The sequence below is a fragment of the Lycium barbarum genome, chromosome 3 (assembly GCF_019175385.1).
Source record: "Lycium barbarum isolate Lr01 chromosome 3, ASM1917538v2, whole genome shotgun sequence".
Taxonomy (NCBI): Eukaryota; Viridiplantae; Streptophyta; class Magnoliopsida; order Solanales; family Solanaceae; genus Lycium; species Lycium barbarum.
Window position 1 is genome coordinate 61939154 of NC_083339.1, and position 72089 is coordinate 62011242.

Sequence of the window (72089 nt, forward strand, 5' to 3'; positions counted from 1 at the left end):
GCTCACCTCCCTGTCTACCGGTGGGCATGAACACAACGTCCAAAGAAAACGGACGTCTGTACGAACATTGTACTGAGTATGAGAGGCATAAGTAATGAAAATATGTCAATGAGATAAAGGAAGCATAAATAAGGAGCAATTATATATAACTGTCACTTATAAAAGGAATAACACATGCTGACTTACTCATAATAATCATCATATCATATATGCATAAATGTACAAATGTATAAGCTGCCCGTCCATACAGGTACGGTGTGATAATAATTAACCTGCATCCAGGCCTCCCGCGTCCGGGTTATAAGCTGCCCACTGCAGTGGTGTGTCTGCCCGTGCCATATAGGTACGGTGTAATATCGTCAACATATACTCATCCTAATGCATGTATAATAACTCAAAGATAGCTATACTTTATTGAGGTGACATAAGGTCGTGAACCCCTGATTCCATTATGGAACATTTATAAGTATTCTGCCTCACCTTGAAGGAAATAGTATATAAGGTGAGTGTATACAATAAACGACATCATTAACTTTACGGTACTCTGCCTCACCTTGAAGGAAATAGTATATAAGGTGAGTGTATACAATATCTGACATCATTAACTAATGGTATCCTACCTCACCTTGAAGGGAATAATGTATGAGGTGAGTGTGTACAATAAATGACATTGTAACTTAATGGTATTCTGCCTCACCTTGAAGGAAATAATATATACGGTGAGTGTATACAACATACGACATCATTAGCATTATAGGAACATCATATTATGAACTCTAGAATCTTTATACTTAACTCATCATCATCATCACTTATTGAACTCATAATGTATCTCTCGTCTCATATGGCTATTAGTTTTCCAAGGTATAGAGGATTCATGGAGAAGAAGGAAAAATCATACCACCGGATTCATGCCATAGAAAGAAAGGACTAGCCTAACATACCTTTTCCATTTAACGATTCTATCGCATGCTTGCTCTCCTTCATTGCCCACGTTTCTACCTTCAAGAGAAGTCGCATGAACATTAGCTAATCGATTACTTAAACGTGCTTACTAAAGCTAAAGAAAATTGGGCAGCATTTCCTTTTTTTATACTACTTTCCCCATATTCTATTTCAACTCCCAAACATTCATAACAACATTCACAATATCACAAGCAACAATCATCATTCATCTACATTACCCACATTTCGTAGTTTCACTCCAATTTCTCCATAATCATGATCATAGTTCATTATTGCATTTTCTCACATATAATACTTATTTCATGTTCTAAATGTCGTTCACAACATACTTACAATCACAACATACCAATATTCATAATTCACCCCAAACTACTACTCAACAGTGACACTATTCACACATTCATGACCCATTTTCTACCTCCTTCTACAATTCAAGTGTTTCAACTTTTCAATACCTTAAATAACATGTAAATACCATAAAACTCACCTTAGATAGTATAGGAATAAGCATTGAGTTGAAATATTTCTCTTTCACCAAAACCCTAATTCACTTCCCTTGAAATTTTCTTGCCTTAGGTGAACCCTAGTGAGTTTCTTGCACTTGTTTCCCTTAATTTGATGAAGTTGATCATCAATTTCACTTGGATTCTTGTATATGAGGAGTTTGGAGAGTTCTAGAGAGCTAGTGAGTCGTGGAGAGAGAAAATAAAATGAATTAAATGAACTTGGGATATTCTTTTATAAATGAAAAGCTGTCCCGACATCATTATACGGACACTTATACGGTCCGTATAAATTTATACGGTCTGTATAAGTGACCGTGAAACTGCTCCAGTAACCATCCCTCTCTGTGTCAATTTGAGGGCACATTATACGGTTCGTATAAATTTATACGGCCCGTATAAGTGACCGTGAAATCACCCCCTCAACAACTTCATTCTGTGACCATTATACGACAGGTTATACGGACCGTAAAATAGGTCGTATAATCTACCTCTTCTTTGATTTCGGTTCTCGTCACTTCGTTTGACCGCAAATCCTTATGAAATCTTCTTGATACTTGTTTAACACCTTGTTAGCAATCTAAACGATATTATAACTCTTCTCCAAAACATTACTAAGCCATCATTAATTCGATATTCATAAATTCTGTCCGGTACGCAACATATATCTTGCTTTCCTTATCAACTTTCATCTGCTATCTCAAATGTCTCTGAAATCTTATTTAAAATCATCAAATGGTATTTCTTACTTATCAAAACATCGTATCCGTCGTGCTCTTCGCTATCCTATTCATTGTACGTTAACGGGGAATTTTCCAAGGTGTAACAGATGCATTGTTGGCGTACCCATTTGTTGGTACTTGTGATATTGAACTTGATTGTTGATGATTGATATACCCATTGCATGCATTCTCACTCATTCATTATTGCAGGGCCGATACCCGGTAATGATTCGGTATCGTTGATTGAGTAAACTGCTATTTGATAAACTCTTTTTCTTGAGTGATTATGAAAAGGACAATGTTTGAAAATCTATTTCGAAATCATTGATTGTATGAAACTGATATTTGATAAACTCTTTCACTTGACTGGTTATGAAAACACCGATGTCCGAAGATCAATTCCGGAATCATTGATTGTAAGAAACTGATAATTGATAAACTCTTTTACTTGAGTGATTATGCGATAGCCGATGTCCGATCATTCATTCCGGTATCGTTGTTACATGGCCGATTCCAATAATATTGCCGGAATCGTTATTAGTGCATGGACTATGTGGGTCCCCAAGGGTGGTGCCGGTGAGACTCCCCCCGTAGGCAAAGATCCGGGATCCCATCTGTCTGTTGGGCAAAGACCTGACACTTAGATTTCCCGAGTCACATTGGGTTGTGCTACCGAGATATCGATATTTCCGTCCGAAGTACATGTGTACACCTCATTTGCATGGCAGTGCATTACATTCATACCATTATTGCACTTCATAGCATTACAACTTGTATGAGATGCTTGATGATTGGATCGTGATGATTGGATTGGATCGAATATATTCAAACTTGACATATTCGGGTTTAGATTCTTTACATACGCGACAACGGATACTCAGTTGTGATTATATTGTCTTATACTTGCTAGTTTCCTTGCTTATATGCTTTATTTTCTAAATTGTGTTAACTATGCTTAGTCAACCGATGATGCCTATCAGTACTGTTGTTTGTACTGACCTGCACTTGCTGCATTCTTTTATGAATGCAAAGTACCAGGTTGGATCAACTTATGTGACTCGTGGGTGATCGACGTTTCAGCTTTCTCTCGAGTTTCCAGGGTGAGCATGGCGTCCGCTGACCTTGAAGACTTTCCTATCATATGCCCTAGTTTTATTTCAGAGACATAGACATTTATGTATTAGTATTCTAGATTGTATTATTCTCGTTAGATGCTCTTGTATTATTCAGACTAGACCCTGGGGGTGTTTATTGTCTTCCGCACTTTCTACTACTTATATATAGATATATCGTGAGACTTACGTATTTGTTCTAATTAGTTGTTTATTTGATTCTTTCATATATTTATTCATTATTGTGTTGAGGGTTCGCTTACCTAGGTGGGAAGGTAAGTGCCTTCACGGCCTAAGCAAAATGGGTCGTGACAAGTTGGTATCAGAGCCCTAATTTACCCGGTCTTTAATATAAGAGCGTGTCTAGTAGAGCCTCGCGGATCGGTGCAATGAGCTCCGTACTTATATGCGGTTAGGAAATCTCACTTTCTTTTTTTTCGTCGTGCTACTTTATACAAATTAGTTTCTGGAAGGATCAAATTGGTATCTGACTCTTATCTTTTCTCTCACAGATGGTCAGGACTTGAGCTTCTATGGCTCGAAGTCAGGTGCCAGAGCCCGCCTGTACGGCTAGAACCTGAGGGCTAGCGACAGCCAGAGAGAGCGGCAGAGCGAGAGGCCGCGGTGCTGCCCCAGCCAGGGGTAGAGCTCCGACGATAGGACAGTGCCGAGAGAGATCTCCGTCCCCCGAGCCCGAGGATGTGGCTCCAGCTCAAACACAGCCTGATGTTACTTCTGATCAGGCCATGCACGATACTATAGCTAGAGTATTGCTTCATCTTGATGCCCAGCAGGCAGCAGGCGGTATTACTACACCCAGCAGGAGTTCACAGACTAGGGTTAGGGCGCAGTAAACTCGTCAACTGATCCGGTTTTACCGGTAACCGGACCGGTAAAACCGGAACCGGTTAACCTTTTGTTTTATACCAGTCTGGTTTCAATTTTTTTGAAACCGAAACCGGTTAAGCCGGTGGAATTTTTTTTTTTTTTTTTTAGTTTGTAGCTGTTGGCAGGCTTGGGCCCCAAATTGGTTGCAAAAATGGTCGTTGCCAAACGGTCCCCAACTCATTCCCCCCCCCCCCCCCCCAAAACTTTTTTTTAACACTTTAACCCATCCCCCACCCCTATATAAACCCCTTTCTATTTCCATTTTAATCCACACCAATTCACTCTTCTCTTTCTCTCAAATCTCAATCTCTCAATTATAGTTACTTTGCAACAATTAGCCACTTTACATTTCTCTCAAATAAATATTATAAATTCTTATTATAGTTTCAATTATTAATTTTTCAATTATAATATTGTTGGTGGAGTGGGTGATTTTGCAACAATCTGAAGTAGCTTTGGTGGATTTGCAATTCTAGCCACTTTCATTTTGTTGGAAATTAGTCCGGCAATTTGGTACCTTCGTTCCAACTCTATCTTTATTTTTCGCAATTTAATTTACGCAATTTAATTCTACGAATTTAATTTGTTGCAATTCATTTTCTTGTGATTTATTTGAGTGTGATTTAAATTAATTCTATTTAATAATGGCGAAGAGATTTAGACGTGGTGCCGGTAGTAGTGGTATTGTTAGGCGTGGGCTTAATGAGTAAACATTTGTGGAAGAAACACCTAATTTAGGTATTGATATTGGTGGAAATAATCCACTTTTAGGTCATGAGGCAATGCAACAACATTATACCGACACTTTTAATGAAATTGATGATGATGATGAAACACAACCCTTCGAAAATCCCATAGGAGATACATGTCCTGCACAATCACATACACAAGACAAACTGCCTCGAACTCGTAAGTCAACCGCTAAAATTTGGAAATTTATGACTAAGGATAGGGAAAGCCAAACAGCTAAATGTACCCTATGTGGACAAGTACTTACTTTTAAGCAAGAAACTAGCAAGGATGGTGGAACGGGTACACTAAATGCTCATATGAGAAAGAAACATATGGATGTTTGGGGAGAGCAAACGGGTTCAAATGTGGGGGGTATTCAAATGACGATAGACCCACGAACCGGTAAAAATTTTAAGTATGACAAGAAAAAAAAGCGTGTTGAAGTAGCTAAAATAGTAGCTTATGATTGTTTACCATTTTGCTTTCCTTCGGGTTTGGGGTTTGTTACTTACATTCAACGTTGTTATAATTCATTCTTTGAGAGTATTCCTAGAAGTACTTGTAGAGCGGATGTTATAGATTTGTATAAAAATTATAGATTTTATTTGCGTCATGTATTTAATTCTTTAAATTGTAATGTTTGTCTTACCGCTGATTTGGGTCTTAATCTTAACAAGTTAGATTTTTTTGCTATTACATATCATTGGGTTGATGACAATTGGATTATGCAAAAAAGAATTATAGCTTTTTTATATGATGAAGGAAATGGTCGTCACGATGGAAAATATTTAGCGGATTCAATGTCTACTATTATGAGATTTTTTAACATTTATAGAAAAAACACTTTGTATTGCTTTAGATAATGCTTCAAATAATACAAAGGCGATTGGTCTTTTAAAAAGAGAACTAAACCCTCCGCTAAGAAATATTTTTCATGTAAGATGTAGTTGTCACATTTTAAACTTAATTGTTGAAGATGGTCTTGTGCGTTTTGCTGATTCTATTGAAAAAGTTAGAGATGCGGTTGCGTTTCTTTTTTGTAATGCTAATAGGGGAAGAATTAGAGATTTTAAGAATGCTTGTGTGGAAAATTACCTTAGACCTAGGAAAATTCAAGTAGAAATTGAGACTAGGTGGAACCACACTTACATTATGCTACAACAAGCATATGAGTAGAGGATTCCCATACAACAAGTTCACAACAAATATAATATTAATAGTGATGATTGGTTAAATTTTACGGATTGGGAAGATGTTAAGGAATGTGTTGAACTCTTTGAAATTTTTTATAATACAACTCTTGCTTTTTCTAAACAATTCTATCCCACGGTAACCGGAATTTTAGCCTACTTAGCGGAAATAGCTAGAGTTTTACAAGAGTATAAATATAAACCCGGTTATCAAGTGGCTATTTTTGATATGACAACAAAATTTAAGAAGTATTTTTTCCCATCCCAACTTTATTTATATTGGGTTCTCTTTTAAATCCTTGTTTAAAAGTGTCTTATACTAAAGCATTGGTTGGTCAAATTTATACATTTTTAGAAATTGAAGAGGGAGTTCAACCACCTTTAGCTAAAGCCGAAACCTCTATTGATGACGAGTTTAGAAAAGTTTTTACTCATTATTCTAATTTGGAAGAACATGCTACACCCGTTGCTTCATGCCCTACTACTTCTCAAAGTAGCAAAAAGGGCTTGTCGGGTTTAAATGTTTTACATTCACATCCAACTCCTTCTTGTACTGCAAACTTTAATGAATATCACTTATATTTGATGCAGCCAAATGTGGATATCAAGGAACTAGATGAGCTGGATGTCTTAGCATGGTGGAAGAAATACAAGGCAAGTCATCCGATACTCTCAAGAATGGCTCGAGATATCCTTACGGTTCAAGTATCAACCGTGGCTTCGGAGATTGCATTTAGCCAGGGAAGACAACAAATTGGAGACCATAGAAACTCATTATCCGGCTTTAGCTTGCAAGTACTAGTGTGCATTCGCGATTGGATTAGATCGGAGCGACGCAACCAAGACTTAGAAGCGGAGGAAGGCGAAGAGGAAGAGATTGAAGATTTGATAGCAAGTGGACCGGACCAAATGGAAGACTTTGAAGATATCTCCATGGCCGAATATGATATGGGGGAAATTAACCAAATGATTGAGAATTGGTGATTTTATTATTTTACTATTTCTTTGCAACTCATGTATTATTTGAGAGTTAAAAAAAACTACACCTTGCAAATAAATGTTATCCAAGAATGAATAAACTACACCTTGAAAATAAATGTTATCCAAGAATGAATAAAATATATGGCTCACTGAGCTCTCTTCTATTTACTTGTGTTCATATTTTTACTTATATTAAGTCAGGAATATACTTAAAATATACTAAGAATATACTTATAATATACATATACTTAAATTAAAAACTAGAAAGTTATATACTTGAAAATTAACTAAAATATACTAAGAATATACTTATAATATATAGTATACATATAACTTAAACATATATATATATATCTATCTATATATATATATATATATATATATATATATATATATATATATATATATATATATATATATATATATATATATATATATGATGTATTGCTGACTTGCTTTTATCCTGTTAGTCAGTAAATATATAAACTTTACTTATAAACTTATATAACATATGTAAATATACCTAAAATATACTAATAAATACTATAATATATATATATATATACTATACAAAAAACAAAAAAAAAAGAGGTTTTGGACATTTTGAACCGGATCGGTTCTGGTTTCGGGTTTTTAGCCGGTAAATCGGAATCGGTGGCAGGTTTTGGTTTTTAGACCGGAAACCGGCCGGTTTTATAACCGGTTACCGGTCTGGTTCTGGTCAAATCGGTTGACACCCTTAGGGCGTAGACCCCTGTACAAGGACTTACGCGGGCAACACATCCCGCTGCAGCTATGGCTCCTCGCATTGATGTAATACCTGCTCCTGGTGATGATATTAGGCCCATGGAGGGCGCTTTTATGACTGTTTCTGATCAGGAGCTGGTTGGGAGATTCAGGAAGTTAGAGCCACTGAGGTTTGCTAGTACCTCGTCTGAGGATGCCTATGAGTTTATTCTTGATATGCATGAGTTGCTGCACCGTATGGGGATAGTGGAGACCCATGACATTGATTATGTGTCCTACCAGTTTCGCGGCGACGCGAAGACATGGTGGAGGTATTTTGTAGTGTACAGACCTGAGGGTTCTCTTCCTTTGACTTGGACTCAGTTCTACCGGGCCTTCCTTGAGAAGTATGTGCCCCAGTATTTGAGAGAGCCACGTAGGAAGCATTTTCTACACCTTGAGCAGAGAGGCATGTCCTTGGAGTCCTATGTGACCCGTTTCCTCTCTTTGGCCCGTTATTCTATTCTGCTGATCCCTACTGAGGCCGCGAGGATCAGGTGCTTTTTTCGAGAACTAGTGCGCTCTCTACAGATTCCTTGCCTTCAGATGGAGTCTATGGAGGCTTCCTTTCAGTCCATTATCGAGCATGCTTCTATGGTTGAGGGCGCTAAGGCCCGTGCTTTTGGTGGTGGTGATAAGAGGCCACGCCAGACTGGCAGTTTTGGGGGTTCTGGGACGAGGGGCGTGGGTCAGTTTTTTTAGGCCATCTCAGCCCTATTTTGATCGTCCCATGCATTCAGCGTTACCGGCTTCCTCTAGTGAGCCACCTAGGCAGAGAGCTCCTGAGAGTTCGTTCTCCAAACCAGTAGACAAGACTGTTTCATCCGGGTCTTCAGCATCCGTGTTTCAGCACTCGACTTCTCTTACCTGTTACTCTTCTGGAGAGGTTGGGCATGTTATAAGGAGATGTCCCTGACCTAGGCGGGATTATCAACCATTGAGGACTCCTGTATCATCCGTTGGTCGAGCTGGGACTTCTCAGAGAGGCGGTGCTCAGTCAGGCCACGGTGCTTCACATAGTTCTAGAGGTGGGTCCCAGCCAGCTAGAGGGGGTACTCAGAGTGCGAGAGAGGGATCCCAGACTGGGCGTGGTGGATCCCAATATTACTCATTTCCTGATAGGCCCGAGGTAGAGGCCTCAGATACTGTGATCTTAGGTACCATTTCTATCCGCCATAGAGTAACATCTCTGTTATTTGATCCTGGATCCACTTACTCGTATGTGTCTGCATTTCATGCTGTTGGTTAGGATTTGCCTTGTGATAGCATAGATATACATGTTCATGTGTCTACTCCGATCGGGGATTCTGTGGTTGTTCATCAAGTCTACCAGTCTTGTTTGGTTACTTTTATGGGGTATGACACTTGGGTAGATTTGATGATTCTTGATATGGTGGACTTTGATATTATATTGGGTATGTCCTGGCTTTCTCCTTATCATGCGATCTTTGATTGTCACGCCAAGACAGTCACCTTAGCCATGCCAGGCATTCCTAGGCTTGAGTGGAGAGATACTCCTAGTCCCGCTCCGAAGAAGATCATTTCCTTCCTTCAGGAGAAGAGGTTAGTAAGTAAGGGGTGTTTAGCGTATTTGGCGCATGTTCGTGATACGACTGTTGCATCTCCACCCCTTGAGTCTATCCCTATTGTGAGCGAGTTCACGGAGGTATTTCCGTCAGATTTGCCGGGTATGCCACCCGAGTACTCGTCCTATTTCCATCTCACCATATCAGATGGCACCTACCGAGTAAAGGGAGCTTAAGGAACAATTGCAGGATTTATTATGCAAGGGGTTCATTAAATCGAACGTCTCCCCTTGGGGTGCTCCTATGTTATTTGTGAAGAAGAAAGATGGGACCATGAGAATGTGTATTGATTACCGCCAGTTGAACAACGTCACTATCCGAAACAATTACCCTATGCCTCATATTGATAATTTGCTTGACCAGCTTCAGGGTGCTTCGGTGTTTTCGAAGATTGATTTGTGTTCCGGCTATCACCAGTTGAAGATTAGGGCGGAGGATATTCCGAAGACAGTATTTAGGATGATATATGGCCACTATGAGTTTTTAGTGATGTCTTTTGGGCTTACCAATGCTCTGGCTGCATTTATGACTTTGACGAATGGCATTTTTAGGCCCTTCATCGATTCCTTTGTGATTGAATTTATTGATGACATATTGGTGTATTCCAAGAGTAGAGAGGAGCATGAGAGCCACCTTCGTACTCTCCTTGGGTTGTTGAAGAAACATAGCTTGTTTGCTAAATTTTCTAAGTGTGAGTTTTGGTTAGCGTCTGTAGCATTCTTGGGCTATGTAGTGTCTGAGGATGGGATCATGGTTGATCCGTAGAAGATTGAGGTTGAGAGAGGTTGGGCAAGACCTACTACTGTTACTGAGATTCGTAGCTTTATAGGTTTGGCCAGTTATTACAGTCGCTTTATGAAGGGATTTTCTGCCATTGCTTCCTTCTTGACCAGATTGACTCAAAAAGATGTTCCTTTCCAGTGGATAGATGATTGTAAGGAGAGATTTCAAAAGCTTAATCTTCTTTTGACTACAGCCCCGATCTTAGTCTGACCTGTGGAAGGTAAGGATTTCGCTATCTATTGTGATGCTTCCCGTATGGGTTTGGGTGCAGTGTTGATGCAGGAGGGTAGAGTGATAGCTTATGCTTCCCGTCAGTTAAAAGTTCATGAGAAGAATTACGCTACCCATGATTTGAAGTTGTTTGTCGTAGTCTTTGCCTTGAAGCTTTGGAGGCACTACTTATACAGTGTCCATTGTGAGGTTTTTACCGATCACCGTAGCCTTCAGCATGTGTTTACCCAGAGAGATCTTAATTCCAGGCAACGCCGATGGATGGAGCTCCTGAAGGACTATGACATCTCTATTCTATATTATCCCGGAAAAGCCAATGTGGTGGCTGATGCTTTGAATCGCAAGGCAGTGAGTATGGGGAGTTTAGCTCGATTGATTATTTTCGAGCGTCCGTTGGCCATGGAGGTTTAGACTCTGGCCAACAGTTTCGTCCGTCTTGGTATTTCACCTCTGGGCAGGATTTTGGCTTGTATAGAGGCGAGAGGTCTTCTTTATTAGATCAAATCAGGGCTCATCAGTTTGAGGATGCTCAGTTGAGCAAGATCCAAGATAGGGTTTCGAGAGGTGAGGCCAAGGAGGCCGTGATTGATTCTGAGGGCATTTTGAGGATTAGAGGATGTATGTATGTTACTCGTGTTGGTGATTTGATTAAGTTGATCTTACCTGAGGCTCATAGCTCTCGCTATTCCATTCATCGAGGGGCAACTAAGATGTACCGAGACTTAAGACAACACTATTGGTGGCGTCGGATGAAGAGAGATATAGTTGATTTTGTGGCTAAGTGTGGAAATTGTCAACAGGTAAAATATGAGTACCAGTGGCTCGGTGGGGTACTTCAGAGGATGCCCATTCCCGAGTGGAAGTGGGAGAGGATTACCATGGATTTTGTCACGGGTCTTTTAAAGACCCTCGGCAAGTTTGATTCTATTTGGGTGATAGTGGATCGGTTGACGAAGTCCGCTCACTTTGTTCCAGTTCAAGTTTCCTATACCGCAGAGAAATTAGCTACGATGTATATTCGGGATATCATGACATTACATGGGGTTCCTATTTCTATTCTATCTGATCGGGGTACTATCTTCACCTCTCGATATTGGATGGCATTTCATGAGGAGTTGGGTACCCGATTGGATCTTAGTACAGCCTTCCATCCCCAGACTGATGGCCAGTCCGAGCGGACCATTTAGGTGCTCGAGGACATGTTAAGAGCGTGTGTTATTGACTTTGGTGGTCATTGGGATAAGCACTTGCCCTTGGTAGAGTTTGCGTACAATAACAATTATCATTTGAGTATTAGTATTGCGCCTTTTGAGGTCTTATATGGTAGGAGATGTAGATCTTCGATTGGTTGGTTTGATGGGTTCGAGGCTCGACCTTGGAGCATAGATCTATTGAGAGAGTCCCTTGATAAAGTGAGAGTTACCCTTGATAGCGTGAGAGTTATTCAGGCCAAGCTTGTGGCAGCTCAGGGTCGGCAAAAGATGTATGCAGACCGGAAGGTCCGGGATTTGAAGTTTGCTATTGGTGACCAGGCTTTATTGAAAGTTTCACCCATAAAGGGTTTTATGAGGTTTGGTAAGAGGGGCAAGTTGAGCCCCAGGTACATTGGTCGGTTTGAGATTTTGGATTGTATCGGTGATGTAGCTTGTGAGTTAGCATTGCCTCCAGGCTTAACGAGAGTTCATCTAGCCTTTCATGTTTCGATGCTGAAGAAATACCATACCGATGGTACCTACATTGTCCGTTGGGATTCTATATTGCTTGATGAGAACTTGACTTATGAAGAGGAGCCTATCGTGATCTTGGATAGGCAGGTTTGGATGTTGAGGTCAAAGGAGATTGCTTCTATGAAGATACAATGGAAGAACCGTCCGGTGGAAGAGGCTACTTGGGAGACTGAGTCCGATATGCGTAGCCGATATCCCAGTTGTTCACTGATTCAGGTACTTCCCCACTTCCCTTCTTTTCTTCGCTCGAGGATGAGCGACGGTCAAATTGGTATCTGATTTAACGACTCGTTTGGTCATTATAGTCTTTTCGGTATTTTCCCCCATTCCCAAGCATTGACTAGCTCACTTTTGACCCGACGGGACCGTTGACACGCTCCTCGAGGTGTCTAGATCGGATATGGGCAACTTTTATGAAATATAGGTTTAAAGTGAAAAATAGTTGACCCAAAGTTGACTTTTGGGTAAACGAACTTTTTTCGGAATTCTGTCAATTACAAGAGGTCTGAATGATCGTTTAGAACTTAGGAGTGCATTTGGTTCGGTTCCCAATGCACTTGGATGTGTTTTGGGACTTGGGTTGGAAATTATAACAAAGGCGTCGGGGGTTGACTCAGTCCACGAGGCCTCCGTTGGAAATTCTGAGGCCACGAACGCGTTCGTAGCGTATTTTTATGTGGGTCTGTGCGTATGGTTTATGAGCAGATGGCCTCAGGAATGACTCGGGTTTGTGAGCAAATGGCCTCTGGTATCTGGTGCCCGCAATGGCGTCACCGTTGTTGCGGTGTGTTGTCCGGTGGGGCGGCCCTGCGTATTGTTGGCCATACTGCTGTGGCGGTCTCCTAGACGCTTTAGCGGTGCCGCTATAGTGGCATAGCTACCGTCGTGGAGGTGACGGGCAGTTATTTTCATCAAGTGTGATTTAAATAAGCCCTAGACCCTCATTATTTCCCATTTCGAAATTAGAGCTTGGGTGAACAGTTCTTGGAGATACTTTGAAAATATTCTTGGAGGTAACCCTAGCCTAATCGTTTTCTCTTCCTTAATCACAATAAGCTCAGATTTGCCCCTTCCCTTTAACAATCCCTTAGAGATGGAATTTGAAAGAGGGTTCTGATGAACTCTCCCTTAGGCTCATGTATGAGGAAATTGATGATGTTTATGTTAGATTTTGACTAATCTAAGCTTATTAATCATATATCTTTCACTTTTAGCATTGAATTTCGGAATCAAAGAATTAGGGTTTATACCCAATTTGGGGGGTTTTTCTTGAAATTAGAAATTACGCTAATCTTGGTTAAATCAACAATTAGTGGTTGGTTATTATTACCTAGTACTTAAATTGGTATTTTGCTCCCGAATTTCTCGTTTTACCCTTGCGGGCCTGTTTCCCCAATTTCTAGGGCTAAAATTGACCTAATTTGAATAATAGCAATATTAGTATCATTCTTCATGATTTCTAATATATAATTCGATTATGCTTAGACAAGTTTGGTTCTGAGGTTCAGCGAAAAGGCAAAGCAAATGAGTGAGTTGTTGGTGTTCCGGTTTGGCAATCCAGGTAGGTTATGGCTTACCTTTAGTGAAACTTCGTATAGCGAAGCACATATTTAGATTATAATGTTGGAGACAGCATGTGAACCTCCGGGTATGAAGTCAGGTTGGATATTGCCTTAGATTGGGCCCTGTTGTGTGTTGGGATTAGCCACCTCGTTATGTGTGCTTTGGTTGTTTCATTGTGCTGGTTGATGCCATGAGTAGTTGGTAGATATTGAAATCTGTGTTATCATTTTGATTTGGGATAGAATTGATATACCGTTGTTGGTATTTGTACTATGATACATTGTTAGCGCACCCGCTATTGGTACTTGTGATATTGATATACTGTTGGCATATCACTGTTGGTATTGTGATATGATGCATTGTTGGCGTACCCCTTTGTTGGTACTTGTGATATTGAACTTGATTGTTGATGATTGATATACGCATTGTACGCATTCTCACTCATTCATTATTACATGGTCGATACTCGGTGATGATCCGGTATCGTTGATTGAGTAAACTGATATTTGATAAACTCTTTTTCTTGAGTGATTATGAAAAATCCGATGTCCGAAGATTAATTCCGAAATCATTGATTGTATGAAACTGATATTTGATAAACTCTTTTACTTGAGTGATTATGAATAGGCCGATGTCCGAAGATCAATTCCGGAATTGTTGATTGTATGAAACTGATAATTGATAAACTCTTTCACTTGAGTGATTGTGAGATAGCCGATGTCCGATGATTCATTTCGGCATCATTGTTGCATGGCCGATTCCGATGATATTTCCGGAATCGTTGTTACTGCATGGACTTCGCGGCTCCCCCAGGTGGTGTCGGTGAGACTCCCCCTGTGGGCAAAGATCCGGGGCCTCGTCTGTCTGGTGGGTACAGATCCGGGACGGGTGGCACTTAGATTTCGCGAGTCACGCTGGGTTGTGCTACCGAGACGTCGATATTTTCGTCTGGAGTACATGTGTTCACCTCATTTGCATGGCATTGCATTGCATTCATAGCATTATTGCACTGCATTGCATTATGACTTGTATGAGATGCTTGGTTATTGGATCGTAATGATTGATTTGGATTGGATATATTCAAACTTGACATATTTGGGTTTAGATGCTTTACATAGGCGACGACGGCTACTAGATTGTGATTATATTGGCTTATACTTGCTAGTTTCCTTGCTTATCTGCTTTATCTTCTGAATTGTGTTAACTATGCTTAGTCAACCGATGATGCCTACCAGTACTGTTGTTTGTACTGACCTGCACTTGCTGCATTCTTTTATGAATGCAGAGTACCTGGTCGGATCCACTTCTATGACCCGTGGCTGATCGACGTTTCAACTTTCTCTCGAGTTTCCAGGGTGAGCATGGCATCCGCTGACCTTGAAGACTTTCCTGTCATATGTCCTAGTTTATTTCACAGACACAGACATTTATGTATTAGTATTCCAGATTGTATTATTCTCCTTAGATGCTCGTGTGTTAGTCAGACTGGACCCTGGGGGTGTTTATTGTCTTCTGCACTTTTTACAACTTATTTATAGATATATCGTGAGACTCACGTATTTGTTCTATTCCGCTGTTTATTTCATTCTTTCGTGTATCTATTCATTGTTGGGTTGAGGATTCGCTTACCTAGGTGGGAAGGTAAGTGCTCGCACGGCCTAAGCAAAATGGGTCATGACACTAATCTAAACTAATAACTACTAAGCAACATGATTAATAAACTAAATTGTCATAGATCTATACTAAAACACAATTAAACTAAGATTCATTAACTGCAGAAAAATAACTCACATAACAGCAGCAGCTTAAAACATAAAGAAAATATAATTAAAGGAAAGGGAATTACATTCTATTGGTGCAACCTTGAGTCGAGGTTGAACTTGGAAGAACCCTTAGCTTCCTTAATCCCAATGCTCAGCCACAAACCCACACAAGAACAGAAATTAAATTAAATCTTTTTGACTTAAACTCAAACGATTAAAGTCTTTAAAAGCAAAATGCCTTAAAGAGTTATGTATTTCGAGTTTGTGAATAAGCAATGATATTCGGTCCTTTTAAAATGAAAAATATAGGGTTATTTATATAGAAATCCCTAAACCCCCAAACCCTAATTTGATCTCGATATGGGACAACTTCCAATTTCTGAGAATTGGCATATCCCACAACAATCAAAGGTTGAGATTAAACCAAATACGTATCAAGGGCCAGATCTGACCCAAAAGTGGTCAATCCACTTGGTTCATCATGAACCAATAAGAACACAGTATTCAAAATCGCAAGCAAACAAGAACAATTAAAGATTTCAGTCTTTGACCGTTTGATTTTGTAGAAAAAGCAAAGAGAAAGATGAATATACCGTGTTTGGGGTGGTCTTAGGGTGGTATTGGTTGAGAAATGGAAGAACATTTAATGTTCTTACCATTTTTTACGACACCAAGCCAAACAGCGCAAGAGAGAGACAACAAACTCACAGGCGGCTAGGGTTTCACCCTTAAAAGGAAAGGAGCAACACTAGGGTACGTTTGGCATCTGAAATGTAAAAATGAAAAGAGTATAGGGGTTTTCCCCCTCTTAACGTGATATTGGGCGGGTCAATCCTTTATGGATTAGGCTTGTCCAGTTTAAAAAATAAAGGGGAGGGGCCTGGTTTGATATGCCCATGTATACACACGCATTTGTATAAGTATACACATGTGTATATCTGTGTATACATGTATATGCGAAGGGAATACATGCAATATGTAATAAAATAGTCAAAATTAAAGTAGTGTCCATTAATTGAACTTCTCTGTCGTGGTTCTCGGATTGGAAGAAAGGGATGAAGACTCCGTGATTGTTCGTGGTACCTGCTCGGCCTTGAGGTAGGTTATGGTTTACTTGAGTTAGACTTTGATTAGTAAGGTGTATATATGTTATAGAATTGATGGGAGGAAGCATGATTAGGTCTTCGGACACGGAGTTCGGTTGGACCTTAGATATATTGGTATTCAATGTCAAATTACGTGGGCTTGTAGCCATTGAGTGAGTAGTTGAACAGATGAATAGGCATTATGCTTGAGGAAATATGGGGTTGTTCACGTTCTTAGAGTGATTAAGTTAGAAGACGGTGATTCGTATACGTACCGAGTTGATCATTATAGAGCTCGTTGTTAATATTGGGCGGGCTGACTTGTGCGGTAATTGCATGTTCCTTCATTAGAAGTATTCATGTCGTGGTTTAGCAAAATTCATATTTGTGTGATTAACGAACGGTGTTATTTGGGTCTTGTTATGACATTGTGGCATGATGCCTTGTAATCTTGGCATTTGTCACGACCCAATTTGACTAAGTCGTGCGGGCACTTATCTTTCCCCCCTTGATAAGCGAACCATCAACCCAACAATAAGTAAGGACATAAATAATTAAATCAAGCAAGCGGAATAAAATAATTACGTAAGTCTCACAATAATATATAATAGAAATAGTGCGGAATAAGGAAAATACCCCCCAGGATCTGGTCTGAGTCATACAAGAGCATCTAAATGAAATAATACAAGTCTGGAATATAATAATACATCAATCTGTCTATGTCTCAGAGTAGAAAAGTAAGACATAATAATAGGAGGGGTCTTCAAGGCGGCGAACGACTCGTGCTCACCCTGGAAACTCGATACTAATGCTGAAGGCGACTATCAGCCACAGGAGACGGAGGAAGACCCAATCTGGTACTATGCATTCATAATAGAATGCAACAAGTGCAGATCAGTACAAAACAACAGTAGTGGTAGGTATCATAGCCAACTAAGTATAGCTAACATAATTTAGACAATAAAGAAAGATAGGCAGATAAATCAACAAGTATAAGCCAAATGTAATCAGAACCAAGTACACGTCATTAGCTAAGTAGAGCATCTAAATCCAATTGTGCCAAGTCTCAATATAGCCAATCCGAAACCAACATAACGAGTAAAACACCAAATTATATCAATATAAGCCATGATGCAATGCAAGATGCAATGCAATGTCAGGCTATGCTGTGTACACATATACTCCGGACGAACATATCAATATCTCGGTAGCATAACCCAAGGTGACTCGCGAAGTCTAAGTGTCGCTCGTCCCGTATCGTTTCCCAATAGACAGACAAGACCCCGGATCTTTTCCCACGGGGGGTTCTCACCGGCACCACCCTAGGGACCCGCGGAGTCCATGTACCTCACGGCTCCGACACATACCTCGGCAACCGCTACCACTCAATCCACAATTCTGAAACTAACATTGGATATCGGACGCTCACATCAATCAAATAAAAACCGAGCCCCGCTCATCACAATGTTTTATCAGGTATCATCAAGGTATCAATAGTGTATCATGAATGGATGAGAATGCGTGCAATGCATGTGTCAACATCAATAATCTGATCAATATTACAAGTACTAAGATTGGTTACGCCAACAACATATCAATGTCACAAGTAGCAACATGGGTACACCAATAATATATATCAGTGGCACAAGTACCAACATGGGTACGCCAACAATATCAATATCATAAGTACCAACACGGGTATGCCAACAATATCTATGTCACAAGTATCAGCATGGGTATGACAACAATATCTGTGTTATATCCCGCATTTTTGTGCAATCGGATAATTCAAGACAATCGCGGGAAGACAACAAGCAAGGCCTTATTTTTGTTTTGTTTGGCATATGAGTTGCTTATGAAGAATTTAGAAGCGGAATTATTAAGAAAGGCCAGGGGTAAAAAGGGTATATTCGCAATATGACTCCTGGAAATATGGACGGAGGCCAAGGGAAAATGTGGAATTTTGGAAAAAATTAATTTATGAGTTGCAAGACTAAGAGAGCAAAATATGGGCTTGGAAATTAAAAAGGGGCCACTTGGGCCATCCACATGGGTGGGCCTAGGCCCAACTAAAGCCTAAGTGGTCAAAATAAAAGAAGACTAAGTCTTCTAATTGTCCATAATCCTCTAGAAATTTCAAGAAACAAGGAACAAAAAAAAAGGGGGAGAAAAACCCCTAGGCCATTTCGGCCAAGGCAAGATCAACAAAAAATTTGGAAAAATGTTTCTCCAAAAAATTATTTTCTATCAATTGAAGGATTCCTAGCAAGGTGGAGTGGTTTTTGGAAGAAGAAAAATTCATATTCTTGCAAAAATTGGAAGTTTTAGCCAAGTGAAGAAGTGAGGAGAAAGGTAAGAATTCATTCTTTTTTTTTTTTTTTATGTTATGGATGCTTGTGCATGTTGTAGTGTATAAAAGTGAGTGAAATTCATGAAGAACAAGAATATAGGTGTGTGGCCGTGTATGCCTATGTGTGTGTGGGAATTATGTTCTAATTATTCTATCTAGTGTTTGGTTGTTATTGTTGTGGATGCTAAGTTGATAATGGAAGTTGAATGATTTTGGAGAGGTTGTAGTTGTGTATGCATGATGTTGGCCGTGAGTGTTGTGTGTGTGGTAGCCGTGTAGTCGTGGTGTGGTGTGGAGGAAAATGAATTAATTTTATTTAATATATTGGTTGTTGTTGTGTGGATTCTATATTGCTAATAAAAGCTTAATAATCTTAGTGAAATGGTAGAAGTTAGAGACTTGTGGTTGAAGTTTATATAAATTGAATATTATGTTTTTACATGTATGGAAGACAATGATATTAGTATGGTGTTGTTGGAATATATATTATAAAGTTGTTATTGTTTTATTGGAGTTGGAAGGTTTTGAAGGAAGTAGTATATTGATTGAGTTGTTATAATGTATCTTGGATTGAATATGGGAATTGTTAGTATGGTTGTTGACATTGTGTTGATAGTTTGGCCGGGTTGAATTCCCGGATTGTTGATTGATTAAAAATTGGCTAAGTTGAAATTTTGGGGATGGTGTATTTACAGGGGAAGTGCTGCCGAAATTTCGGTACACAAGTATTATCTTAAGATTCAACTTCTAAATGCTCTAATCAAAATTTGGTAAATGTGACCAATTTGTAGATTTTGGCGGATTTGCAACTTGAATTTGGAATAGCATAAGGAGCGGAAAAAGGTATGTAATGATTTACTCTTCCTTCTTTGGCATGTCTTAGACATACTAGGTTGGATACGAGCCTCGGGGGACAACTCTATTCTCCGGAATCCGAGCCTAAAGTTTCCCCTTTTTCATTCAATAGAATTGAATTAGACCTTTCATGAATAGTGGGAAAACTTACCTAGCTATCTAGAACTTGTACAAATGAGACCCGACTACCTTAAAACTCTCACAAGTGACGTCATAAAACGTAACATACGGAAATTGTGTACGCCGCATCATTTGACCCGAGGTGGGCCCATGGTTCCCGGATATTTCTTTATTTTTCCGTTTATCAAACGATAAGTGTTGTGACTATTCTAATGAGGATATTTCTATGATGATAATGATAACGATGATGTTAAGAAAGAGAATATGTCTACGATGAGTATGACAAGAATGATTCCACGACTAAGAGCCTTAAGTTAAGGATTCAATATGAGCCTGAAAGTATCAAACTAGATCTTGATCGTTAATTCTATTCCTTGGTTATGACCCTATTTTCTAAGGATTCCAAAGCATATGAATTGATGTTTATGATGTCCATAATTTTATTCTATGTTTTCTTAGTGTTGTCCTTCGCTGATAGTCTCATCTTATAAGTATCGTTCCTTCAAGGTGAGACAAGCGGCCATGGTTATTCCATAAGGTAATCGGAGGTTACCGACCTTACGTCACTCCGATAGGGTTATAGCTTTTCTTTGGACTTTCCTACATGCTATGATATGATATATATATATATATATATATATATATATATATATATATATATATATATATATATATATATGTATGTGGGGAAAACGGGAAAAAGGGCAGAGCGCTATAGACGTTGGGATATACACACGGTACATGTATCCGTATTTGACTTGATACCATCCCGGATGCGGGATACCCGGACGCGGGATATATATATATATATATATATATATATATATATATATATATATATATATATATATATATATATATATATATATATATATATATATATATATATATATATATATTTATGGTTAAATGGATCGGCTGCCGACGCCTCGGCAATATGACACGTTCTATCCTCACATGTATATGAGTAAGAAATGTTTTTCAAAGGAAAGTTAAGTATGCATGGTATCCGCCGAAAGGCACTTATATGTATAGGTTATTTTCCTACCTCACGACATGCTCTACATTTCTATTATGTCATTATCCCTGTTCTATATTGTCCGAATGTTATTATTCATGCCTTACATACTCGGTACATTACTCGTACTGACGTCCCTTCTTGTGGACGCTGCGTTTCATGCCGCGCAGGTCAGCAGGTAGACAGATTTGACTCCTAGAAGCTCCATCAGCAGTACTGTTGTCACGACCCAACCCAGGGCCATGACAAGTGACCGAGCTTACCTTGCCCAATGATCCAATGTATACTACTTGTACTCAATTATGGCGTTCAATAGATTTTTTTTTTTTTTTTTTTTTGTAACTATGTCTGGAAATTTTAAGTCCAAATGTTAAAGTCAACACGTAACTCAAAACGTCTCAAAGCGTGTTACATATATACACACATATATATATATATATACATGACATAAGACAAAGCTGGCTGAACAGGCTATCACCATTTCTGTACAATAACGTAGTGACCGACAAAACTAAACAGTACCCATACTACCCACGCTGTTCGCAGACTTCTAAAGAGTACGACCTGCAAAATGTGTACACAAAATTATACCAAAACAGGAACAGCCTCCGAAGCAAGTGGAGTTGTCTGACTCGTAGCGCTGACTCCCCCTAGGTAGCTGGATCGCCGGGTCGCGCCCCCGAACCTGTGGGCATGAAACGCAGCCCCCGAAGAAAGGGGGTCAGTACGGACTATGTACTGAATATGTAAAGCGAGAATAATGGTAAGCATCGCATACATTAGGAGGGATAAGGTCATAAGCAACCCTAATACCTGCAGCTGTCGCTAGAAGAAACATAAATGTGTACACAAGGTCTCACAACAGTCCTTCAATAAATAATGCAATCCAACCAACCTTTCAAAATAAGTATTGCACACTAACACACTTTCTTGAAATAAATAGTACAACACAACACATGTGCCGCTTCTGGCACAATATCAATAGTAGCCCCCTTCGGGCAGCCGCTTCCGGCGTAGTAACATAACAGTCCCTTCAGACGGCCGCTTCCGGCATAATAATGATCATGGCCCCTTCGGGCATGCCCTTCCGGCATAATAATAACGATAATGTAAACATAAGTAGTAAATGAAATGAGATAGTGAAACCTCGCACCCCTTTCGGAGTTGTTTTTTATAAAAATAGCTCACTCAGACATAAGCTGAGGCCATAGCACGCTCAGGCGTAAGCTGAGGCCATAGCACACTCAGTGATCAGCTGAGGCCATAACTCGCTCAGACATAAACTGAGGCCATAGCACACTCATACATAGGCTGAGGCCATCGCACCCCCTTCGGAGTGGTTTTGAAAATAAATTTTTTATGTCTTTGTACAAAACTAATTCTTTTAAAATCATTAGTGAACCACAAACGCGTTTCAAAAACCATTTTTGGAAAACCGAAGCAACAATTATATTAGAAATGTTATTACACAACAAAATATATTATAGAACATAATGAGGTAGTCAAACAACTGTCCTTTGGTAGTCGGGACAACAGCCGAAAAGTTTCCTTTAACTATCGTACAAAAATGAGTCAAATGGAGCAACACAAAAGGTCTCGAGCATTGTGGGCCTGTCTCAGGTCAAGTCAAGGTGGTGTACATAGCTTACAAACATTTGACTCTATGGGGTCATCCGTGGAAGTTTCAAAGCGATTTTCTCACATTTGTGCAATTTATGGATGTTTGAAAAGTTTTCCAACAAAGTGTAAGAATTATCATTCAATTGTACTGAATGAATAGTACCAAAATTCAGACTCGCATTTCTATGAGCAGAATAACCTACGAGGCTCAAATCCGAACCTAGTACACCTAGGACATGCCAAAGAAAGGAAAGAGACAGCTTTACATACCTTATTTGCGCTTTACGTTCGTCCAAACTCAAGTCCCGTTTCCACCAAAATCTACAATTGGTCATAGTTACCAAATATGAGTTTCAAGCTTTTAAGAATAAATTCTTAAGTCCATATTTGTCTACCGATATTTCGGCAGCACTTCCCCTATAAATTCAACATCCCCGAGAATTTACTCGGCCATAATATCAACAATCAACACCCACAACAATACCAACAACCACAACAACCACAATAAAACACATTCAACATAATTATTCCCCTTTCCCACATAATGCAACACTTCCAATCCAACTTCACACTATCAAACTAATATCAACATTTTCCGTATTCATTAACTAACTTAACATTATTCAAGAATTCAAACCATCCCGCCAATTCCATATTCCATTCGAAACTACTACAAATGCAACGAAACAACAAAATCGCATTGTTCTCTTCTAAGTTTATTAACAACAACCATAATCCACATTTTTAAAACTCTACTTCCATAGTTACATAAAAACTATATTAAAAACATATAATTTCTCATAACAACATACAACCAATTTCAATGCCGACTCGGTTCATTAAACCCTTATTTACATAACAAACACCACAACGACACAACTAACAAATTAAATGGAATCTAATTCACCTTCCCTTCACTCCACAACACACGGCCTCACACACCACATCCATAATTCACTATTTTCATGCTTTCCATTCATTTCTACATACTATAACATATACAAATCTTCAATAACATGTGAAAGAATAAAAATTGTTACCTCTTCTTCAATTTCTCCACTTGCCACCAACGGGGTTTTCTTGCTTAAACGATTATGCCACGTTGAAGAGGGTCCTTAAATTAGTGAGAATACTAGAAGATTATAATTTTTGGATCAAGAATTGGTGGCCTAAAATTTCTTTCTTTCTCTCCTTGCTTGGCCGAATTCCTTCCCTTTTTGCTCTCAACTTTGTTTTTCTTGAAGGTTCTAGTGCTAAATGATAATTATAAGGCCCTTTTTGTCTATTTATTTCAATACTTTAATTTTACATGGGCTTGGGCCTTATTTTATCCTCCATGGCCGGCCACCCTAATAAATTGGGCCTTTTTCTCTTTTTTTTTTGTTGAGCCCAATCACTCGTGGCTAATTTTTGTAATTCCCGAAGCTAATTTCCAAAATTTCCAATTTTTCCCTTGGCCTTCCTCCATATTTCCGCATCAACATTTTTCATAAACCACATCTATATATATTAAATAAAATCAAGATGCAGCCTTATCTCTTACAAGTCGCGATTATTTCGAAATTTTTGAATATGCAAAAACACGGGATATAACATCCTCCCCCCCTTTTAAAACATTCGTCCTCGAATGTTGGATTTGGCCTCTTAAGGTTCCATCACAAGTAGCTCTTTTATCTGCTTACCCTAGTTCGGATTTATAGATATGGTCTCATTTCCACCCTTAAGGTTTCAACTAAGTGTCTCACGAAGCCTCTTGTCTTGATCCACCCCATTAGCCGCTAGATTCATATTCTAACTGATGTCGTGATACATTGTGTCACAGTAGTAGTAGATAGTCCATATATAGTCTGAATCCACTAATAGATTGTCTAAAGAAGGGTATACCTGGTGGTGCGTCCTGTGAAGCCTCTGGACCTGGTCTCCCACCTAGCACATAGATACGATGTGGCCCTGCACTGGAACTAGGTGCTCCCCCTCTGCCTCTACCTCGGTCGGAAGATGTCTGGGGTCCTGCTTCGGGGGCCCTTACGGAAGGTGACGACGCTGCTGCTGAATTTCCAGGAACAGTATGGCCCATTCCTTGTGGACAATCTCTAGCATAGTGCCTCGGATCTCCACAGATATAACACTGTCGACACCGCCCTATGTGGCGCCTCCCGCAAGCCGCACATTGGGGAGGGGGCATCACCTCCTACCCTAACCCCGCCTGCTGCTGAGAACCCGACGCATAAGGAAAATTTTGTCTCTGCCTAGGGAAGGCCTCCCTACCCCGCTGGGAGCCTCGAAACTGTAAGGGTGCGCTATATTGGGGCCTACTCTCTCTGGTGGATCCTTTATTCTGACCCTCTGATCTGGCCCTCTTGGGCTGCCCACTACTCTGCTCCGAGGCAGCCTCTCGCTGACGCTTTCGATCTTCTGACCCCCGAGCATAAGCCTGAACGCGAGCTATATCCATATCCGGCTGCATTGCCAATGCCATACAAGCCTCCTGCAACTCTGGCTCTAGTCCCATCACATATCGATGAACTCTATCTTCCATCTCCTGCACAATAGAAGGGGCATATCTGGCTAAAGAATCAAATTCCACACTGTACTCTCTAACAGACATGCTACCCTGCCGCAGGTTAAGGAACCTGTCAACTCTTGCCCGTCTCAATTCGGGTGGCATATAATGGCGCAAGAAGGCATCCGAAAATTCCTGCCAAGTCGGTGGAGGGGCATCCCTACCTCTCGATAATTTCCATGACTGAAACCAATTAATTGCTATACCCTGTAACCTATAGGCAGCTAGCTCAACAGACTCCGTAGCTGACGCCTTCATTATATCTAAAGTACGCTGCATACCATCTATGAACTCTTGAGGATCAGCATTAGGGTCCGTGCCCTTAAATTCGGGGGGTTTTAATGTAAGAAAATCTCGGGCCCTGGCACTAGCGGCCCTATCCGTGTATTTGTGGCCCCTATCCTGTCGTCCAGCCTGGGTAGCAAGTATCTGAGTTAATAAACGTATAGCATCCTTCATCTCTCTTACCTCCTGACTCTGAACATTCGGCCGATGAACTGGAGGCACTGGTACGGGTGCTGGAGCTGGGGCTAGATCAGATGCCCCTCTGAGCTCCTCCGAAGAGGGGGGAGTAGGAGGACTCTGGGACCGAATGCGTATCCCAGTGTAAGTCTGAGCTCTGGTAGATCTGGGGGCTTGGCTAGCTGCCTCATCCACAACCGCTTTGCCCTTCTGGGCTGCCGTTGCTTTTCCCTTCCTAGGCATCACTGAAATCATACAAATCATTAGATTAGGGACACTACTTACGACACAGCTCTATCCGCACGATCTTCTTCATGAAAGAAAGAATGACACCCTATTAATGTCTCGTAGCCTCCTGTTTATAGATGTGGTGCACAACACACCGATAAACAAGACTCTACTAGACACCGTCTGCGATCACGCCGAGGACTGACCTGCTCTGATACCACTTTTGTCACGACCCAACCCAGGGCCATGACAAGTGACCGAGCTTACCTTGCCCAATGTATACTACTTGTACTCAATTATGGCGTTCAATAGATTTTTTTTTTTTTTTGTAACTATGTCTGGAAATTTTAAGTCCAAATGTTAAAGTCAACATGTAACTCAAAACGTCTCAAAGCGTGTTACATATATACACACACATATATATATACATGACATAAGACAAAGCTGGCTGAACAGGCTATCACCATTTCTGTACAATAACGTAGTGACCGACAAAACTAAACAGTACCCATACTACCCACGCTGTTCGCAGACTTCTAAAGAGTACGACCTGCAAAATGTGTACACAAAATTATACCAAAATAGGAACAGCCTCCGAAGCAAGTGGAGTTGTCTGACTCCTAGCGCTGACTCCCCCTAGATAGCTGGATCGCCGGGTCGCGCCCCCGAACCTGCGGGCATGAAACGCAGCTCCCGAAGAAAGGCGGTCAGTACGGAATATGTACTGAATATGTAAAGCGAGAATAATGGTAAGCATCGCATAATTTAGGTGGGATAAGGTCATAAGCAACCCTAATACCAGCAGCTGTCGCTAGAAGAAACATAAATGTGTACACAAGGTCTCACAACAGTCCTTCAATAAATAATGCAATCCAACCAACCATTCAAAATAAGTATTGCACACTAACACACTTTCTTGAAATAAATAGTACAACACAACACGCGTGCCGCTTCCGGCACAATATCAATAGTAGCCCCCTTCGGGCAGCCGCTTCTGGCGTAGTAACATAACAGTCCCTTCGGACGGCCGCTTCCAGCATAATAATGATCATGGCCCCTTCGGGCATGCCCTTCCAGCATAATAATAACGATATTGTAAACATAAGTAGTAAATGAAATGAGATAGTGAAACCTCGCACCCCTTTCGGAGTGGTTTTTTTTAAAAATAGCTCACTCAGACATAAGCTGAGGCCATAGCACGCTCAGGCGTAAGCTGAGGCCATAGCACACTCAGTGATCAGCTGAGGCCATAGCTCGCTCAGACATAAACTGAGGCCATAGCACGCTCATACATAGGCTGAGGCCATCGCACCCCCTTCGGAGTGGTTTTGAAAATAAATTTTTTATGTCTTTGTACAAAACTAATTCTTTTAAAATCATTAGTGAACCACAAACGCGTTTCAAAAACCATTTTTGGAAAACCGAAGCAACAATTATATTAGAAATGTTATTACACAACAAAATATATTATAGAACATAATGAGGTAGTCAAACAACAGTCCTTTGGTAGTCGGGACAACAGCCGAAAAGTTTCCTTTAACTATCGTACAAAAATGAGTCAAATGGAGTAATACAAAAGATCTCGAGCATTGTGGGCCCGCCTCGGGTCAAGTCAAGGTAGCGTACATAGCTTACAAACATTTGACTCTATGGGGTCATCCGTGGAAGTTTCAAAGCGATTTTCTCACATTTGTGCAATTTATGGATGTTTGAAAAGTTTTCCAACAAAGTGTAAGAATTATCATTCAATTGTACTGAATGAATAGTACCAAAATTCAGACTCGCATTTCTATGAGCAGAATAACCTACGAGGCTCAAATCCGAACCTAGTACACCTAGGACATGCCAAAGAAAGGAAAGGGACAGCTTTACATACCTTATTTGCGCTTTACGTTCGTTCAAACTCAAGTCCCGTTTCCACCAAAATCTACAATTGGTCATAGTTACCAAATATGAGTTTCAAGCTTTTAAGAATAAATTCTTAAGTCCATATTTGTCTACCGAGAATTCGGCAGCACTTCCCCTATAAATTCAACATCCCCGAGAATTTACTCGGCCATAATATCAACAATCAACACCCACAACAATACCAACAACCACAACAACCACAATAAAACACATTCAACATAATTATTCCCCTTTCCCACATAATGCAACATTTCCAATCCAACTTCACACTATCAAACTAATATCAACATTTTCCGTATTCATTAACTAACTTAACATTATTCAAGAATTCAAACCATCCCGCCAATTCCATATTCCATTCGAAACTACTACAAATGCAACGAAACAACAAAATCGCATTGTTCTCTTCTAAGTTTATTAACAACAACCATAATCCACATTTTTAAAACTCTACTTCCATAGTTACATAAAAACTATATTAAAAACATATAATTTCTCATAACAACATACAACCAATTTCAATGCCGACTTGGTTCATTAAATCCTTATTTACATCACAAACACCACAACGACACAACTAACAAATTAAATGGAATCTAATTCACCTTCCCTTCACTCCACAACACACGGCCTCACACAACACACAGCCACATCCATAATTCACTATGTTCATGCTTTCCATTCATTTCTACATACTATAACATATACAAATCTTCCATAACATGTGAAAGAATAAAAATTCTTACCTCTTCTTCAATTTCTCCACTTGCCACCAACGGGGTTTTCTTGCTTAAACGATTATGCCACGTTGAAGAGGGTCCTTAAATTAGTGAGAATACTAGAAGATTATAATTTTTGGATCAAGAATTGGTGGCCTAAAATTTCTTTCTTTCTCTCCTTGCTTGGCCGAATTCCCTTCCCTTTTTGCTCTCAACTTTGTTTTTCTTGAAGGTTCTAGTGCTAAATGATAATTATAAGGCCCTTTTTGTCTATTTATTTCAAGACTTTAATTTTACATGGGCTTGGGCCTTATTTTATCCTCCATGGCCGGCCACCCTAATAAATTGGGCCTCTTTCTCTTTTTTTTTTTGTTGAGCCCAATCACTCGTGGCTAATTTTTGTAATTCCCGAAGCTAATTTCCAAAATTTCCAATTTTTCCCTTGGCCTTCCTCCATATTTCCGCATCAACATTTTTCATAAACCACATCTATATATATTAAATAAAATCAAGATGCAGTCTTATCTCTTACAAGTCATGATTATTTCGAAATTTTTGAATATGCAAAAACACGGGATATAACAACTGTGTCAGCGCTCCAGTTGTTCCGGAGCCTCAGCTTCTGGGTACTACTTTTGTGTACATATTCGGGCGCGGTAGAACCCGGCCCTTCTTGTATATATATGTGTGCTATGTTTAGAGGCTCGTAGACAGATATGTACAGTCAGATGGTTTGTACTTTTGTTCATTTTGGGGTTGTATAACATGCTAGCAGATTTTATTAACACCTGATTACGGTTATACTATTAATGATAGAATTAAGTAAAGAAATAACGGTATTACCACTATGGACCACTCAGTAATAAGAATGAGATACGAGTTAGGGGGGTGCTCGGTACAAGTATCGGGTATCCATCGCGGCCCCTAGTTGGGTCGTTACAGAAGTGGTATCAGAGCAGTTCGGTCCTAGTGGTTTGTCTACGAGCCGTGTCCAGTAGAGTCCTGTTTATGGGTGTGTAGCGCGCCACACTTATAGGCAGGAGGCTGCAGGGCATTTAGGAAATCTGACCTTCTATGTATTCTAGATCGTGCGATAGAGCCATGCTACCAGGTTTCCATATTCCTTTCCTAATCCTATGTTATGGTTTCAGTAATGCCGATGAAGAGAAAGGCTACGGCAGCCCAGAAGGGCAAGAGGGTGGCTGGAAGCGGGGTTGAAAGGTAGCTAGAAGAAGGCGAGTCTTATAATGAAACTCCTCCTCAGACTTCTCCTGCTTCCCCTGTATCAGCAGAGCAGGAAGGAGCTCCAGCTCCAGCCCCAGTACCACCAGTTCCACCGCCAGCAGCTGCGGGCCAACAGATGGCAGAGGCTATTCAGCTGCTGACACAGCTAGTTGCCGCACAAGTTCCGCGGCAAGATGAGGGCCAGGGAGACAGGGCGGTGAGTGCGAGGGCTCGTGATTTTATCACTTTGAAGCCTCCGGAGTTTTATGGATCGAAACCAGAGGAGGACCCCCAAAGTTTCATAGATGAGATGATGAGGACACTGAGGATCATACATGCTTCGGATACAGAGTCAGTGGAATTAGCTTCATACAGGTTGCGAGATGTAGCAGTTCTGTGGTATAATAGTTGAATATCTTCGAGGGGAGCAAATGCCCCTCCCCCGGTTTGGCAGGAATTCACTGAGGCATTTCTGCGACATTTCTTACCGCCGGAAGTTCGACGAGCTCGAGCTGATATGTTTTTGAATCTTAAACAGGGAAATACGAGCGTTAGGGAATATAGTCTTCGCTTTAACTCGTTAGCCAGATATGCCCCAGTCATGATAGCTGATAGGGGAGATCACGTACACCGGTTTGTGAGTGGATTGGGGCCACATTTAATTAAGGAGTGTCTGACGGCTTCGCTCCAGGACGGAATGACTATTACTCACATTCAGGCCCATGCCCAAAACCTGGAGGAACAGTATCAGTCACGGAGAGAGGAGCGCTATTCGGATCGGAGTTCCAGAAAAAGGGGCAGATCTTCCGGGACTAGAAGCGAGTATAGAGGGGGACAGGCACAGGAGCAATCTAGGTATTCAGGCCAATCAGCGGCCAGTGCACCTCCTCGATTTGTGGATAGGAGATTTGACCGTTCTACTTATTCAGGAGCAGATCAGGGTACTAGAACTTGGGGATCCCAGTATAGAGCTGATCCTAGCAGGATGATACCACCCCCGCCACGGTGTCCTCGGTGTGGTAGGCCACACTCTGGAGAGTGTCGCGCAGGTACAGGTGCTTGTTATACTTGTGGGCGGGTTGGCCACTTAATGCGTGATTGCCCACTGAGGAATGAGAGAGACCAAACCCAGCCCGCCGGATCAGCGGTTGGTTCATCATCGACCATGCGCCTTCCTGGACAGACTTCCTAAGCTCCAGCGAGCCGTGGCCGAGGCAGAGGAGGAGGGGCACCCAGTTCAGCCGGCCCTCCGCACCGCATATATGCATTGGCAGGACGGCAGGATCCTGAACCTTCCGCAGACGCAGCCACGGGTACATTATCGGCACTTTTCTATGATATGTATGTGTTAATTGATCTAGATTCCACTCTATCGTATACTGTTATTTGTATTGCTGATCGTACTCAGAATTTGGAAATTTGGGACAAGAGTAGCTGTACTCATAGGTAAGGGGCGGATACTGGAGGTTATGAAGGCTAAAATGGTAATTAAAAGGAAAAGATGCGTTACAAGAGCGCTCCGGAAATGGTCAAGACCCCAACTTGCCCCATATTATGTAATATAGACAGTATGGGGGAATGGAGGTAAAAATACAAAAACTAAGACCCTAAAATGCATTAAAGTTTCGAGGTTAAGCGTGCTAGGGTGAGAGCAATTTCAGGATGGGTGACCCCCTGGGAAATATGTTGAAAATTTCATAAATGTGGGAACAAGAGACGAATGTGAAATAAGGTAGCCTAAAGTAAATTAGAGTGTGTGAAGTGGTTAGAAACCCTGTAGAAGTCGTGTAGGCTGAGACGGACTAGACTAGCAGAAGGGGAGAAAGCATGACAGAGCTTCAGGACTAAAGAAAGTTTGATTAGCTTTTGGAAGTGTTTGTCAGTAAAATAGTGGTGGAAATGTATATATGTACATGACATCTTCTCTGTGACTGTAGAACCCTAACAAACAGTGTCGCGATACATAGAATATGCTAGCTGAATGAAATTCAAAAGACGTGATGAAGGATATAAGTATGGATGTCACAGGGTAAGACCGATGCCGAACCCATACTAGTTAAGGCTAGAAAGCCCTAATGCGGTGATATATGGGAACATATCTGGCAAGGGAATAGACGCGACAAACTCCGCAAAGAAGGAATTACAATTGTCAAAGACCGCGGAAGACGACGATTATTTAAAGGGCATAGGCGTGTGTAGACCCTCTTAATGAAGGAGGGGAGAACATGTTAGACCTAAAATGGACTATGACGATTCAAGATCCAATAAAGGGGACTTATTAACGCAGGGCCAGCGTTCGGAGCTAACTCCATTGACCTACGACATAAAGGCAACCTAAGCTCCTTAAATGGATATGTTAAGCGACATGTGGGGTATCTACGAAGGAGACCTCCCCGAAATATTATAATACACTATGAGGCCAGTTTAACATTCGAGGACGAATGTTCAAAAGGGGGGGAGGATGTTATATCCCGCATTTTTGTGCAATCGGATAATTCAAGACAATCGCGGGAAGACAACAAGCAAGGCCTTATTTTTGTTTTGTTTGGCATATGAGTTGCTTATGAAGAATTTAGAAGCGAAATTATTAAGAAAGGCTAGGGGTAAAAAGGGTATATTCGCAATATGACTCGTGGAAATATGGATGGAGGCTAAGGGAAAATGTGAAATTTTGGAAAAAATTAATTTATGAGTTGCAAGACCAAGAGAGCAAAATATGGGCTTGGAAATTAAAAAGGGGCCACTTGGGCCATCGACATGGGTGGGCCTAGGCCCAACTAAAGCCTAAGTGGCCAAAATAAAAGAAGACTAAGTCTTCTAATTGTCCATAATCCTCTAGAAATTTCAAGAAACAAGGAACAAAAAAAAAGGGGAGAAAAACCCCTAGGCCATTTCGGCCAAGGCAAGATGAACAAAAAATTTGGAAAAATGTTTCTTCAAAAAATTATTTTCTATCAATTGAAGGATTCCTAGCAAGGTGTAGTGGTTTTTGGAAGAAGAAAAATTAATATTCTTGCAAATTGGAAGTTTTAGCCAAGTGAAGAAGTGAGGAGAAAGGTAAGAATTCATTCTTTTTTTTATGTTATGGATGCTTGTGCATGTTGTAGTGTATAAAAGTGAGTGAAATTCATGAAGAACAAGAATATAGGTGTGTGGCCGTGTATGCCTATGTGTGTGTGGGAATTATGTTCTAATTATTTTATCTAGTGTTTGGTTGTTATTGTTGTGGATGCTAAGTTGATAATGGAAGTTGAATGATTTTGGAGAGGTTGTAGTTGTGTATGCATGATGTTGGCCGTGAGTGTTGCGTGTGTGGTAGCCGTGTAGTCGTTGTGTGGTGTGGAGGAAAATGAGTTAATTTTATTTAGTATATTGGTTGTTGTTGTGTGGATTCTATATTGCTAATAAAAGCTTAACAATCTTAGTGAAATGGTAGAAGTTGGAGACTTGTGGTTGAAGTTTATGTAAATTGAATATTATGTTTTTACATGTATGGAAGACAATGATATTAGTATGGTGTTGTTGGAATATATATTATAAAGTTGTTATTGTTTTATTGGAGTTGGAAGGTTTTGAAGGAAGTAGTATATTGATTGAGTTATTATAATGTATCTTGGATTGAATATGGGAATTGTTAGTATGGTTGTTGACATTGTGTTGATAGTTTGGCCGGGTTGAATTCCCGGATTGTTGATTGATTAAAAATTGGCTAAGTTGAAATTTTGGGGATGGTGTATTTACAGGGGAAGTGCTGCCGAAATTTCGGTAGACAAGTATTATCTTGAGATTCAACTTCTAAATGCTCTAATCAAAATTTGGTAAATGTGACCAATTTGTAGATTTTGGCGGATTTGCAACTTGAATTTGGAATAGCATAAGGAGCGGAAAAAGGTATGTAAGGATTTACTCTTCCTTCTTTGGCATGTCTTAGACATACTAGGTTGGATACGAGCCTCGGGGACAACTCTATTCTCCGGAATCCGCGCCTAAAGTTTTCCCTTTTTCATTCAATAGAATTGAATTAGACCTTTCATGAATAGTGGGAAAAATTGCCTAGCTATCTAGAACCTGTACAAATGAGACCCGACTACCTTAAAACTCTCACAAGTGACGTCATAAAACGTAACGTACGTAAATTGTGTACGCCGCCTCAATTGACCCGAGATGGGCCCATGGTTCCCGGATTTTTCTTTATTTTTCCGTTTATCAAACGATAAGTGTTGTGACTATTCTAATGAGGATATTTCTATGATGATAATGATAACGATGATGTTAAGAAAGAGAATATGTCTATGATGAGTATGACAAGAATGATTCCGCGACTAAGAGCCTTAAGTTAAGGATTCAATATGAGCCTGAAAGTATCAAACTAGATCTTGATCGTTAATTCTATTCCTTGGTTATGACCCTATTTTCTAAGGATTCCAAAGCATATGAATTGATGTTTATGATGTCCATAATTTTATTCTATGTTTTCTTAGTGTTTTCCTTCGTTGATAGTCTCATCTTATAAGTATCGTTCCTTCAAGGTGAGACAAGCGGCCATGGTTATTCCATAAGGTAATCGGAGGTTACCGACCTTACGTCACTCCGATAGGGTTATAACTTTTCTTTGGACTTTCCTGCATGCTATGATATGATATATATATATATATATATATATATTTATATATATATATATATATATATATATATGTATGTGGGGAAGACGGGAAAAAGGGCAGAGCGCTATAAACGCTGGGATATACACACGGTACATGTATCCGTATTTGACTTAATATCATCCCGTACGCGGGATACCCGGACGCGGGATATAAATATATTTATGGTTAAATGGATCGGCTGCCGACGCCTCGGCAATATGACACGTTCTATCCTCACATGTATATGAGTAAGAAATGTTTTTCAAAGGAAAGCTAAGTATGCATGGTATCCGCCGAAAGGCACTTATATGTACAGGTTATTTTCCTACCTCACGACATGCTCTACATTTCTATTATGTCATTATCTCTGTTCTATATTGTCCAAATGTTATTATTCATGCCTTACATACTCGGTACATTACTCGTACTGACGTCCCTTCTTGTGGACGCTGCGTTTCATGCCGCGCAGGTCAGCAGGTAGACAGATTTGACTCCTAGAAGCTCCATCAGCTGTACTGTGTCAGCGCTCCAGTTGTTTCGGAGCCTCAGCTTCTGGGTACTACTTTTGGGTACATATTCGGGCGCGGTAGAACCCGACCCTTCTTGTATATATATGTGTGCTATGTTTAGAGGCTCGTAGACAGATATGTACAGTCAGATGGTTTGTACTTTTGTTCATTTTGGGGTTGTATAACATGCTAGCAGATTTTATTAACACCTGATTACGGTTATGCTATTAATGATAGAATTAAGTAAAGAAATAACGGTATTACCACTATGGCCCACTCAGTAATAAGAATGAGATACGAGTTAGGGGGGTGCTCGGTACAAGTATCGGGTATCCGTCGCGGCCCCTAGTTGGGTCGTCACAATCAGTGTCACAAGTACCAACATGGGTACACTAACAATATCAGGAAAGACTACACAAGTCTTATAGAACTCTATCCTCGTGTCAACGTCAACCCGTAAGATACTACAATATCACAATCAAGATGGTACAACAGGTTCCAGTATCTACTAACAACACGTGGAATCAAGCCAACACAATAGAACAATCAAGTCAAAACACAACAGGGTGGCTAGCCCCAATCACACAACAGGGCCCAACCTAAGACAATATCCAACCCAACTTCATACCCGAAGGTTTACATGCTTTCTCCGACAATATAATCTAAATATATGCTTCGCTATACGAAGTGTCACCAAGGGTAAGCCATAATATACCTGGATGGCCGAACAGCAACACAAACAACCACTCTATAGCCTTGCCCTTCCGCTGAGCCTCAAGATCAAAGAAGTCTAGGCATATTCGAAATTTTGATTAGAACTCACGAAGATTGATAGCTATATTGCTATTATTCAAATTAGGTCAAAACCAACCCTAGAATTAAGGGAAACAAGCCCCACAAGGGCTAAACGGGAAACTCGGGGTTAAGATATCAAATTAAACTCTAGGTGATCAAAACCCATCAATCAATTGCTACATTAACTCAACGATTCACCAATTTCGAAATTCAAATAAAACCCCCAATTTTGGGTATAAACCTTAATTCTTAGATTCAATGATTCAACACTAATAATGGAAGATATATGATTAACAACCTTAGATACATCATAATCTAGCATAAACCTAATAAATTTCATCATTAATAAGCCTAGATTTAAAATCGATCAAATTCCATTTTTAATCTTCCATTACTAAGGGCTAACGAGGAAAGAGGAATCCTTAAGATGATTAGGAACAACAAAATAGTACCAGGGTTAGGACAACTTACTTTTTTTTTTTAAGCAAAGCCAATCAGCCTGATGCTGTTGGATTTTATTAAAATAAACAAAGATATTTACAGAACAAAATGAAATGAAAATGAAAGAAAGATGAAAAAATCTATACTACTCTATCCTAGGAGATGAAAGTAAAGTCTAAGCCTTGTTTGAACAGCCAAGTGTAACAATGAAGAAACCACAAACAAGAACACTCCTTCTTTGGATTGATGCCATTATCAGTCACCTCAAGATCTCACCAGGTGCTATGGTATCTAATCTCACTGAAATTTTTTCAAGAAGAGGTGTGGTATAAAGCTCCTCATGGTGACTGTCCTTTGCTATCCCATGTCCCTGATCAATCTTGCACATGAGGTTATGTTGAATGTTTGTAGCTGGATTAGGTAACTAAGGAGATCCTGATAGTAGGATGAACATTTCTGTTAATACCACACACTAACAAGGATAACCTTAGTCATCCAACCAAGACTACAACCATCCTATGAAGCTGTTAGCATGAACCTTTACTTCCTTGTCAAACTGAATCTTGTGTCATCACTTGTTGACATGTATATAGAGATCAGATGCATATGATCAGTCTGGTTCTCTATTTCTGTAGATCTTGCTTCTGAAATTAGGCATCATCATCTTATCAGTATTGAGGATCTTCTTTAAACCTGTTGGCAAATCAACAAATGAATGAAAATGAACTGTACCTGCAAAATCAAAAACCAGGTTAGCTAAAAAATCACAAGTGCATTGCCTTCCCTAAGGATATGAGCAAACTGCACTTGTCCCTTGTTCCTCCAAAAGTTGATCTTATTAACTTCCATACTGATTTTCCAAGGAATCTCCCATATTCCTTGAATAATGTTTATCATGGACAGAGAATCTGATTCAATCATTACAGGCACCAGATCATTTTTAATACAGAACTCAATTCCATCCAATATAGCTATAGATTCAGCATATATCAGGTTTCCAACCTCATCTCTAATGCAGAAAGAAGCTGAACTCAACCCTGGATTACCCCTAGAGGCCCTATCTGTATTTCACTTGAACCAGTCAGCATCAGGAAACTTCCATTGCACCATCTTATATCCTATTCTAGGCATGTAATCCTCCAAATATTTCATCATGTGAGGCCAATCATGTGGAATATTTCTCAGCCAAGGATATAATGTCTTCACCAGTTGTTGTAGATTACAGTTGATCCCATTTATCACCTTTATTTTATTCATCTTATCCCCATGCATGATAGTATTTCTTCTCTTCCATAATTGCCAGCATATGAATGCTGGTGCAGCCTGCATAACTGACTTGAGTTTTGTAGGACCTTGCATATACCACCATTGCACTATTGTCTGATAAATCTGAATCCTTAGACCAATTATCCCCACATCAGCATTGTAATTTGCCAAATTTCTGCTGCAAATTCACCTGTTAGGAATAGATGTTGAACTGTCTCCTCCTGATGAGGGTTCAGACAACATCTATATCTAGATACAATGCTGATATTCATTCTCTTTAGTACATCTTCCACTGGTATTTTGAACTTCCACAATCTCCAAAGGAAGAATGATATTTTGAATGGAACTCCTTTGAACCACAATTTTGAAAAGTGAGCTGATGTTTGAGCCTTTTTCCTGAGCAAATTCCAAGCACTCCCTACAGTGAAATCTCCTGTAGTACTGGCCATCCACCAGGCTTTATCTTTCTCCTGTGAATGCTACACTATACTCAACTCTTGTAGGATATGATCACACACATTACTTGGCAGTTTGCTATGCAATTTCTGTACATCCCAGCCTTCTGCAATCATAAAGTGTGATACTTCTTCAATACTGGTGTCTATCTGAAAATTTGGTGGTATTACCTGTTTGAGTGAGCCAAGTTTAGTCCAATTATCTTCCCATACATCACATACTCCATTTATAGGGTCCCACCATATCTGTTGATCCACCTGATCCCTTGTTTCTATCATTCTTTTCCACACTTGTGATCCATCTTTCCACTGCACTTCTGTAGGCTTCTTCTTCTTGCAATATTTATTCCACATGAAGGCTGACCATAATGTATTTGATGTTATAAATTTCCATCATAATTTGGCAAAAAGGGCCTAGACACATCATCTAGAGATCTGAATCCTAATCCTCATTCTTCTTTTGGTAAACAAACCTTGTCCCAAGAGGACCAATGCCTGCTTATACCTTCTTCCTTAGTACTCCAGTAAAACCTTGCAAAGATTTGATGAAGCTCATTAATGGTATATTTTGTGGGAACAACAGCTTACAACATGTATATTGGAATACTCTGAAGCACACTATTGATAAGAACTGCTTTTCCACCAAGAGAGAGCAATTTTCCTTGCCAATTTTGCAGCTTGTTTTTCACTTTCTTGATAAGGTCATTGTAATATACCTTTTTCCTCCTTGAATGAAATATAGGGCATCCCAAGTATTTTAATGGAAATTGATCCCTTTTAAAGCCTGTAATCTGCTCCACCTGCTGACACAGTGCACCAGAAATCTTGTGATGCATATAAAAGGCACTCTTGCCTTTATTGATCAGGTGACCTGAAATTGCCTCATAATCCTGCAGTATCTTCATAATTCTTTTCAATGACTCGCCTTCTGCAGATGCAAATATTATAGTATCATCTGCATAAGCCAGATGATTGATATTTTGACTCCATTTAGGCATGCCATAGCCCACATACTCAGCATTGTCAAATTCTAAATTTAGAGCTCTTGATAACACCTCTACTGATAAGATGAACAGTGCAGGTGAAAGTGGATCACCTTGTTTGACACCCCTGGTTGAATGGAAATATCCTTTGGCCTGACCATTGAAAAGGATGGAATACCAGTTGTTTGCAATCAACCTCCAAATCATGTTAATGAATTGACTAGAAAATCCCATTCTGCTGAGTACCTTTATCAAATATGACCAAGATACTCTATCATAGGCTTTTGCCATGTCCAATTTGATCACTACATTTGCTGGTTTGCCCTTTTTCTGATGTCTGTCACTATTTCTTGTGCCAATAGTACATTCTCAATAATGCTTCTCCCTTGAACAAAACCTACTTGATTAATAGATATTAACTGAGGTAGCACGGTTTCCAATCTATCATGAACCACTCTTGACATCACTTTGTTGATAAAATTACTTAAACTTATAGGCCTTAAGTCTGAGTAACATTGAACCAAATCCTTCTTTGGTAGTAGATCAAGATTTGTGTGAGTAACTGACTTTGGAAGAGTATGACCCTGAAAGAAAGCCACCACCATCTTGTATACATCCAAGCTAATAATGTCCCAACATGTCTGATAGAAACTTCCAGGAAAACCATCAGGTCCACTAGCACTTGATCCACTAAGGTTGAAAACAACTTTTTTGACTTCATCAACACTAGGCATTTGACACAGTAGATCATTTCTATTTTGGTCAATCAAAACAGGAATGAGTGACAACAAATTTCATCTCCAATTAACTCTTCTTGTGAAAATTGTTGAGAGTAAAAGTGCATAGCCTCATCTGCCATTTGATCATCATCCTCAATCCATGAACCATCTGAATTTGGAATTCTTTTGATCTGCAGTTTCTTCCTTCTTCCCTTTACTAGATTATGGAAAAATCTAGTATTTTTGTCTCCATCTACAAACCAATCCAGGCCTGATATTTGTCTTCAGTACTCTTCTTCATAATGCAAATATCTCTTAGTCTCAGCCTGAGCTTTCTGCAAAACCACTCTATTTACTTGGCTTGGATTTTGTTCAAACAACTGTTCCTTTAATCTCACTATTTCCTCCCTTATGATCAGCTGCTTGAATATATCACCAAACACTTCCATGCTCCATTTGGATAACACTCCTTTCAGCTTTTTCATCTTGCTTTTGAAGTTTATGAAAGGATCCTCATGCTCCCAAGTGGACCAATTCAGCCTGACTGTATCCAGGAAAGATGCATGTTCTATCCAGAATGATAGAAATTTAAAAGGTCTGACCAGATTTTGATGCTTATCACCATAGGTACATAGAAGTGGAGCATGATCTGATCCAGTTCTTGCAAGATGTTCCACTTCAATATTTCCAAAGTTGTCCAGAAGCAGTGAATTCACCAACATCCTATCCAATCTCTAAAAAATACATGCTTCATCTGCTCTTGCATTCCACCAAGTGAAGGAACTACCGTTAAAGTTTACCTCTTCAAGATCACAGGAGTTTATGCAAAAAGCAAAGTCTTCTGTATCCTGAGGTTGAATAGGATTACCCTGTTATATCCCGTGTTTTCACACGTTTGGAAAAATTCGATAAATATTGGATTCTTGAGATATAAGGTTAAATTTGATAGTTTGTTGAACATAAGAGTTATGTATGAAAGAATATTATCGTGGAAGTGTGGGATAAGGCTAAGGGCAAAACGTGGAATTTCAGAAATTGGTTTCGGGAATTGCAAAAATAAAATTTGTAGCCATTTGGGCTTGCAAAAATAAGAAGCACAATGAGGCCCATTTCTTGATATGGCCCAAACCCATGCCTTTAAGATATTTCCCATGTGCTAATTAGTGAATATTAGTCTTTAACTCTTAAGAAGGTTCAAGAGAAAAATAAGACAAGGAAAGAAAAACAAGAACAAGAGCAACACTAGAGACCATTTCGGGTTTGGCATAGAAAAATTACCCCCTCCAAATCTTGCCTCCAAAATTATTTTCTTGTTGGAATCCTACTAATTCTAGGTCCCTTCTCAACTTGGTGTAGTTGGTTTGGAAGAAAGAGGTCTTGTTCCTTCAAGTTGACCTTATATTCAAGTGAAGAAGATTGAGTAAAAAGGTAAGAATTTATCCCTTATTATTGTGTTATGAAGTCTTGTTTGTGTTGTAGTATGTAGAAATGAGTTGATTGTGTGAAGAAATGGAAGTTTGCAAAGTGGGTGTGTGTTATAGCTATATGGCCGTGAGTATGTATATGTTGTATAGCCACAATGTATAGAATTCATGTTATATCTTAGTTGTGGTTGTGTGAAATGCATATAGGAATTGAAAGTTGCATGAATTTAGTTGATGTTGATAGAAGGGCATATGGCCGTGTACTATGTAGAAGTTGGAATGGAATGGATTAAGTTTGTTTAGTATGTTAGTTGTGTTATTGAGATTCTTGTAATGTAAATGAAGTTAGAATGATAAAAGTTTGTATCGAAATGAAATATGGAAGCTTATGTCGTTTTAGTACGATTTTATGACATTATGAAAATGAAGTTATTAGGTTGCTAATTATGACAAGTATTGATGAACTTGGAAGAAGGAAACATGTTATGAATACGTATGCCAAAGATTAGGAGTTTTGGATAAATTATGACTATGGCGGAAAGTTGTATATTATGTATATCGAGTGTATAACTTAAGGAAAATGATATGAAATGTCTCTAAATCTATATTGTGATGATCTTGAGTGATAATGGATGTGAAATCAATGATGTTAGTTTGAAAGTTTGGGTTAGAATGAAGGTTATGTCAACTTGTGAGAAAAATGACTAGTTGAAGGATAATTGTGTTTTTAATGTTCTTTGTTGATGTTGATGTTGTTGTTTGGGTTGTTGTTGATTGATTTGGCCGAGTTGAATTCTCGGGGGTGCTATATGTATAGGGGAAGTGCTGCCGAAATTTCGGTAGACAAATAAGAGTTGAATTGAACTTGTAGCATCTATAACCTACAATTGGTAAATGTGACCATTTGCAGATTTTCGACGAAACGGAGAGTGAGCTTGGATAGGCTTAAAAAGCTCAAAAGGTATGTAAAGCTACCCCGATCCTTCTTTTGGCATGTCTAAGTGTTTTAGGATCGGATTCGGGCCTCAAAAGACCTTCTTGGCCATCGGAATCCGCAAGAGAAAATCTCAGTTTTTCCTTCAGTAGAATTGAACCATTTTGATATGCTTTCCTGAAATTATGCAAACTTTCTCTAAACTCCTTGAAAAGCTATAGAATGTCCGTAGAACCTTTATAGGTGACCCCATAAGCTTAAAGGGCGTAATTTGAGCCCACCACCTTGCTTGTTCCGAGGTGGGCCCGCTATTCCCGGTTTTGCCCTTAATGTACTAAAGTCTCCTTTTCGAACGATTTTTGAAAGAAACGTTTCGACTACCCTTTTTATTACCTAACGAATATGGTTTTAAATATTCTATTAAGTCTGATAAATTATTTTGACACTCGGAACGACTTCAGGAAGGTTATGCTTCTGTAATTTATTATGATGTCCGAAATGCTTTTATTATGATCCCGTCCGACTTCATTGGATGTGTTTGTCATTAATATGCCTCATCGAGTCTCTGAAAATATTTATGATATTTTAACTGCATTTAGTTTCTCACTACTCTATTCGTGGATGCCCCAATGATTCCCACACTGAGCCCGGGCCAGGATATGTTGTCAAGCGTAATCCCCTGCATTGTTCGCCGTGCCTCGATGTGAGGGGGCAGGTATACGCGTACATGGGTTTGTGGAGTATGTTGTGCCATGTACGTTTGTTCTGATATGATTTACTATGGCCATCTGATATGACATATTGTGTTATGGGGTTATGCCCCTATTCTGATTCTTCTGTGTTGTGGCACCAGCGTCGGGAGGGTGACCACGTTCTGTCTGCCGAGTCCCTTGGCAGGGGCCGGATTTGATATGACATATGTTTCTGTACACACTCCGCATGTTTTGAAAATATATATTTGATACCTTGTATTTTCTGTTTACTTTCTGTACATTCTATACCAGTTATGATTTTGTTTCTGCAACTCAGGCTTTACATATTCAGTACATATTTCGTACTGACCCCCTTTCCTCGGGGGCTGCGTTTTCATGCCGCGCAGGTACTGACGACAGGTTTGCCGATCCGTCTGTCTAGGATATCTTTTCCGCCATTTGGAGCGCTCTTTTATTCAGAGCCATCTTTTGGTACAGTCTGTCACTTCTATATGTGTATATTCTCGTTCATGGGTACGGCGGGGCCCTGTCCCGCCATATGATTCTGTTGGTCCATTTAGAGGTCTGTAGACATGTTTGTGGGTTGGGATCTTTCTGTACAGATATGTGTATGTATTGTGTTTGGGCGATCCCCTTCGTCGCGGCGGCCGGTCCGCATATATTTAGATGTTGCTTTGTTGGCCCTGTGAGGCCTTTGTTGGTATTTTCTGCGTGCAGGGTATTTGGGATAGTCCGTAAAACAAAGGAAACTCTGCCGAAATTTTTCTGGAAATTATCTAAATTTAGAATAAAGCCTTGTTGGCTTCTGCCATATACTAGAATGCGTTTCAGTGCCCAGATCGGGCACTAGTCACGGCCTACGGGGTTGGGTCGTGACAAAAGTGGTATCAGAGCGGTTCGTCCTCGGAATGTCTACAGACCGTGTCTAGTAGAGTCTTGTTTATCGGTGTGTTGTGCACCACACCTATAGACGGGAGGCTACAGGGCATTTAGGATACTACCCTTCTTTCTGTCTTAGATCGTGCGATAGAACTGTGTTATCAGGATGATTCCTCCCTAACAAATTGTTACATTTGCAGTTATGCCTCCAAAAAAGGCGACAGCGGCCCAAAAGGCCAAGGCAACGGCTACGGGAGAGACTAGTCGGGCCCAGAGGGTTACCAGGGCCCATGCTCATATTGCTCCTGCTGTTTTGCCCCCGGCAGAGGGCTCTTCCACACCGCCACATGTAGAGGAGATTGGAGCAGCAGCAGCTGCAGGTCGAGGGGCGGCTCCACCGCCAGCTCCCGATATTCCAGTACCTGAGCCTGCAGCTCCACGGCCAGGGACTGAGGATCAGACTATGAGAGAGGCAGTCCAGCTATTGACTAGACTTGTGGCAGGACAGGTTCAGGGGCACGGACTGGGAGGTGACCGGGCTTACAGGCGTGACAGTTCGAGAGCCCGTGAGTTCTTGACTTGTGGCCCTCCAGAGTTCTTCGGGACAAAGCCCGAGGAGGATCCCGAGGAGTTCATCAGGAAGATGCGGCGCACCTTACAGTTTATTAATGCTTCCGCGACAGAGTCAGTCACATTGGCTTCTTACCGGTTGTATGATATAGCGGCAAATTGGTACGAGTCATGGGAGTTATCCAGAGGCGACGACGCTCCCCCAGCAGTTTGGGATGATTTTTCTGAGGCTTTTCTTAGCCACTTTCTGCCTCCGGAGCTACGGCGAGCCAAGGCTGACAGATTCTTATTGCTGAGACAGAGGGGTCGCAGTGTTCGAGAGTACAGTATGGAGTTCGACTCATTGGCCCGATACGCACCTGCTGTGGTAGCTACTATGGCTGACAGGATGCACAGGTATATTATGGGGCTGGACCGTTATTTTGTCGACAACTGTTTAGTATTGGCTGCTCAGCCCGGCATGGATATTGCCCGGATTCAGGCCCACGCCGAGGGCATGGAGGACCGGCATAGGGAGCGTCAGCCTGATAGGAGCCAGGATCGGAGACAGCCCAAGAGGGCCAGATTATCTGGGTATTCTGGAGATTCTCGGGGCAGGCAGCCTCAGCAGCCGCAGCAGCCTAGCAGACATCTATCCCAGCCGGCTCAGAGCGCACCTCCACAACCTACAGGTCGCAGATTTGATAGCCCAGGTTATTCAGGAGCAGGTCAGAGCTCCAGGGCTTCAGGTTCGCGGACAGACAGGGGTTCTGGTCAGACGAGGCCACCTAGGCCTCAGTGTTCTTATTGTGGCAGATACCATCCTGGGGAGTGCTACAGAGCCACCGGTGCATGTTTTTCTTGTGGCCGTCAGGGCCATTCTGTGAGAGATTGCCCGTATAAGGGTAGTTCGGGTGGTGCAGCGCAGCCTACCGGATCAGCCGCCAGGTCTTCATCTTCATCAGTGGCTATGCGCCCTACGGGGCCAGGTATTTCAGCACCAGCGGGTCGCGGCAGAGGGCATGGTGGAGCTTCTAGTACTAGCGGTCCTTCGAACCGCATCTATGCTCTGTCCAGCCGCCAGGATCAGGAGGCATCGCCTAATATCGTTACAGGTACATTATTGGTTTTCTCTCGGTCTGTGTATGCATTGATTGATCCAGGTTCGACTTTGTCATATATTTCGTCTCTGGTTGCTTGTAAAATTGGTATAATATCTGAACCTATAGAGCCGTTTGAGGTAGCCACACCGATTGGGGACTTTATTGTAGCAAAACAGGTATATAAAAACTGTTCCGTAATTGTATGTGGCTGTGACACTAAGGCAGATCTGGTGGAGTTAGGTATGGTCGAGTTCGATGTTATTATGGGAATGGACTGGCTAGCCTCCTGTTATGCTAATGTTGACTGCCAAAATAAGGTAGTTCGTTTCCAGTTTCCTGGGGAGCCAGTTATAGAATGGGCCGGTAATACAGCATCGCCGAAAGGTAAGTTTATTTCATACCTTAAGGCAAAGAAAATGATCAGAAAGGGTTATTTTTATCATCTGGTTAGGGTACAAGACTTGACAGCAGAAACGCCGACTCTTCAGTCAGTTCCCGTGGTTAATGAATTTCCAGATGTGTTCCCAGAAGAGCTTCCAGGCCTTCCTCCAGAGCGGGAGATAGATTTTACTATTGATTTGCTTCCAGATACTCAGCCGATATCTATTCCCCCGTACAGAATGGCACCGGCAGAATTGAAAGAACTGAAAGAGCAGTTGAAGGATCTGTTAGAAAAAGGCTTTATTAGACCCAGTACTTCGCCTTGGGGAGCCCCGGTATTATTTGTGCGTAAGAAAGACGGGTCGTTGCGTATGTGTATTGATTATCGACAGCTGAATAAGGTAACCATAAAGAATAAATACCCCCTCCCTAGAATTGAAGATTTGTTTGATCAGTTGCAGGGCGCCAAGTATTTTTCGAAGATAGATCTTCGGTCTGGCTATCATCAGGTACGGGTACGGGAGGCCGATATTCCTAAGACAGCATTCCGGACCAGATATGGGCATTATGAATTCAGAGTTATGTCTTTTGGGCTGACTAATGCTCCTGCGGTATTCATGGATTTAATGAACCGGGTATTCAGGCCATTCTTAGACATGTTCGTAATTGTATTTATCGATGATATCCTGGTTTATTCTCGGTCCGAGGCAGAGCACGCAGATCATCTGAGAGCGGTATTGGGGGTACTTCGGCATCAGGAATTATATGCAAAATTTTCTAAATGTGAATTCTGGCTGGCTTCAGTGGCATTTCTGGGGCATATTATTGCAGCTGATGGTGTCCGGGTGGATACACAGAAGATTGAGGCCGTGAAAAATTGGCCCAGACCCACGACGCCCACAGAGGTACGTAGTTTCCTGGGTTTAGCTGGCTATTACAGAAGATTTGTGGAAACGTTTGCTTCGATTTCAGCGCCTTTGACAAGGCTAACTCAGAAGGGAGCCAAGTTCCAGTGGACTGATGCTTGTGAACGAAGCTTCCAGTTGCTGAAAGAGAAGCTGACTACAGCCCCAGTTCTGACTCTTCCAGAGGGACCCGATGGATATGTTATTTATTGTGACGCTTCTGGTGTGGGATTGGGCTGTGTATTGATGCAGCACGGCAGAGTTATAGCTTATGCTTCTCGGCAATTGAAAAAGCATGAAAAGAATTATCCTACTCACGATCTGGAGCTTGCAGCGGTGATCCATGCCCTGAAGATATGGAGACATTATTTATATGGCGTTCATGTTGATATCTATACAGATCATAAGAGTCTCCAGTATATTTTCAGACAGAAAGAGCTTAATTTGCGGCAGCGGAGGTGGCTGGAGCTCCTGAAAGACTATGATGTGGATATTCTGTATCATCCGGGCAAGGCTAATGTTGTTGCAGATGCGCTTAGCCAGAAATCTATGGGCAGCCTGGTAGATTTACAGCCAGACGGAGAGAGATAGTACGTGACATTCATCAGTTGGCTAATCTTGGGGTTCGTCTGGCCGATTCTGGAGGTACACGGATTTCTGTCCGAGGGGTTTCTGAGTCATCTATTAAGGAAAATATCAAGCGGCATCAATATGAAGATCCTGTTTTGGCACGATACAGAGACACGGCCTATGATAAGGGGAAGACTCCGTTCGAGTTCACTCCGGATGGGACTTTATTATTCAGGGGCAGGTTGTGTGTACCTGATATTGCAGGTCTTCGGCAGCAGGTTATGAGCGAGGCACATTATGCTCGCTATTCGGTCCATCCTGGGTCTACAAAGATGTACCATGATCTCCGATGCTTATACTGGTGGGATGGCATGAAACGGGATATCGCAGAGTTCGTCGCCTAGTGTCCCAATTGTCAACAGGTCAAAATTGAACATCAGAAACCGGGTGGACTGTTGCAGGAAATGGAAATTCCGACGTGGAAGTGGGAGATCATTAATATGGACTTCATTACAGGGTTGCCTCGCACTCCACGAAAATATGATTCCATCTGGGTTATTGTTGATAGGCTGACAAAATCAGCCCATTTTCTCCCCGTCAGAACTACTTATTCCGCCGAGGATTATGCCAGGCTTTATATTAAAGAAATAGTGAAGCTTCATGGAGTTCCTATATCTATTATCACTGACAGAGGTGCTCAGTTCACAGCGAACTTCTGGAGATCTTTTCAGGAAGGATTAGGGACTCAGCTGAGCCTGAGCACAGCTTTCCATCCTCAGAGTGACGGACAGGCCGAGCGCATTATCCAAACGCTTGAAGATATGTTGCGGGCCTGCGTTATTGATTTCAGAGGTAGCTGGGAGGATCACTTGCCATTGATTGAATTTTCTTATAATAACAGCTACCATTCCAGCATCCAGATGGCTCCGTACGAGGCTTTATATGGTAGGAAATGCAGGTCACCTATCGGCTGGTTTGATATTGGCGAGACAGAATTAATCGGCCCAGATATGATCCAGCAGGCCGTTGATAAGGTGAAACTTATTCGGGAACGACTATTGGCAGCCCAGAGTCGACAAAAATCATACGCTGACAAACGGCGTCGTCCTTTGGAATTCCAGGTTGGTGATTGGGTATTTCTGAAGGTATCGCCTATGAAAGGCGTAATGCGGTTCGGCAGAAAGGGTAAGCTTAGTCCGCGTTATATTGGGCCTTATCTGATCGTGCGGAAAATTGGAAATGTCGCCTATGAGTTAGATTTGCCATCTGACTTGGAAGCGGTACATCCGGTATTTCACGTCTCTATGCTTCGTAAGTGCATCGGTGACCCTTCCAGAATATTCCCTGCAGATGATATTCAAGTGACGGAGCAACTATCGTACGAGGAGCAGCCTGTATCTATTTTGGATCGTCAGGTACGGAGGCTCCGTAATAAGGATGTAGCCTCTGTTAAGGTACTGTGGCGGAACGAGAATAGGGAGGAAATGACATGGGAGGCCGAAGAGGAAATGAAGAAGAAATACCCTCATCTGTTCCCTATGCCCACAGGTAACCTTGAATCCCTGCTTAATTTCATTTTAATACCAATCGTATGTCATATGTGTTGTCTATAATTAGAAACTCCCCCAAGTTATTTTCCAACCCTATAAGATTAATTTTTCATTCGAGGACGAATGTTCTAAAGGGGGGGAGGATGTTATATCCCGTGTTTTCACACGTTTGGAAAAATTCGATAAATATTGGATTCTTGAGATATAAGGTTAAATTTGATAGTTTGTTGAACATAAGAGTTATGTATGAAAGAATATTATCGTGGAAGTGTGGGATAAGGCTAAGGGCAAAACGTGGAATTTCGGAAATTGGTTTCGGGAATTGCAAAAATAAAATTTGTAGCCATTTGGGCTTGCAAAAATAAGAAGCACAATGAGGCCCATTTCTTGATATGGCCCAAACCCATGCCTTTAAGATATTTCCCATGTGCTAATTAGTGAATATTAGTCTTTAACTCTTAAGAAGGTTCAAGAGAAAAATAAGACAAGGAAAGAAAAACAAGAACAAGAGCAACACTAGAGACCATTTCGGGTTTGGCATAGAAAAATTACCCCCTCCAAATCTTGCCTCCAAAATTATTTTCTTGTTGGAATCCTACTAATTCTAGGTCCCTTCTCAACTTGGTGTAGTTGGTTTGGAAGAAAGAGGTCTTGTTCCTTCAAGTTGACCTTATATTCAAGTGAAGAAGATTGAGTAAAAAGGTAAGAATTTATCCCTTATTATTGTGTTATGAAGTCTTGTTTGTGTTGTAGTATGTAGAAATGAGTTGATTGTGTGAAGAAATGGAAGTTTGCAAAGTGGGTGTGTGTTATAGATATATGGCCGTGAGTATGTATATGTTGTATAGCCACAATGTATAGAATTCATGTTATATCTTAGTTGTGGTTGTGTGAAATGCATATAGGAATTGAAAGTTGCATGAATTTAGTTGATGTTGATAGAAGGGCATATGGCCGTGTACTATGTAGAAGTTGGAATGGAATGGATTAAGTTTGTTTAGTATGTTAGTTGTGTTATTGAGATTCTTGTAATGTAAATGAAGTTAGAATGATAAAAGTTTGTATCGAAATGAAATATGGAAGCTTATGTCGTTTTAGTACGATTTTATGACATTATGAAAATGAAGTTATTAGGTTGCTAATTATGACAAGTATTGATGAACTTGGAAGAAGGAAACATGTTATGAATACGTATGCCAAAGATTAGGAGTTTTGGATAAATTATGACTATGGCGGAAAGTTGTATATTATGTATATCGAGTGTATAACTTAAGGAAAATGATATGAAATGTCTCTAAATCTATATTGTGATGATCTTGAGTGATAATGGATGTGAAATCAATGATGTTAGTTTGAAAGTTTGGGTTAGAATGAAGGTTATGTCAACTTGTGAGAAAAATGACTAGTTGAAGGATAATTGTGTTTTTAATGTTCTTTGTTGATGTTGATGTTGTTGTTTGGGTTGTTGTTGATTGATTTGGCCGAGTTGAATTCTCGGGGGTGCTATATGTATAGGGGAAGTGCTGCCGAAATTTCGGTAGACAAATAAGAGTTGAATTGAACTTGTAGCATCTATAACCTACAATTGGTAAATGTGACCATTTGCAGATTTTCGACGAAACGGAGAGTGAGCTTGGATAGGCTTAAAAAGCTCAAAAGGTATGTAAAGCTACCCCGATCCTTCTTTTGGCATGTCTAAGTGTTTTAGGATCGGATTCGGGCCTCAAAAGACCTTCTTGGCCATCGGAATCCGCAAGAGAAAATCTCAGTTTTTCCTTCAGTAGAATTGAACCATTTTGATATGCTTTCCTGAAATTATGCAAACTTTCTCTAAACTCCTTGAAAAGCTATAGAATGTCCGTAGAACCTTTATAGGTGACCCCATAAGCTTAAAGGGCGTAATTTGAGCCCACCACCTTGCTTGTTCCGAGGTGGGCCCGCTATTCCCGGTTTTGCCCTTAATGTACTAAAGTCTCCTTTTCGAACGATTTTTGAAAGAAACGTTTCGACTACCCTTTTTATTACCTAACGAATATGGTTTTAAATATTCTATTAAGTCTGATAAATTATTTTGACACTCGGAACGACTTCAGGAAGGTTATGCTTCTGTAATTTATTATGATGTCCGAAATGCTTTTATTATGATCCCGTCCGACTTCATTGGATGTGTTTGTCATTAATATGCCTCATCGAGTCTCTGAAAATATTTATGATATTTTAACTGCATTTAGTTTCTCACTACTCTATTCGTGGATGCCCCAATGATTCCCACACTGAGCCCGGGCCAGGATATGTTGTCAAGCGTAATCCCCTGCATTGTTCGCCGTGCCTCGATGTGAGGGGGCAGGTATACGCGTACATGGGTTTGTGGAGTATGTTGTGCCATGTACGTTTGTTCTGATATGATTTACTATGGCCATCTGATATGACATATTGTGTTATGGGGTTATGCCCCTATTCTGATTCTTCTGTGTTGTGGCACCAGCGTCGGGAGGGTGACCACGTTCTGTCTGCCGAGTCCCTTGGCAGGGGCCGGATTTGATATGACATATGTTTCTGTACACACTCCGCATGTTTTGAAAATATATATTTGATACCTTGTATTTTCTGTTTACTTTCTGTACATTCTATACCAGTTATGATTTTGTTTCTGTAACTCAGGCTTTACATATTCAGTACATATTTCGTACTGACCCCCTTTCCTCGGGGGCTGCGTTTTCATGCCGCGCAGGTACTGACGACAGGTTTGCCGATCCGTCTGTCTAGGATATCTTTTCCGCCATTTGGAGCGCTCTTTTATTCAGAGCCATCTTTTGGTACAGTCTGTCACTTCTATATGTGTATATTCTCGTTCATGGGTACGGCGGGGCCCTGTCCCGCCATATGATTCTGTTGGTCCATTTAGAGGTCTGTAGACATGTTTGTGGGTCGGGATCTTTCTGTACAGATATGTGTATGTGTTGTGTTTGGGCGATCCCCTTCGTCGCGGCGGCCGGTCCGCATATATTTAGATGTTGCTTTGTTGGCCCTGTGAGGCCTTTGTTGGTATTTTCTGCGTGCAGGGTATTTGGGATAGTCCGTAAAACAAAGGAAACTCTGCCAAAATTTTTCTGGAAATTATCTAAATTTAGAATAAAGCCTTGTTGGCTTCTGCCATATACTAGAATGCGTTTCAGTGCCCAGATCGGGCACTAGTCACGGCCTACGGGGTTGGGTCATGACATACCCCCTATCTTTTCTTCATCATTCAGAACCACATTGAAGTCTCCGCCTATTAACCAGGAACAAGCTAAGGTATTGGAAAGATGATAGATATCCTCCCACAACTCTAACCTTTCAGAAGAACTACATTTAGCATATACTAAAGTAGTAATAAGATGTTGATTCAAATCTTGTAAAAATAGCTTCAAAGTAATCTGCTGAGGGGAATCCATCAGAACTTCTACATCTATATTATCAGCCACAAAGTACCAGATTTCACCATTAAAGTTGGCATTGGCTAAGCACATGCCCAACCTCCTTCTATAATGGTTTATTGTCCTGATATGTTGAAATGGTTCCATGAGAGCAATCAAAAAGAATTTGTGATGTCTGTTTAACATTTGTAACCTATGAAAGGATTTTTGTGTCTTCACTGACCTAATGTTCCAAATGAATGACTTTAACATCATTTAACATTAGATTTAGTAGCATTCCTCTTTGGTACCACCCTGAGTGGAATTTGCTTGTCACTAGCATTCTTCTTGCCTTTCTTCTGACCCTTATTGTTAGACTTGCTATTAGGAGATATATCAGCCTGTTTAAGAATGGTTTCCTTATTTTGCTTAATATTCTCCTCATTGTCTTCTTTATGGAGATCTCTGACATCCCCCTCTACTTCCAAGACATCTATATTATGAGAGATCAGGTCATGTAGTTCTTTGATTGGGCAAGACGGTTAGGAGAGCTTACACCGAGAATCTTCACAATAATTCTCCGAGAATAGACCCCAAGAGCTGTATTTTCGTAATGTTTATAAATGAATAGACTAGGGCTATTTAATACACACTTAATGAAATAACAGGTCTGATGCCACCACGGTGGCATGGGGGCGCAACAACGTCACTGCCCAAAGGCCCTAAGTGACAGCTAGGACGGTCTGGGCCAAATCACACTTGGCTGCCCCAGCGGCCATCCCACCACAACAGCGGTACCGCTAGGATGATACTAGTGCCGTATAGGCAGACACTAGGTACCAAAACCCAATAATGTTTCTAAGTCTCAACCGAAATCCCAAACCACTCCCGAGGCCATCTGCTCACAATCCACATATACAGACCCACAAAACAATACGCTACGAACGCACTCGTAGCCTCAAAATTTTCAATGGAGGTCTCGTTGACCAAGTCAACCTCCGATACGTTATTACCAGCTTCCCAACCCAAGCCCCAAAATGCATCTGAGTGCATTGGGAACCGAACCAGATATACACATAAGTTCTAAACGACCATCCAGACCTCTCAAAATCGATGAATTTTTGAAAAAGGTTCGTTTACCCAAAAGTCAACTTTGAGTCAACTTTTTTTCGCTTTATGCCCAAATTCATAAAAAGTCGCTCGAATCAAGTCTAGACACCTTGAAAAGCATGTCAATAGTCCCCTCGAGGTCAAAAGTGAGCTAACCAAGCTCAAAAAAGGGTCAAAAGGGTCGAAAATGCAATGGCGACCAAACGAGTCGTTACATCGGATACCAATTAAACAATCGCTCGTCCTCAAGAGACAAGGACGAGGGGATGAAAAATGCTCAAATCGGCAATAACTGAGGATATCAGCTACGAATGTCGTACTTCTCCTTACAGGAAAGATTCTCACCGAACAACACTGATTCCCAACGAATGATACAAAAACCACCAGAATGGTACTTCTCCAACACAGAAACATGGAAAATCGGATGAAGATTCGACTGATCTGGTGAAAAACTAACTCATAGAACAAAGGTCCAACAACGGGTAGTCTTAAACAAGCCTAAGCACCTCGACTCACTTACTAGCCACAACTCTCTAAACTTAGCTCAAACTCCAATTCTCATATCTCCATATTCGGATTTCCCTCGTAACTGATCTTCGAATAAACGAATCGCTTTACTCGAATTCTCTGATTTGATAAAATTGCAACTCTGAAGGCAATCAAAAAGGCCCCACAACTACTTCCCCAGCCAATGCAATCCTCTAAAATACGGTCACAACTATAGCCCATTCTTAACCGATGAAATACTCTGATTCCGCTAACATTTCCTTCGCATTTAATAGAGTTGTTTCTTGTACCGCGATTCCTTAGAAACATAAGAACACACATACCAAAATTCTGAACCCATAACTTACTCTCGTCAGAAAGAACCCTTAATTCATCTGCGATTTCTACGCAATTCCATCAAAGACTGATCTTATCGGCAGCCAACTTGGCTAGTTCTAAATCTTCTTAAACCTTCAAATCACAATGTAGGAACCATACTAGTGTTACACCTTAGAAAGTTTCGCGCTACCAAGGTCGTAGCCAGCTTAGTATGGGCCGGAGGAAGAGCAAAGCTATGCAAGGATTGAGGATGTTAAAAAAAAATAAAAATGAAAAAGCAGCGCAGCCTTGAAGTTAGAGTAAATTCGAACAAGTGATTGAAGATGTGTTGTAAAAGAAATGGTAGTGATATATTTATATATGCGTAGGGCCCCCATTTATGACTGTGTCGATTGATTGGTGAACCCTAATAGCCAGTGTTGTAACATACGGGAAACATTAACTGGATAGAACTTACGAGAAAAAGGGAAAGGTGTGGTATCAATGTACGAAATCGATTGATACTCGTTTTGCTACCGGTTGGGATTGAAAGATCCTAATACAATGATGTTTGGAAAGAAAGGAGAATAATCGAGTGGAAGGTAAGGAGATCTAAATGTTAGAAGAAGTGAACCGTGAGAAACGTAATTAAGCGGAGCCTCTGAAAAAGTCGTCGGGCAAAGTACGAAGTCAATTGCGAAAGCAAACAAAAATGGACTAGTACAGGGCGAAGGAAAACTTATGGCATGAAATGATGAATTATGTGAATATCGAATGATTCGATTGTCGAGCAAATGGAATGACAGGTAAGGAATGGGTATGAAGGAAGAATGTGATTATTATGAGATAAACAACTACGTTAATTATATTACTTGAGTACCAGCTATCGGATAAGATTACGTACTATATACTTGTGATTCCGTTAATGTCTCGAAGAGAAAATTAAGTTGCAGGTTAGAAAGAAAAGACATGAATATGGTAGGAGTATAACCCTAAAAAAGGGGGAGCGAATGAACGTAAAGGTAAAGTAAGTATAAATGAAAACAATTGACATGCAGAAGATTGAAGCGATAAAGGATTGGCCTAGGCCTTCGACGTCGACTGAAATACGTACTTCTCTGAGAATGGTCAGATTATAGCCTATGTTTCCCGGCAGCTCAGACCGCACGAGGGAAAATTAATTCGCTCATGATATGGGACTAGCTACGGTGATTCGTGCTTTAAAGATATGGCGGCATTACTTATATGGGGCCTGCGTTGATATTTATACGAATCCTAAAGGCTGCTAGTGCACGTTTTAAGAAAAAGGGAGCCGAATTCGCGGCAGAGATGATGGTTCAATTATTGAAAGATTATGATATTAATATTTTGTACCACCCTAGAAAGGCTAAAGCTGTGACAGACGCACTTAGTCGTGAGTCTACGGACGGCTTGACCGGCGTACAGTCAGAAATAAAGAATTGGTCTGTAAAACTCATTAGTCAGTTAGCTTTAGAGTCCGTTTGGTCGGTTCTGAAGATATTGGAATTTTGTCCGAAGAAGTTACTGAATCATCGATCATGGGAAAGGTAAAACAGCGTCAGTTTGAGGATTCTATTCTAGTATCGTACAGAGATACAACCTTCGACAAGGAAAAGATCTAGCTCGAGGTTTTACCGGATGATTATTGTTACACCGAGACAAATTATGTGTGCCCGACATCGTAAGACCCGTTGACCAGTGTCCAAATTGTCAGCAAGTTAAAAATTGGGTATCAGAAACCGGGTGGATTGTTTCAGGAAATGAAAAATTCCGACTTGGAAGTGGGAGATAATTAGTATGGATCTCATTACGGGTTTGCCTCGCGCTCCCCGGAAGTATGATTTCCATATGTGGTATGGTTGATAAACTGACACAAATCAGCCCATTTTCTCCCCGTCAGAATCCCTTATTCGGTTGGGGATTATGCCAGACTATATGTAGTAAAGGAATAGTGAGACTCCATGGACCTCTTATATCTATTGTCACTGACAGAGATACTCAGTTTATGACTAATTTCAGGAGATTTGTTTCAGGAAGGATTAGGGGCTCAGGTAAGTCCAATCACAGTATTCCATCCTCAGAGTAACGGACAGGCCGAGCACACTATACAGACGCTAGAAGATATGTTGCGAGCCTGTACTATTGATTTCGGAGGTAGCCGAGACGATCATCTGCCGTTGATCGAGTTTGCTTATAATAATCGCTACCATTCTAGCTTAATACGAGGCTTTGTATGGCAGAAAACGCAGGTCATCCATCGGCTACTTTGATATGCCCAGATATGATCCAATAGACAATTGATAAGGTGAAACTTATCCGAGAGAGACAATTAATGGCTTAGAGTCGACAGAAGTCATATTCTGATAAACGACATCGACCCTTGGAGTTCCAGGTCGGTGATTGAGTATTTTTGAAAGTATCGCCTACGAAAGGCGTAATGAGATTCGGTAAAAAGAGTAAGCTCAGTCTGCGACATATCGAACTTAATCAAATTGTTCGAAGAATTGAGAATGTCGCTCACGGGCTAGATCTACCGTCTGATCTGGGAGCGGTACATCTGGTACTTCATGTATCCATGCGCCGCAAATGTGTCGGTGCCCCTCCCAGAATATTTCTAGCAAAAGATATTCAAGTGACGGAAGGATTGTCTGATGAAGAACAATCTGTAATTATTGTGGATCACTAGGTGCAGAGATTCCGCACTAAAGATATACCCTTATTAAGGTCTGGTGGAAAAACAATAACGGAAAAGCAATAACCTTGGAAGTAGAGGACGGAATGAAAAAGAAGTGTCCGCACTTATTTCCTATGCAACCGGTAATCTAAATTCCTTACTTGGCTATACTCAAAGACGAATGGGTATCAACTGTGTTGACCATAAAAAGAAACTCCCCCGAAGTAATTACGGACCCTATCAGACTAATCTAACATTCGAGGACGAATATTCTAAAGGGGGGGAGGATGTTATATCCCGTATTTTCGCGTATTCGGGAAAATTGGAAATAATTTTGATTTGAAAGAAATAAGGTCATAATTGATTTCATTTAACACATGAGTTGTTCATGAAAGAATATTAATGTGGAAGTGTTGAGGAAGGCCAAGGGCAAAAATTGGGATTTTGGAAATTAGTTTCGGAAATTACAAAACGAGAATTATAACCAATTGGGCTTAAAACAAAAAGATGAAAATGAGGCCCAATTCAAAGAGGGGTGGCCGGCCATGAGGCCATGGCCCAAACCCACATTAGGAATTTATCATGTGACAAGCATATGATCAATTAAATAAGAAAGGCTATATATATCCATACCCCTTAGAAGATTCATGAAGCATAAACAAAAGAGAGTAAGAGCAAAAAAAAAATCAAGAGGGGTTTCGGCCCCTTCAAGGGGAAAGAAAAAGAAAATTTCCAAGTCCATTCTTGATTTAAAAAAATCATAATTTTCTAGCAATATTACTAACTCAAGGATGCTCTTCAAGATGGTATAATTTTTAAGGCAAGAAAGTACTTGTGTTGGCAAGAAGAAGTGGAAGAGAAAAGGTAAGAATTCATTCCATATTATTATGTTATGAAGGTTTGTTTGTGTTGTAGTATAAGGAAATGAATAGAATTCATGAAAACATGGAAGTTTGCAAAGTGGGTATGTGATATGTATGTGTGGCCGTGTGCATGTGTGTATTATATGCCTATAATGTGTTGAAATTTATGTTATATTCTAGTTGTGGTTGTGGTGAAATGCATATTGGAAATAAAAGTTGAATGAATTTGATAGAAGTTGGAATATAGTGATGTAGCCGTGTGGTGCCCTTAGTGGGATGAGAATGAATCAATTTTGTTTAACAAGTTAGTAGTGTTGTTGTGATGTTTGCAAGGTATATGAAAGTAAAACGATATAAGTTTGCATTAAAATGGAATGTAGAAGTTTATGTCGTTTTAGTACGATTTTACGACATTGTGAAAATGAAGTTGCTAGGGTACAAATTATGATGATTATTGATGGATTTGGAAGATGGAAACATGTTATGCATGTGTATGCCAAAGATTAGAAGTTTTGGATGAATTATGACTTTGGTGGAAAGTTTGTATATTATGTATATCTTATGAATATTTTGTAGAAATGATATGAAATGCTTCCAAATTATATTGTGATGATCTTGATTAATGATGAATGTGAAACCATTGAGATTGATTTGGGAATTTGAGGATGAAACGAAGGTTATGGCATTATGTCGGAAAGAGGACTAGTTGTGTTATATTGTGTTACATAGTGATTGTTGTTGTTGTTGGTGTTGTTGTTGGGTTGTTGTTGATTGTTTTGGCCGAGTTGAATTCTCGGGGATGCTATATGTATAGGGGAGATGCTGCCCAAATTTTTGTAGAAAAGTGTTGACTTGAGATTTAAGCCTAAAGCCTTATGGTAAACATTTGGTAAATGTGACCAATTGCAGATTTGGACGAAACGGGAAGTGAACTTGGAAAGGCGTAAAGTGCGTAAAAGGTATGTAAAGCTACTCCGATTCTTCTTTTGGCATGTCCTAGATGTACTAGGATCGGATTCACGCCTCGGAGAATATTCTGCTCATCGGAATCCGCGTCTGAAATTGTCACATTTTCGTTCAATAGAATTGAACCCTTTTAGTATGCTTTATTGAAAAATTATGCAAAAGTTCTCCAAATCACTTAGGAAGTTATGGAATGCCCTACGACCTCTGTAGGTGACCCCATAAGCTTAATACACGTAATTTGAGCCGGCCGCTTTGGTTGTCCCGAGGTGGGCCCGCTATTTTCGATTTTACCCTTATGGTCCTTTGTAACTTGATTTCAAGCAATTTTTAAGGAAATGTCTTATCTACTTTTCCAACTACTAATGATGCTTATTCGGGACACTATATTGAGTCTCTGTAAAGGTACGACATTTTGTATTGCATTTAGTTCCACTATTCCCGCTTTGCTCTCTTATTGTACTATTGCCTTATTTTCGAACAATATAAAATGAAACGTTTTAACTATCCTTCTAACTACTAAGGAAAATTGTTTTAATGATTCCCTCGAGTCTGGTAAACTATTTTGGAATATGAAAATGATCCCAGAAGGATCATTCTTCCGTAACTCATTATGACATACGACATACTTGTGTGGGTTCTGTATATGTTGGGGTATGATATGATCTATGACAGCCTCACCGGCTTCCATGTACTGTGTCGGTTCATTTATGATCATTACTAATGCCAAGTGACTTTTATATTTGAAAATATCTGTCATTTGCTAATTTGGGTTATTGGGTACGTTTAGGTGTCCAGCACGGACACTAGTCGTGGCCTACGGAGTTGGGTCGTGACAATATTATCGGAGCTGATGGTATTCGGGTCGATACGCAGAAGATTGAAGCTGTACAGAATTGGCCTAGTCCTACTACGCCGACAGAGGTACGCAGTTTTCTGGGTTTAACCGGGTATTATAGAAGATTTGTGGAAAATTTTGCTTCTATTGGGGCACCATTAACGAAGCTCACTCAGAAAGCAGCAAAATTTCAGTGGACTGATGCCTGTGAGCGCGGTTTCCAGACGCTGAAGGAAAAATTAATTACAGCTCCAGTTTTAACTCTTCCAGAAGGGTCAGACGGGTATGTTGTTTATTGTGATGCTTCTGGTATTGGGATAGGCTGTGTGTTAATGCAGCACGGTCGATTCATAGCCTATGCTTCCCGGCAGCTCAGACCGCATGAAAGGAATTATCCCACTCATGATCTGGAATTAGCCGCGGTGATTCATGCTTTGAAGATATGGCGACATTATTTATATGGGGTCCACGTTGATATTTATACGGACCATAAGAGCCTCCAGTATATTTTTAAACAGAAGGAGCTGAATTTGCGGTATAGAAGATGGCTTAAACTATTGAAAGATTATGACGTTGATATTTTGTATCACCCTGGAAAGCTAATGTGGTAGCCGACGCACTGAGCCGCAAGTCTATGGGTAGTTTGACTGATATGCAGCCTGATAAGAAAGAATTAGTTCGTGAGATTCGTCAGCTAGCTAGCCTTGGAGTTCGTTTGGCAAAGTCCGGAGATGCTGGGGTTTCTGTTCGAGGGGTTGCTGAGTCATCCATTATAGAAGAGGTAGAGCAGCGCCAGTTCGAAGATCCTGTTTTGACACAGTACAGAAATATGGCCCTTAATAAAGAAAAGACTCCATTCGAAATTTCCCCTGAAGGGGTATTATTATATGGAGGCAGATTATGTGTACCTGACATTGGAGGGTTGCGGCGACAAATTATGGGTGAAGCGCATAATGCTCGGTGTTCTGTTCATCCTGGTTCCAAAAAGATGTATCATGATCTCAAATGTTTATACTGGTGGGACGGTATGAATTGAGATGTCGCAAAGTTCGTTGGCCAGTGCCCAAATTGTCAGCAAGTCAAGATCGAGCATCAGAGGCCCGGTGGGTTATTACAGGAAATGGAAATTCCAGCTTGGAAATGGGAAATGATTAACATGGATTTCATTGTGGGTTTGCCGCGCACTCCACGCCGGTATGATTCTATTTGGGTTATTGTTGACAGATTGACGAAATCAGCCCATTTCCTTCCGGTCAGGACTACTTATTCGGCTGAGGACTATGCCAGATTGTATCTTAAAGAGATAGTAAGACTTTACGGGGTCCCTGTATCTATTATCACTGACAGAGGTGCCCAGTTCACAGCGAATTTATGGAGATCGTTCCAGGAAGGATTGGGGACTCAGGTGAGTCTTAGTACAGCATTTCATCCTCAGTCCGACGGAAAGGCCGAGCGAACTATTCAGACATTGGAAGATATGTTGCGGGCCTGTACTATTGATTTCAGAGGTTGCTGGGATGATCATTTGTCGCTTGTTGAATTTTCATATAATAATAGTTATCATTCCAGCATACAAATGGCGCCGTACGAAGCCCTATATGGTAGAAAATGCAGATCTCCGATCGGTTGGTTCGACGTGGGTGAAACTAAATTAATTGGTCCAGATGTGATTCAGCAAGCAGTTGACAAAGTGAAACTGATTCGAGAGCGACTATTAGCGGCCCAGAGTCGACAGAAATACTATGCTGATAAACGACGTCGACCATTGGAGTTCCAGATTGGCGACTGGGTATTTCTAAAGGTATCGCCTATGAAGGGTGTCATGAGATTCGGTAAAAAGGGTAAGCTCAGCCCGCGGTACATCGGGCCATATCAGATTGTCCGGAAGATTGGGAATGTCGCTTATGAACTGGACTTACCATTAGATCTAGAGGCAGTGCACCCGGTATTCCATGTATCTATGCTCCGAAAATGTATTGGTGATCCTGACAGAATATTTCCAGTAAATGATATTCAGGTAACGGAGGACTTGTCTTATGAAGAGCAACCTGTAGCTGTTCTGGATCGTCAGGTGAGGAGACTGCGCACCAAAGATGTGCCTTCTGTTAAAGTCCTGTGGTGGAACAACAACCGGGAAGAAATGACCTGGGAGGCGGAGGATGAGATGAAAAAGAAGTACCCTCACTTGTTCCCTACACTTACAGGTAATTTGAAACTCTAAATCAGTTATATTGATCGACAAATGATCTATGTGTACTATTCATAAAGAGAAACTCCCCCGCCATGCTTATAAGACCCTATGAGGCTAATTTAACATTCGGGGACGAATGTTCTAAAAGGGGGGGGGGGGGGGGGAGGAATCTTATATCCCGTGTTTTTGCGCATTTGAAAAATTTGGAATGATCTTGTTTTGAAGGAAATAAGGCTATGTTTTTATTTTATGTAACATATGTGTGATATTCATGAAAATATTCGAAGAGAAAGTGCGGAATAAGGCCAAGGGCAAAATTGGAATTTTGGAAATTAGTTTCGGGAATTTCAAAAAATAGGATCCATAATTATTTGGGCTCAATAAATAAAGAGAAATTTTGGCCCAAAGTTTTAAGGGTGGCCGGCCATGGAGTAGGCCCAAGCCTATAATTATTTTATCCATGTGATAAATTAAATAAGAGGAATAAATATCTAGATCCCTTTAGAACATTCAAGACTTCAACAAAACAAAAGAAAGTAAGCAAGAGAGAGGGAGAGGGTTCGACCCTTCAAGGAAAAAAAAATTCTATCTTCCAACTTTGATTCAAAAATCTTGTTCTTCTTGAATTCTTAAAAAGTTCAAGACGCTCTACAACGTGGTATAATTAGTTTAGCAAAAGAACGACGTTTGCGGCAAGAAAAAAATTTGAAGAAAAAGGTAAGAATCTTATCCCTTTTGTTATGGAAGAAATATACGTGTTATAATGGTTATAATTGTATGAAGATTATGGGATTGTGGTGTATGGGTGCATGACGTGTGTGTGTGTGTGTGTGGTGGAGCATGGCCGTGAGCCATTGTGTGGTGAAGGGAGGTTGAAGTGAAGTTCATTTAGTTGGTTCGTTGCGTCGTTATGGTATGTACGACGTAAATAAAGGTTTAATAAGTTGAGTTAGCATTGAAATTGGTTGTATGTTGTTATGGGAAATTATGTGATTTTTATATGATTTTTATATAATTGTGAAAGTAAAATTCTAAATGAGAATTATGGTTGTTGTTAATGAATTTGGAAGAAAACAATGCGAGTTGGTAGTGTTGTTGCATTTGTTGAAGTTTCGGATAAAATATGGAATTGGCGGAATTGTTTGAATCCTTGGGTATTGTTTGGAATGTTATTGAATTATGCTTGAATAACCTTGACTTAGTAAATGAATGTGAGGATGTTGATATTAGCTTGATATTGTGAAGATGGAATGAAAGTTGTCGCCTTATGTAGAAAAGAGGAATATTTATGTTATAGTGCGTTTTGTGATGATTCTTGATGCTCTTGGTATTGTGGTGTCGTTGTTGTTGATATTTTGAGCCGAGATGATTCTCGGGGACGTTGAATTTATAGGGGAAATGCTGCCGAAATTTCGGTAGACAATATGAATTTAAGATTTAAATTCTAAAAGCTTGAACTCATATTTGGCAACTATGACCAATTGTAGATTTTGGACGAAACGGGGATTGAGTTTGGGCGAGCGTAAGACGCAAGTAAGGTATGTAAAGCTATCCCTTTCTTTCTTTTGGCATGTCCTAGATATACTAGGTTGAGATTTGAGCCTCGGAGGTTATTCTGCTTATAGAAATTCGAGTCTGAGTTTGGGTACTATTCATTCAATATAATTGAACTATAAACCTTATATCTTGTTGGAAAATTGTTCAAACATCCATAACTTGTGCAGACGTGATAGAATCGCTTTGAACCCTTCGTGGATGACCCTATAGAGTCTAACGTTGTAATTTATGTCCGCCACCTCGACTTGACCCGAGGTGGGCCCACTAGTCCCGAGACTTCCTTCGTTTGTCTTACTTGAGCTATTTTGGTATGATATAAAAAGAGAACTTCTGTCTATGAACTTAAGGCTCCGTTTGATTTACTCCATAAGCTACTTGAAAGCTCCTTACTGTGAATGACACTAAATTTTTAGAAAATGGCTTATGAGGTGTTTTTCTTGAAAGTTTTGTAAGTTTAAAGGCTCATATCTTCTGTATACTAATTCCGACAGACTCGATACTTACTTTGAGCTTCCTGATCTCAATATATATATATATATATATATATATATATATGTGTGTGTGTGTGTGTGTATTTATTTGTCGAGTTATATGCATATGGTTTCCGCACTACTCTGTTCGTGCCTATTTCTATGACATCGTTCGCCGGTTCCCGGGCCGGTTTTGTGATCGTGCGCATTATGACATATTCGGCAGTATGATGTGTTACGGTTCCCGAGACCTCGCCATAGGGCCGGGTACCGTTTATGGAGTTATGCTGTGATATGGCTTATGATATGGTTTGATGATGTGATATGTGTGATGATATGTTATGTTCGGGGTTGTACGGAGATTTGAAACTTCCGGAGTATGCTGTGTTGTGGCGCCAGCGTCGGAGTGGCTACCACGTTCCTGAGCCTTATGCATGATTTCTTTTATTTGCATTATGTACATATGATTTCCGTACCGGTTTGATATACTGATTCGGTATTCTCTTTCTGTACCTTTACTACAGTTATGGTTTGGATTTATGTACTCTATGCTTTACATACTCAGTACATCTTTCGTACTGACCCCCTTTCTTCGGGGGCTGCGTTTCATGCCCGCAGGTGCTGAGGTTCGTGACCCGCCAGTGTAGGCCATACTTTCTGCTATTACAGAGCGCTCCTCTTGATCTGGAGCCTACATCTTGGTACATATCTTTTGTCATGTATCTGTTTCTGTATATATTTGGACTATTTGGGGTACGGCGGGGCCCTGTCCCGCCATATGTTTCCGTTTTGGTTTGTAGAGGCCTGTAGTCATATATGTGGGTCGAGGGTCCTACGTGTGTTTGTTCTGTTTATGATTTGTGTCTTAATGCGGTCCTATCTGTTATGGCGGCCATGGTGGCCCATATGTTTGTATATATGCATATGTTCGGCGATGTGTATTCCGCCGCCTCTTTTGGCTTTGATATGATATCTTTGCACGCGCGACCGCTTAAGATAATATTTGACTTCAAATCTGTTTAAAATAATTGACACGAGATCTGAGTTAAATTAGAATATGACGAGTTAGCATGTAAGTCTGTTTGGAGTGTCCAAATAGGGCACCAGTCGCGGCCCACGGAGCTGGGTCGTGACACCTCTGGGCTATTGCTGGTTTTCTAAATTCTTGGTGTGAGCTTGAATACGGGAAATATCCATCCCCTCCTGTAATGAAGCCATCATGCAATCCTTGAACATATGTGGCGCTAAGCCACTCACAAATCTATGCACTCTATCCCGCATGTTAGCTACCATAGTCGGAGTATACCTAGCCAATGAATTAAAGTGAAGGCTATACTCCCGGGCACTTATATTCTCCTGCTTTAGATTCAGAAACTTGTCGGCTCTGGCCCTTCGAACCTCGGGTGGCAAATAGTGATGAAGAAAAGCATCTACAAATTCCTACCAAACCGGGGGAGGTGTATTTTCCTTCCTCGAAAATATCCCGGAGTCTATAAGATGCCAGCTCCACTGACTCGGTATCCGAAGCATGGATGCTCCTTAGCGTCCTCAATACCTCATCTATAAAACCTTGCTGGTCTTCTTCCAGCTTCGATCCGAAAATTTTTGGGGGATTTAAGCTCATGAAATCACGGGCCCTTGCACTAGTCGCCCGGTCACCTTGACCCATACTCTGCCGCTGAGCCTGAGCGGCAACTAGATATGGCAATAGCTGAATAATTTCGGTCATTTGTTGACCTGAAGCAGCCAGCGGAGGAACTGGAGGCACAGGAGCCGGAGCTGAAACCCCCTCTTGTTCTTCTAGAATAGGCAGAGTGTGAGAGGTATTGGATGGAGCCTTATTATGAGATTCACCTTCTTCTAAATTTGTTGGCGGCTCCCTTTCCATCCACCTTTCTGTCGTAGCCTTGCCCTTCTGGGCAGCTGTGGCTTTTCTCTTTACCGGCATCGCTGAAATCATAACCCACAATTAGGGAGGTGAAATTCTTATAACATGGCTCTATGGCACGATCTAATAAGAAGAAGAATGGTCATTTTCATAAATGCCCCGCAGCCTCTTGATTATGAATGTGGCGCGCTTCACACCCAGAAACGAGACTCTGCTGGACACGGCTCGTAGACACACCGTAGGACGGAACTGCTCTGATACCACTTTTGTCAAGACCCGACTAGGGGGCCATGACGGGTACCCGGAGCTGACTACCGAGTACCACTCATAATGCTAATCATCATACCCAACCTGAACATATACAATCTCAAGGCGATACATAAATATACATAAGCCCTCTCGGCTACAAAAATGATATACAAGAATATACCCTAATGTATCCATGAGACAACTATTACCCACACATCCGTATCTACGAGCCTCTACTAGAATACTGAGACATAAGGACAGGACAGGGCCCTGTCGTACCCAAATATATAAATATAAAACAATGTATAAAAAATGGAACCTCCGGAATAGTGGAGTCCTCCTGTAAATCGGCTGAGTAGTGCCTAAGAATCTAGGCCACCTCCCTGCCTACCTGTGGGCATGAATACATCGTCCGAAAAAGAAAGGATGTTAGTACAAACATTGTACTGAGTATGCAAGGCATGAACAATAATAACATATCGAAGAGATAAGGAAACATCAAGTAAGGAAATAACGTGTAACTGAATGTCACTTAAGACGGAATAATGCATGCTAACTTACATCATAACAGTATCGTATCAAGTAGACATACATAAGCTGCCCGACCATATAGGTACGGTGTGATCATCATTAGCCCGCCTCTAGGCCTCCCGCGTCCAGGTAACCATCTCATGTCGCCCACTAGTGGTGTCTGCCCATGCCATCTAGACATGGCGTATATGCCGCCAAGCGGCGTCTGCCAGGTCATATAGGCACAGTGTAATCTCATTATCATATACTTGTCATAAAACATGCATAAGAACTCAAGTACAAGCTATAACTCTATCAGGGTGACGTAAGGTCGAGAACCCCCGATTCCATTATGGAGTAGTCATGATCATCATGCCTCACCTTGAAGGAACTAGCATTTTAAGGTGAGTCTAACAAAAATGAATAACATCAAGGAATCATTAGCTTCATAAGAATATCATATCATATGCTTTGGAATCTCTAGACTTAAACTCATCATCGTCATTGTCATATTCATAATGCATCTCTTGTCTTTATTTCGTGAAAACCTTTTATTAATCATAGACTCATAGGGTCCGGAATATAAGAGAGTCATGGAAAGATAAGGAAGTCATATTGTAAGGATCATGCCTTAGAAAAATAAGGGACTAGCCTTGCATACCTTTACGTCTCGCTAATTTTATCAATTAAACGCTTCCCTCTACTGTTCACGATTCTACATTCAAGAGAATTCGTACTAGAATTAGATAATCGGAAACATTCTTAAGCTTAAGCTAAAGCTAATAAAAATTGGGCACCACTTCCTTTGTTCCTACAACCTTCTCCATATAATATAACAACTCCCAAACATCAACAACACACGCACAATATCATAATCAATAAACTTTGTTAAATTGGCCATTATTCAATTCTTACGATTCGCTCTCAAAGTCATCCATAACCATGGTTATCACCCAACGTCCTATTCATCAACATATATGTTTCTCCAACATTCTTAATATTATTTATAACAAGATTATACTCATAATATCTCAAGAATTATGGTTCATATCAAACTACTATTCAAGAAAATCACAATTTCCATATTTGAACTCCATGTTCTACCTTCTTCCCCAATCCAAGTCTTTCAACCCTTCAATATTCTAAATAACATGAAATGATCATAAAACTCACATTTGATTATGAAGGAACGGGTTTTTAATAGAAATTCTGCTCTTGAGGAAAACCCTAGGTCCACTTCCAAAAAATTCTTGACTTCTAGCAACCCTAAAGAGCTTCCTTGCACTTGATTTCCTTGGATTAATGATGTTGATCTTTGATTTGACTTGGATTTATGTTAGTGAAATATCTAGAACCTTCTAGAGGTCTTGAGAGAAGTGGTGAAGTTGGAAGAATGAAAAATTAGAAGTGGGAACATGTATTTATACTTAGAAAATACTAATCCCGTCTGGAATTATACGGACCCGTATACGGTCCGTATAATATTATATGGTCCTTATAAGTGACCGTATTTCAGCATCAGGGAAATCTATTTTTATGTTGGGTTATACAGACCCCTATACGGACCGTATAAAGTTATACGGACCGTATAAGTGGTCGTATAACTCCAACTTTTCAAAGTTTATCTTTGTCGTTTCGTTTAATATTCAATCCTTATAGAACCTTCTTAGCATTTGTTTAGCACTTCATCCACAACCTAAGGTGTGTTATAACTCCTCCCCAAGACATTATTAAATCAACATTAGCTCGGTACTTTGCAAACCCTTTTTTTTCACAAAATGACTTATGCTTGACATTCTTCAACGAACTTTCTTCTCTTGCCTCAAATGTCTCGGGAATCTTCAGTAGAACCTTTGTGTAATACTTCTCCCTTGTAGAAACATCATATACTCCTTACCCTACGTTAGCCTATCTACCATGTGACGACATGAAATTTTTCCGAGGTGTAACACACGGTGTTATCATAAGCCGCCCACCTTAGCGGTCTCATGCCCGGCCATCTAGGCACGGTGTAATCATAAACTGCCCACCTTAGCAGTGTCATGCCCGGCCATCTAGGCACTGTGTAATCATACATATATACTTATCACGAAGCATGCATAAGAGCTCAAGTATACATTGTAATTCTATCAAAGTGACGTAAGGTCGGTAACCTCCGATTGCATTATGGAACATCATGATCGTCATGTCTCACCTTGAAGGAACTAGTTGTGTAAGGTGAGGCTATCAACAATAAATAGCATCAAGGAATCATGTAAAGATCATTAACATCATAATAGCACTATATCATTATCATGGAACATATCTCATCTCTATCTTATAGGAAGCATTTAATACTCTTTAGCTTTCATCTTCTGGGAATATAAGAAGGTCATGGGAATTACCGAAAGAAACTACCATGTATATAAGAATCATGCCTTTGAAGGAAGGGTTAGCCTTACATACCTTTACATCACTCCAGCTTTATCGACTAATTGCTTCCGTCCAATACCCAAAATTCTACATTCAAGAGAATTTGTACTAAGATTAGATAACCGGAAACATCTATAGGACACCCATGATAACATAATCAACAAATTCTTTAAGTTACATATTGTTTACATCTTAAATCCACCTTCAAAATAATCCATAACCATAACTATATTACAACATCATATTCATTCTCATATAATACTCCTTTGATATCATTCGTATTATTCACCACAAAATTGTACTCATAACATGTCAAGAACTACTATTCAAGTCAAGTCATTATTCAAGAGTATCACTATTTCCATATTTGTACTCCATGTTCTCCTCCCTTCCATAATCCAAGTCTTTTCACCTCTCAATAATCTTAATAACATGAATTCATCATAAAACTTACCTTTGATGATGTAGGAATGGACTTTGGATGTAATGCTTCACTTAGAGAAGACGCCACTTCAACACCAAAGAGATTATTGGTTTCCCCAAACCCTAGAGAGTATTCTTGCACTTGATTCTACTAATTCTTGGTGTTTACTCCTTGATTTCCCTTGGATATATGATGATATGATGAGAGATTTTTTCTAGAACCTTCAAGACTTAGAGAGAGACTGATATCTGAAAAGTTGGAGCAAGGCTCGTCTATTTATAGCTGAAACTGGAAAGTTCCAGAGAAGCGGTTCGACGAGCGGGTCGTTAACCCGTCGACGTGTCTACGTCCACCTGAGAATCTCTGATCGCAGAAGCATGTTGACCGTCAGGTTGACGGTTCCGTCGACGTGTTGACGGTCCGTCGATTTTTGCCGTCGACTGACGCTTGCAGGTCTCAGTCTGCAGAAACCTATTAACGTTGCACAGTGATTGTCGGTCGACATGTCGACAGCCCGTCGGTGCTGACTGGTGTCTACAGATTTTCCTCAATCCGTTCAATTTGTGTCGATTCAATTTGTTCAACTTCTAACCCCGTAAATCACCAGGAATACCTGCTGGTACACTATGTTTGAATCTTAATTAGAATCATTGAGTATCCCTTCTTACTAGTGGGGGCATCATACACACCTTAACATACGTTGGCCTATTCACCGCACAATGACATGAAGTTTTTCGAGATGTAACACTCTCTCCCCTTAAGAATATTTGTCCTCGAATGTTAAGTTCTCAGGAATTCTATTGAAATTTCACCAAAGTTTCCCCTGTAATATGGCACTACCACCCTGTCACAACACACCCTACAATAACATCGCCTCACAGGGCTACAATGCAATTGCAAGAAAATGAGAGCACACACGACCAAAAGTATTTAAAATAAAGCATTACATACCTTATGATAATGGAATTTCATCTTGAATCTCTTATGGGGGTAGAAATAAATGTGGATACTTTGACTTCATGTTTTGTTCTACTTCCCAAGTCATTTCCTCTCGATTATTGTTTCTCCACAAAACCTTAACTGAAACTACTTCTTTATTTCTAAGCTTTCGTACTTGCTTATCTAGTATGACAATGGGCATCTCTTCATAAGCCAACTTCTCTGTAAATTGAATACCCTTCACTGGAACGATTCCAGCTGGATCTCCAACACATTTACGGAGCATTGGCACACGAAAAACTGGATGGACTAATTCAAGTTCTGGAGGTAAGTCCAGTTCATAAGCTACTTGGCCTACCTTGCGGGCCACCTTATAAGGTCCAATATATCGAGGACTCAATTTTACCTTCTTGCCAAATCTCATCACGCCTTTCATCGGTGATACCTTCAGGAATACCGAATCATCTACTTGGAATTCTAAGTCTCGCCGACGGTTGTCTGCATAAGATTTCTAGCAACTTTAGGCTTTCAACAATCGATCTGGGATAACCTCGATCTTTTCCACCGCTTGTTGAATCAACTCCGGATCTATTAGTTGTACCTCTCTTACTTCAAACCACCCAATTGGAGATCTAAACTTCCTTCCATGTAGAGCTTCATACAGAGCCATTTGGATGCTGGAATGGTAGCTGTTGTTATACGCAAACTCAATAAACGGCAAGTGATCATCCCAACTACCTCCGAAACCTAGCACACATGCCTGTAACATACCTTCCAAGGTCTGAATGGTGTGTTCAGCTTGTCCATCCATCTATGGATGAAATGTTGTACTGAGTTTCACCTGAGTTCCCAAACTTTCTTGGAAAGACTTCCAGAATTTAGCAGTAAATTGCGCTCCTCTGTCTGTGATAATAAATACTGGGATACCATGAAGTCGCACTATCTCCTTAAGATACAATCTTGCATAATCTTCTACTGAATATGTAGTTTTGACTGGAAGAAAATGGGCTGATTTTGTAAGTCTGTCCACGATTACCCATATGGAGTCGTATTTGTGCCGAGAATGAGGCAAGCCCACAATGAAATCCATATTAATTACTTCCTATTTCCAAGTTGGAATTTCCATCGCTTGTAATAATCCTCCAGGCTTCTGATGTTCATTTTTCACTTGTTGACAATTGGGAAACTGGCTACAAATTCTGCTATATCTCTCTTCATTCCATCCCACCAATACATTATCTTGAGATCGTGATAAATCTTTGTTGCTCCCAGATGGATAGAATAATTGGAGTAATGAGTTTCTTCCAAAATCTGACGACGCAATCCTGCCATGTCTAGCACACATAGTATGCCTCGATACCTGAGAACTCCATCTGCAGAGGCTTCAAATTATGACTTCTCCTTTTGAGGAAATATATCTCGATAGTGGCTCAACTTGGGATCTTCATATTGGCGCCCTTTTACTTCTTTGTCTATAGATGAAATAGCTGGATTATGCAAAGTAACTCTTGTGTCGCCCAAGTCCATTAAGCGAACACCTAGGGTGGAACTCATGGACTAATTCTTTCTCCTCTGGAGGGGCGTAACATAGACTACCCATTGATTTGCGGCTAAGTGCATCAGCCACCACATTCACTTTCCCAGGGTGATATAAAATACTCACGTCATAATCCTTCAATAGTTCTAACCACCGCCTCTGTCGTAAATTCAACTCCTTTTGCTTGAAGATATATTGGAGACTTTTGTGATCCGTGTAGATACCAACATGAACGCCATACAAATAGTGTCTCCACATCTTTAGTGCATGAATAATCGCAGCCAATTCCAGATCATAGTTCGGATAGTTCTTCTCATGCTTCCGTAACTGCCGGGAAGCATAAGTGACGACCTTACCGTGCTGCATCAACACACAGCCCAACCCTACACTAGAGGTATCACAATACACAACATAACCATCGGCTCATTCTGGAAGGGTTAAAACTGGAGCTGAAGTCGACCTATCCTTTAATTCCTGAAAACTATGTTCACAAGCATCGGTCCACTGAAATTTTCCTGACTTCTGAGTTAGCTTCGTCAGTGGTATAGAAATAGAAGAAAATCCTTCCAAAAATCTTTTATAATAGCCTGCTAAACCCAGAAAGCTTCAAACCTCTATAGGGGTTGTAGGCCTTGGCCAAGTCTTCACAGCCTCAATTTTCTAAGTATCAACTCGAATGTCGTCAGCTGAAATGATATGGCCCAGAAGAGTTAATAAATTCAGCCAGAATTCGCATTTCA

The 72089-nt window shown here is 40.5% G+C and overlaps 1 protein-coding gene across 1 annotated transcript; it reads right to left on the reverse strand.

Annotated features, from left to right (window-relative positions):
* Nucleotides 1-36683: 36683 nt before the first annotated feature.
* On the reverse strand, nucleotides 36684-39068 carry LOC132630895 (uncharacterized). The gene is made up of 8 exons (XM_060346479.1): nucleotides 39024-39068; nucleotides 38795-38930; nucleotides 38402-38749; nucleotides 37863-38153; nucleotides 37624-37735; nucleotides 37297-37517; nucleotides 36853-37134; nucleotides 36684-36805 (listed from the first exon to the last, which is right to left on the reverse strand). Exons 1-8 carry the CDS (start codon nucleotides 39066-39068, stop codon nucleotides 36684-36686), a joined length of 1557 nt encoding a protein of 518 aa, XP_060202462.1.
* Between the last annotated feature and the right edge of the window lie 33021 nt (nucleotides 39069-72089).

Excerpts from the sequence above, each read along its gene's own strand:
- LOC132630895 (XM_060346479.1), bottom strand. The coding sequence starts at position 39,068 with ATGGCAAAAGCCTATGATAGAGTATCTTGGTCATATTTGATAAAG. Across the intron at positions 37,736-37,862 it reads ATTGCATAGCAAACTGCCAA|GAAAAAGGCTCAAACATCAG; the intron begins GTAATGTGTGTG and ends GAATTTGCTCAG. Across the intron at positions 36,806-36,852 it reads TGCTCATATCCTTAGGGAAG|GTACAGTTCATTTTCATTCA; the intron begins GCAATGCACTTG and ends TTGATTTTGCAG.